The sequence below is a fragment of the Pyrus communis genome, chromosome 14 (assembly GCF_963583255.1).
Source record: "Pyrus communis chromosome 14, drPyrComm1.1, whole genome shotgun sequence".
NCBI lineage: Eukaryota > Viridiplantae > Streptophyta > Magnoliopsida > Rosales > Rosaceae > Pyrus > Pyrus communis.
The window spans coordinates 21,057,016-21,121,475 of record NC_084816.1 but is presented as its reverse complement, the minus strand read 5'-3'; the positions used below and the strand labels follow the sequence as shown (position 1 = coordinate 21,121,475).

Below are 64,460 nucleotides of genomic sequence, written 5' to 3'. Positions count from 1 at the left end.
TTGTATGCACAAAAACTACAGACTAATCTTTGCGTTTCTAACAGAAAACACGGAAGACTTGATCCCGTGCTATCAAGCAATCTAAATATTGCAATCTCCACTCATAAGTATCTTCAGACTTGATCCCCGGCCACAGGAAATTAACAAGGTTCACAATTTTAATAGCCGAAACTAACCATGGTGATATTAAAACAAAAAAAAATCGCGTTTTCTGAGTTCTCACCTTGGATGATGATTTGAACACATGCACTTTGAAATCATTGACATCTCCAGCCTCCAATGTATCTTCAGAACAACAGCAACAACAAGTTCATCAACAATCAAAGCACCAATTATGTTTACAGATCATCATGATCACATTAATTACAAATGGCAAAACCCCAAAACAAAAAATTAATACACAAAACAGAAGTTTGCACGTGATTTCTTGTCAGAAGAAGAGCTGTGGCTTGCCATGGATTAGCAGAAGCAGAAATAATTAACAGAGTTAATTACAATTAAGCAATAGAGTGAAGAAGAAGGGTGATGGTGGATTAGGGGATATGGACATGTTTTTATATTGCCATTAATCAACAATTAAAGTTAATTTAGAATGGAGGGAAGGGAATCCATTTTTGTTTCAACCCTTTGCAAGTTTGGAGTTTGTCTTGCAGTGTTGTGGATTGGATCATATAGTGTCAGGTTGCTACTGACTTATGTTCTTTGTGTTGTAGCTTCATTGGTGGACAGATTCTGTATCCAGGTACCCGTGTGATGGTTACAGCAAATTAAGTACTACTAATTAGAAAATAATATTCTAGTTAAATGAGATTAAGACTCAAGAATTTTTCATTGATGTTAAAATTTAATAACCCGAGTTTCAAATGATAATTAGTTTTAATTAATAAGAGACCGCTCTTAGCAGGGTCTCATTCTACTATAGCAAAAGCAAGACGATAGGACCGAGAAATATACACAAAAGGAAACGAAGGAGGAAATAATGAAACCCGACTTTATATGTAGCAAAATGGAAACCTACCAAGAAGTTGCTTCTTAATTACTTTACATATATTTTTCACTGAATTAAGTGTAAGATCTCATATCGAAAACATGATAACATAAAATAGATATGTAATGAGTAAGTACACTACTAACAAAAGCAATATGTTTTATTAAAAAAACCTCACACCTTACTATTCTATATGATATCCGACAATGCAATCATCATCTATACTAGACACCTTCACTGACTTGTTTATCATACTAAACTACAATTTCTATTTATAGAGAGCAAAAACATAAGAAACTCTAACTCAGACAGACTAGGTTCAAATCCCAAACTAACAAGTAAAGCTAAATAATTAAATAAACATAGAATATTAATATTTTCCAACAAAAAACAATAATGATAAGCCACGTAACCTTTTTTTTTTTCTTTTTACCACCAAGCCACATAAGTTAAACGATATTTTTTTTGTAAGCTTGTTTGAAAAGGGTGTTGAGAAGCAAACAAGTTTCTTGGCAATAAGTGGCTTACTAAGGTGCATTGTCTATTAAAATGTACTCTCCTGCGCTTGCTTTAATTGCATAGCAAAATGTGAGAAACATGATAAGTTTGAAGGAAATCTCAAAGCATTCACCACTCAAATCCTAATTAGCCAAAATATGAGAAATAAGACGAGTCTAAACGCCATTTGCAGTTCAAAAGATGAATTTAATTTTACCGTTAATCAAATAGCTACATGATTGTCACTAAAATGGGTAAATGACTTCTAATTCGATTGATTTTTCCTAGGAATGATCCTTGTAAGATGACCTCAAAATTAATCGACAATATTGCAGAATGTGAAGAAAGGAAAATGTTTGTGTGGATATTTAATGTTGGGCTTAGTGCGGTTAAAAGCCTAAGAACGCGAAAAGTAGAATAAGAATTGGGCTTTGGATAGTTGGCAGCCCAAGAAGAATTGAAAATCATTTTTTTTTCCCAAGAAATAGGCAACAAGCCTATGTGAAGTGACAAGTGACAGAGGGCAACTCACCCCCAGCAAAAAATACTTTTCCATAGCATGTATAGGTAAATAACAAAAGTAGATGGTGACTCACCATACTTTGGAACCCATCACCGAAAAGGAAGGCTTGGACAATCGGGCTAGAAAGTTTATAAAATAGTAAGAGATGTAAACAAAAGGCTTTCTCAACCAATCAATCAAAAGACATTCAACTCTGCACTCCAATAGCAAGAAATCAGAAAGTTTTAGTTTGTTCAAGCTTTACCCTTTCTAGTTGCAAGTCCACCATAGAAAGCTATCTTTTATCAAGTTTTAGAGCTCTGCTACCTTTCTTTGTGTTGTAGTATTGAAACTCTTTAGGTAAACCTGGTTTATGTTCCATTTTCAAAGGCTTCAACCCCTGTAAAACAAAAAGAGAAGTGGCTGCAAGAAGACGAACCTTGCCTGACAAGGTTGTAATCTTATCTGAGTCTCTTTTGTTTGTACTTACATAAAAAAGATCTGTTATTTATGCATCTTTCATTGGATCCTATATCATTTTCAACTACCTTCATTCAAAGTATCATCTATGATTAATCCAAGAACAATTTGTTTTTTGGTGGGTATTTAATGTTGGGCTTAATGTGATTGATGGCCCAAGAATGCGAAGAAAATTGAAGGAGAATTGGGCTTGGACAGTTGGCAGCCCAGGAAGAATTGAAAATCATTTTTTTTATTCCAAGAAATAGGCAACAAGCCTATGTGAAGTGACAAGTGACAGAGGGCAACTCACCCCCAACAAAAAGTATTTTCCGTGGCATGTATAGGTAAATAACAAAAGTAGATGGTGACTCACCATACTTTAGAAGCCATCACCGAAAGGGAAGGCTTGGATAATCGGGCTAGAAAGTCTATAAAAGTAGTAATGGATGCAAACAAAAGGCTCTCTCAACCAATCAATCAAAAGATATTCAATTTTGTACTCCAACAGCAAGAAACCAGAAAGTTTTAGTTTGTTCAAGCTTTACCCTTTCTAGTTGCAGGTCCACCATAGAAAGCTATCTTTTGTCAAGTTTTAGAAGCTCTGATACCTTTCTCTGTGTTGTAGTATCGAATCTCTTTAGGTAAACCCGGTTTATGTTCCACTTTCAAAGACCTCAACCCCTGTAAAACACAAAGAGAAGTGGCTGCAAGAAGACAAACCTTGCTTGACAAGGTTGTAATCTTGTCCGAGTCTCTTTTATTTATACTTACATAAAATAGATCTGTTGTTTATGCATCTTTCAGTGGATCCTATATCATTTTCAACTACCTTCATTCAAAGTATCATCTATGATTAATCTTACTAAACTGATTAATCTTACTTCTTTATTGTTAGTCTAAAACTGTAACTAATGAAATAACTTGAAGGGTCTTGGACTCCCCTTAATTGCACATATGATATTATGAGTAAAGTCCTTGTTTACAAGGCAAGAAAAAGAACTTTATACAAACTTAACCCATTTGTGAACAATCCAATCGAATTAAGAAGTTGAAGTAACTTGTGGTGCAAATAATCAATCCATTTAATAACTAAAAAGAACAATCTGTTATACAAAGATAACAGTGGCACGCTCAGGTCCATATTAGTTTGATTGTGAGCCTCAAGGTCTAACAAAGGCCCCACAAATGTACCATTCAAACTAATAACAAACTCATATTGCAGTATACCAAGTAGCAAACCTTGCTCGACAGGCAAGACCCAGAAGAGTTGTGCGAGGGACAGATCTAACCCGAACAGGAAGGTACCTTTGCTTCTTTATTTGTTTCAATCTCTTGAGAACTTATTGGCATGGTGTTTAAGGGTGTAGCATCCAAGACACGTACGATGCATTATTAGTAATTCATTACAAATTGACAGTGGCATACAAGAAGTAAAAACATCACAAATGGCATCAGCATTTCTTGTTGATGGCATTTGTGTCATATAGCGATAATTTTCTGGCATGCCTTTGACAGAAAGACTTTGTCCTCCTCAAAGGTTCTTCAACGGAAGATGGATCAGCAGCAAATGTAATGCGTATCCAGTTGTTCAGACCTACTGCTATTCCTACAATACACACATATAATCTCCGTTTGTTAGTCAACGAGATGCTTGTAAACAAGAAAAATGTCATGGAAACTATGTTTCCGAATGTTCATTAATTTATTACCTGGAAGAAAGATCACGCTTTCCTCTTTCGCAAGCTTGAAACAAAACTCGATATTATCAGTAATATCTTCCAGTAGTGAAAGGTCTAGTTTCACCTGCATTACACGGAAAATTAATAAGCAAAGATGTAATAGAATGTTGAATTTATAGTATATGAACAATTGTGTTTCCGTTAATTTCTCACCATTACGGCCATGGATCCTTCTGGTTTGCTTGGACAGCTAAGACAAGGGATCTCATTTATCCTATCCCAGCAAATGTCTGAGGACTGGTTCAGGAAATAGAGAGTTTTCTTGAAGAAGGTCTCTTCGGTTTCTTCAAGGATGCGAGGAACTGCTGCCTAATGCCTATAACGTATCAGATGTCATTTTGAAACAGAGCCGAAAATTAAGTTAATACTCAGATAAGAGTTTAAGCATGCAAATAATATGTTGTGTTTTTCTCGTTTTGACTAGAATTCCTGAGGAATTGTGAGTAAATGTTGAACTTAAACAGCTTTTAGAAGTTGTCTTTTGTTATAGCAATCTGGAAAGAGCTTTTAGAAATAGTAGTTCCAGAAACCGCACAGTGGCATGACCTTCAAATTAAATTAGTCTACTAAGCAAGAAAACTAATTGCTGTGTTTGAGCAATTCGAAACAAGCATATGAGGCACATACCTGAATGAAAGTTGCAGGCCCTCCCAAAATGTCTAAATATTTCTTAAAGCGCTCAATAACCTGAACAGAATAGTATATGTCAAAACTAGAAGTGGATGATGTAATTATAAAAATCATGACGATTTTCGGTCAGTAGAACAAAGTTATATCCGTGAGATGTGAATATCTGTAACAGGTATAAGTGGAACTTGACAACATCAAAACCGCTAAACCGATGGATCTGCAAAGCAATTGAATCCACAAGAGACTGGGGCCACATGGAAAATCAATTAGACTTTTACGATAACATTTAGTGCTATAAACTGGTTTAGGAAATCCTGAGATACTACTCTTGAAGTGCACTAAAATAGCAGAGAGAGGGGCTATGTATATTCAATAGATAATGCACGATGATTGTTTGGAATTAATGGTACGTATATCAATTTATATAGAGTTCATAATTCAGAGAGAGAGAGAGAGAGAGAGAGAGAGAGAGAACCTTGGGTGTTCCAAACATGCCACATGGATCAGTCGTCACAAACCAACCAAGTCGCCATCCAGGAACTATCCATCTCTTTGACAGGGACCCAAGAGTAAGAACCGGAACAGTTGATCCAAAAACACCCATTGGCACAAATGGTTTATCCCCAAAGGCGAGATGCCCATAAACTTCATCAGCAATTACAGGAATTCGAAGCTTTTTGGCAGTTTCTGCGATCTAAGTTTGATACGAAAACAATAGGTTACAACGATAACCAGTGTCAATAACCTAAACTGGTCTCTCACGGTACAATCTTTTGTTCATATGCGATACCATTGATGACTAACCTTCTCCAGATGTTGGTAACTGTACACATTCCCACAAGGATTCCCAGGGTTTATAATTACCATTGCAACCGTGTTGTGATCTGCAAGAGCTTCAACAGCATCAAGGTCAACCTCCCAGGCATTCTCTTGCAGGAGATCAAAATGTCTAACTTCAAGATGTCTAAAAGCAGAACAAAGTTCATAGATAGGGAAGCAAGGCTTTGGAAGCAAGATATTGGCACCAGGGCGAGAAAGCATAGCCAACGCAACATCAATAGCTTGCGTGCAACCAGACGTGACGAAAACATCATCAGATGTTAACTTGTATGGAAGGTCACGGGACAGATATTCAGAAATTGCTCTGCCACGAAGGGAAATTATAGCAGATTTAGTAATATACACTATGGATAAGCATCATCAACATGATTATATTTAAGTACCCCTCAGGACATATACTCTGACGTTTCCTTGCTGTACAAGCCAGCAGTCTATTATCCAACACATGCATCAAATGTGCTGTCACCATTTAAAATGCCGCTTTATTACAACAGGAAGATAGGAGCTTGGATTCGTTTTAACCAAATAAGAGGATGTCTAGATAAAGGCTTTCATCAGCAATACTAAATTCATGCCTGGAAGAAAATGTTTATGAAATTTTATCACAACAGGAAGATAGGAGCTTGGATTTTTGACAGTAAAGTAAACAAAATTTTGAATTGTTTTCAGCAGTAATTATGAAATAAGAAGATTTTGCCATTTACTTTTATAGCTCCATAAAGCAGTTCCTCACCTCATAAGGCACATGTATTGCTCCTACTTGATTTGTACCACACCGGCGGTAATGAAAACCCTCCGGAACCCTCCACAATCCAATCAAGTAATTCGGGTTTGTTTGGTGTTCAATTTCAAAATAATTTTTAGTTTACGAAAATGATGAATGTAATTTAAATTACTTAGTACTCATTAGTTGCAAAACAAAAGATTGTATCCAAGAAAGATACCAAACAGGCTTGAACAAAATATTAACTAACATAGTCTTTTCCGTTACTTTGTTTTTGTTTTTGAACTTTTCTACTTTCTTGGTTTTTCATCCTTTTTACTTTGGACTAATTTCTAATTTTATGTCAACTTCACAAATTTTAAATTGCTAAAAGCCCGATTACTCGGAGACGCTAAAAAGGGTGAAACAGAATCATTCATGAATATTCAAATTGATGAAGTATATTGAAGTTAAAAAAAAAAAAAAAAAACTGTTTAAAAATCCCCGCCTAGGCGACTAGCCACTGCCCCAATTAGTTTCCAGGCGTTTGAAAATTAAGAAAGTGCGCCCAGACCCGCTTAGGTGTTCGCCAAAACCCGTCTAAGTAGCAATTCTCACTTAGATTAAAAATCGATAACTTTCATTTTACATTTTTTTTTCTTCAATAAAATGTAAGAGACTTGTTGAATGCTTGATGAACACTCTTTATACATTTATTTCCCATGTTTTCAATATGTTCTAATACTTTATAATCTAGATGCTATTTTATTTTGCAATTTATATATACAATTATGTGTTTTTAAATATAAATCGACACTTATTTATACAATATATAATAAATTTACTTAAATCCGCCTAATCTACCTAGACCCCCGCTTAGCCGCCTAGGCGTTAGGTCCCAGTCTGCTGCCGGATTAGCGCCTCGCGTCTTTTAGAAACTTGAAAAAAAAATCAAAAGAACTACAAAGGTACTTCAACTAAAACATTAAAAATGCAAATTGAAACCAAACTCCATATAGTCCAAGCACCCACTTAAACAACAAGATAAGAACCCAAAAACCAAATTTGGCAACACTTAGAATCCAGGACAAGAATTCGATAATAACAAGAAAGAACAAGACAAGTACTGATGACCAATGTTCTAAAAAAGGGCCTAGGCGCTGCCTAGGCGTTGGGTGGTGTGACCCAAAGCTTTTTTTTGCAAATCGGTTCAAAAAATCTGCTGGGCTCTAGGCTTCACCTAAGTTGGCTAGGCGGGTTTTTTTTTTTTTTTTTTTTTTTTTTTTTTGAAATAAAAAAAAATCCTATCTACTTTACTATATTTCCTTATTTTCGTCCTATTTTGCATTTTATGTGGTTTTAAATTGTGAACTTATTATACTTGTGTCATCCTACAATACTCTTCACTATGGTTCTATGGTATATATGCTTAATGTGTTTTTAAATTTTGAACTTGTTGGATACTGTTTTTACATTTTATTCATGGATTTTATACAAGTATAATTTTTTGTAAGTGTCAATATGCACTTATTTACAAGAAATTTACCTAAATCCGCCTAGGCGAGCCCACCGCCCAACTAGTGCCTATCGTTTTTTTAAACTGATGACAACTAAAACCTCAAAAAGAAAAAAAAAAAAAAAATCCTAGAAATTGAAAAACCAAAATTAATAATTTACCTTCTGGTTTGAGGAAGACCAACAGTGGGAGCATAGCCATTGAACTTGTCGGATTGGAGGGCATCGACGGCTTCCTGCGATACATGTGTCGTGTGGAAGCAAGAGAAGGCAGTCGGGTCGCCCATGCCCAAAGAAATCAGCCGTCTGCCGTCGTTTTCATCGACATTCTGCAGTAGCAAGCTGAGGATGCCTTTAATGGTGATTGTCGTAGAATTAGTGTCCAATACTGGTGCAGCTTGGTGGTTCGAGGTGTCGTTTTCCATGGCGGATTTGATGGGTTTTTTTTTTTTTTTTTTTTTTTTTTTTTTGGGGGGGGGGGCGGGGAGTTTTCAGTTTGGCACTACTACAGAAGATGCTATCACTGGCGGTGTAAAAACCGATAAGAAACCCTAATTACTGTTAGATTTTTACCAAAAATCCGACATAAAATCATGCGATGTCACATAGGGAAACCGACGCCATTGCTAGCATCACGAAAAGGGTATTGACGTCGGTTAGTCCCCTTAATCCGTCACCAAGAAGCAAAGTAATATAAAATAAAATAAAAATAATAGCATCGCTTAAAAGCGCCATTAAATTCTGACATGATGGCAGTTCTAACTAGGGATGACAACGGTTCGGTTTGGGGACGGAAATGTTATATCCATCCTCATAACCATGAAAATTAACCATATCCATAACTGCAAATTAACCATCGGGGATTATCCATAACCATATCCACCGGGCAACGGATTTTCAATCGGTTATTGGTTATATCCATCTTCGTCAAAAAACAAAAAAAAAATTATATTCATTCAATTGACACATGATAAATTTGAGTAGATACTAATTCCATCATTAAATAGCAACATCCAATTACAAAAAATATAACAATATATTTGAAGTTGTTTATGATAACATGCACCAATTTCTTGACAGTGAGACTGTTAAAGAGAGATGAATTTGATAAACCTATAATATTTGATAATTGATATATAAAATGATTCAATGAATTAATTTGTTGAGTATAACAATAAGAGTATTGAATTGATGAGGTTGTTGGTATGCCCCATGCATGATGTTTGGTGCATAATAAAGATAATATAGACTTTGATGCATGCATAATGAATTAATATAGAGAGGGTTCGGTAAATTGAATAAAATTATATTATATATTAAATATATATATATATATGTATATATATAATATTCGGATCGGATTCAGGGATGGATATGGATTAGGGACCCCTATAACCATATCCAAAACCATAACCAAATAAAGTTCACGGTTTTTCCCCATATCCATACCATACCCGAATTTTCATATCCAAATCCAATCCATTCGGACGGTTATCCACGGTTATCGGGTTTAACGGTTAGAACTGCCATCCATAGTTCTAACTGACATTAACTAGCAACTAAACTATTAAAATAAAAACCTATTGTCGGCCCTAACTGATGCCACAAGCCAATAATAAATAAATAAATAACAGTTTGTCTCGGTTCCTCTGTCGACTCTCAGTTCCTCCGTCGACCTAGCTAGTACTGTTCCTGGCCACTACTCAGTTCCTCCTCCTCCATTTCGTGCTGCCCGCCGATCAAGAGGGATCATAGACAACATCAGTTCCTCTTCCTCTATAGCTACTTATGCAACCACGTCTCTAAAGATGCTGCCTTCCGCAAGAATGTCCTATCAAGAGGGATCATAGACAACATTAAGTTAAAGCAGCTTGGGCTTTCGTACTTAACAAGATAAAATGGGGAGAGTTCTCAAAGTGTGACAAAAATCATGCTAGCTCTGGCTCCATTACAAGATTTATGGTTGGAGGTACGTTTCTCAACTCACCAGGTCTTATAATCTTGTACTTTATACCAAACTTCCTGATATAATTCTTTGCCTGAAGCTTTGCTATTAAGGTGAGCCCAAAAATATTGAGGAAAGCTGGGTTGAGAATATGCCCTATTGCCGCTCCATTGACCAATTTTGGGAGAGATGAAGGGAGAAGGAGAAGGGGAGAAGAACTAAAGCATCACTGTGAAGGGATGGTCACCTCCATTGTAGTGAGGCCGAGGAGGAGAGCGCATGGAGGTTGTGTTGGGGTTGATTTGTTGGGTTGCTGATGCTATTGCAGGAGGACAGTGGGAGGTTTTTGAGTGGGCATCATGAGGGGAAGAAATTTGTGTTGATGGTGAGGTGAGGAGTAATGGATGGAGAGAGGCGATGAGTGGAGAGAAGACAGAAAAATGAGAGAAAAGTTTGTGAGAGAGGTATAAAGTAATAGGAAATGAAGGATTTCACTTAAATTTTGAGAATTGCGGGAGTACAGTGAAATTTCACAGAACCTGTACTCACATCCCCACACGTGAGTGATTCACAATATATATATATATATATATATATATATCACACATTCATAAAAATTATGAAATATTGTAACCACAATGCAAATCATAATTTCCACTAACAGAATTCCATAATCACCATGGAAATTGCATCACAATCACTATACAAATCATAGATGTATCTCACACACACCCACACGCGCGTGCGCGCGTGCACACACACACACACACACATATATATATATCACATGAATGTCACTTATTCACAGAAATTATGAAATTATGCAACCACAATGCATATCATAATTCACGTAAATGCATCATGATGCATCACACTAATGAAATGTTGCAATACCACTGCAATCATATTCCACATCATCAAAACACGAGAATATATACATTCACTCTCCTGACAGTACGAGATTCATAATACATGCATATTTCTCATTAATGCCATATTAATCATAGAAATTATGAAATAATGCAATATCATTGCAAATCATAATTCACATATATAAAACTGCATAACGTTCCATATTGTAGAGCATGATCATTTGCTATGATACCAAATTGTCACATCCCGGCCGGACCCCCACCACATCCCAGGCTCGACTCCACCGTAGCACGATATTGTCCTCTTTGGGCCTCGACCATGCCCTCACAGTTTTGTTTCTGGGAACTTACAAGAGAACTTCCCAGTGGGTCACCCATCCTGGGATTGCTCTCGCGCGAACTCGCTTAAATTTGGAGTTCCGATGAACTCCGAAGCCATTGAGCTCCCAAAAGGCCTCGTGCTAAAGGAGGTGGGCATGTACATATAAGGCATAGATGATCCACTCCCCTGGGCGATGTGGGATCTAACAATCCACCCCTCTTAGGGGCCCGATGTCATCGTCGGCACACTTTCGGCTAGGGATTGGCTCTGATACCACTATATAACGACTCGAAATTTCTAATTCGGAAGCCATACACACAGGTAGGCCACAATAAAGTAATGGTTAATTATAATTCTAACTAACCATACTAAAAATAATAATCATTTTGTTTAATTTATGGCTGCATCTAATATTTTTGTTAGACTGCCTACGTACCCTAAACGAAGGGATTAAGCCATTCGTATTTAACCTTACGCTTCTAGAACAACATACTAAAATTTCATTTCGATCCAATGGTCGGATCTCTGCCAATCACAATATTCAAGTGGCGGTCGACGCTTTGATTTACTAACTTGCATATCCAATTCGGTAAGATCGGTATGTCGGATTCCTGATCCGTAAGTTCTTAAGGTCCTCAAATATTATGTACTATAATGTCTCAAAGTTTAGTGACGATCCAACGGTTGAATGATCGACAATGACCAAAAATCGTACGGTGATACAATTATCCGAAAAAATTTGAATATTCGAATCATCGTAACAAATTTCAACGAACGGAATTTGGATATGGGCTCAGGACATCAAGGATGTCTTGCTGTCCAAAATCCATGAAAACAGATTCTCCCCCACGCGCTGCCGCACGTGGTGATTTCCCGCGACTGGAAACCCATTTTTCGTCTAACTCCAAATTCTAAAAAAATTTACAGGAAGATAGAGCTCAAAAAGAGGAACAAGTTTTATACCTGCCACGAAATCCGAAAGTGGACGGAAGAAGGTCAATTCCACTGATAAAGCCGATGGTTGCCTAAAGCTTCCCGATGTCGATTCGTCGCCCATGGTGCCCCAACGGGATCAAATCTGGTCGGGATTTACTCCTGGGATGATGGGCTACAAAACCCAAGTGGTGGCATTGGCCATCGCTTTGCTGATTCACCGGAAAAATGAAAAGGGTGGCCGGAGCACCATTGGTTTTCATCGGTTTTTATGACCTCACACCGCCACATATGGTGGTTAATCAAGATGGTTCTTGGTTGGATTTTGTAGAGGAGAGTAAGAGCTTCAAGATGGTGATGGTGGCGTCGAAAAACTCCACTGGAGTTGGCCGGAATCGGTGTAAAAAAAATGGGATGTCGCGAGGGTTAACTGGGTCACAAACTGGGTTGGAGTTTCTGGGCTTTTTTGGGTCAGTTTCCTCCCCTGGAAACTTCCTAATTTTCTGACCAAATTTAGAGACTTACTACTAATAGTAAGTCCATGTGTCTAAAATTCTCACCACTTCTGAGGCTCGTAACTTCTACGTTCTGACTCAAAATTAAGATCCATTTGAACCTACGCGCTAGTAAGGTCGTCCTCTATTCAAATATTTTAAAAATTATGATAAAATATATGAGGATAAAATACGTCCTCGTATAATTACGCTAACCAAATAGGGCATTTTCATCTTTCCCCACTTAATGAAAAATTATACGACATAATTAATTCTTAATCTTGAAATGGGATTTCACATTTTTCCCCATTCGAATTTTATAACCAAAAATCAATCTATTTTTTTTTCCTCCACATAAACAATAAAATGAATATCCACATCATTTTTAAAATATTAAGGGTGTTACAGGTGCAGTGTACGACTACATTGATTTTCACAGAGGGCGAGAAATTTTGAGATGGGGAAGAGTGAATGATGAGAGAAAGAGTGATGAGAGGGAGGGAGAGCTAAAAGGGAAGATATGAGAGCTGATGGAGGATAGCTCAAGAGAGGGTTCGAGAGTGTCCGAGAGATTGGGGGAGGGGAGGACACGAGGAAGAAGGGGAAGTGGGGTGTGGGCCCCACTGGCCACAAAAATTATAAAATAATAAAATATCGAACCCTAATATCTAGAATAGTGAAGTTACTAAAATACCCTTATGCTTTGTAGTTCCATAAAACCCTCATCGTAGCTCCAAATTTGATTATGCTTGCACCCACGTATTCGTAACGATGAGTAATATAAGGATACGCCAAGTAAACAGATCTTACGTGACACGACAAGGTGGTCAATAAAAGTCAAAGTTTTTACCTCGAAAGGTATTTTTGGTAAATTCACTCTTTAGAATTATAAAAACTGTAATATTTGGGGACGGGTCGTTTCAGAAAAAGCTATCCCTTTAGATTTCGCCTAGTGTTGGCTACTAACTCAATTCCGTGAAACAGCTCTTGTGTGTTTCGTTCATAGTAGTCTGTTCAACTATGCTTCCTATATACTTAGCTTTGGGCATCTCCCCGATTTCCCTCGTTGCGTTCTTATTCATTCCTGTGATTTGGTGCCTACCACAATCTGGATGCGTTAAGGTGAGTATATATGGTTCTTACGCAAATGGTCGTACTGGTTTTGCTGGGAATTTTCGTAATTTGGATGGACATGTACTTGGTTCTTTCTTCTCAAATACAAAGTTTGTTAGTTCAGTGGTTGCAAAAGTATTAGCTTTCATTGAGGTGGTTCATGTTGCTTGGATTCGAGATTAGAAGCATATTTGGATTGAAACTGATTCCACCTTGGTTGATTAGAACAATTGTTTATGGCTCCTTCGCCAAATGAGTTTTTTTTGTACATACATTTATCGGGAGGGTAACAAGTTGATGATGCCCGAGCTTTTTTTGGTGCGGTTAGTAGTGCTTATTATTGGTGGTCCATTGTTCCAGATTTTGCAGTTGCTGCCCATGCTCATGACACTGAGTTTTGTCCTGCTTTTCATTTTCGTTGATGTTTCCTTGTTTTTCTTTTAGCGGGTTTTGGCTCCGTCCCCCTACTTGTATTCTTTTGTTTTCAGTTTCTTTATTTAATAAATTAGGAGATAGGGGACCGTGGGTTGGGGGGGGGGGTTCGTTCTATCAGGGATTGACCATTACTAATTACTCTAAGTGGAAAAGAAGTAGCCTACTTGTAATTGATGGCTAATCCTAGGGTCTTGGTTATTTCTTCCCACATTGTGTGTGTTTAGAGAGTAAAGTTTTTATTTTTGTAGTCTGACGACCAAGCCTTATGCGTAGCTTGACTCGCCTAATCCATTATCATCCTTAAAAAAACAAAAAGAAAAACTAAATGTCTACTCATACTTAAAAAAAATATACAATTGTATTGAGATACATAAATGTAAAATAGAATTCTATATAGATTGTATTAGAATATATTGAAAACATGGTGAGCATGCATATAATGAGTGTTCATCCAAGCATTCAACAAGTTGCTTACAATTTATTAAAAAATAAAATGCAAAATAAAAGTTACCTATTTTTTGTCTAAGTAAGAGTTGCGACCTAAGCGGGTCTAGATGGTCTAGGCGGGGCACCTAGGTAGGGTCTAAGCCCTTCCTTAAGTTGCAAACACTTAGAGATTTATCGGAGTTTTGGCCAACTGCTTAGCACCTAAGCAGGGTCTAGTCGGCGCTAGACGAGGATTTTTAGAATAATGGGATACATTTTTATGATATCAAAAGCAAAATAATTTATAAGAAGCTAGTCCGCTCAATTTCTTCATACTTTCCATATGTAGTTTGTATAGATGCCTCTAACATCATTCATCTATCGGTCTATCCAAACATATTCTCTTGGTCATCAGGTTGAAGTGAAGTCCATCATGTTTTTCATTTGTGGATAAGATCCAACTTTATAGTTGACGATGAGCTTGGAGACATTCGTCATTGAATAATGTATTGTAATTAAGTTCTGCAGACTGATGATGATGGAAAATTTGCTGTAAGGTGTTGGTACATCCGCGCGCATGCATGCATGGTTTTCTTCTTTAGTTCGTGACTTTGTTTATAAGTTTAACAAGAAGAAAAGCCCATTACATTGATATTTCCTTCTCAGAAAATCGTTGTTACTTTCCTTTTGCGTTGAAAACAAAACAAGACAAATAATTTGTCGCATCATAAATTCTGCCAGCGAAACATCATCCTTCTATTAAACTAAAATAAGGATAAATTGGATTAATGGTTCCCGTGGTGAGAGGGTAATCGGAAGATAGCTCCCATAGTGAAAAAATTCGGATTTAAACCCTCGTGATGAACTCCGTTAGGATTTAAACCCAAAATTAACGTTTATGTAAACTCTCCGTTAACCCAAAATTAACAATCCCACCCTTCCCCCAAAGATTTCATTGAATTTTAAAACCACGAAGTCTGCTGCGTTCAATCTCAATTTGTCCTGCATTTTTCTCCCTGCGTCGTATTTGAATAGCTGCAACCTTAATCTTTTGATCAGAAAAGCAAAAGAAGAAAAATTGTGTGAGCGTTGAGATAGAGAGTGCAATCAAAGCAGCAACATTCTTACCTTCAAATAAATGGCACCAAAAAAATCCAAATCCATCTCCCATCCAAAAGAGAAACCCATTTTCATGTTTCTTCAATCTCCATAGACACATCCAACAGAAGAAACCCATTTCCCTATAAATGAATACCACTACGTATTTTGGATTTTCATCGCCAATTTTCTCCTCCTATTGTTTATAATTGTAATATTCATTTTAGTTTTGTTTTTTGCGAGCAGAAAATCACAATCCTTCTGTAATCTAACAACTGAAGGATCTTCTTTGAAATCATTTTTTCTCAAATGGGCATATTTAGGGAATTCATTGATTAATGGACAACAGATCTTTGAATAGAATCGAAGCATGGGTCAACGAATTTATAGCCTTCGATGAATGAGTTTTTTTTCTCTTTTGGTTATAAAGGCTGAATGGGTTAACAGACAGATGAGGAAGATGTTAATTTTGGGCTTAAATCCTAACAGAATTTACACGAGAGTTTAAATCTAAATTTTTTCACCACAAGTGTTATCTTCCGATCATCTGCTTGGTCCTTCTCTTTCTACAATAATATTCTAATACTCTCTCTCTCTCTCTCTCTCTCTCTCTCTCTCTCTCTCTCTCTCTCTCTCTCTCTCTCTCTCTCTCTATATATATATATATATATATATATATATACCAAACATTATTGTAAGAACTTTGGGATCTTGACCACTACCCAGTCACCAAAGTTTCACCTCCTTCTTCTTCTCTTAACAGGATCATGTATCTTCTTTCTGTTAATCCCTTGTGCAACTCCGTTAACTTTCAGTTTCCCTAGCTTCCAGCAAAGTGATATCAACAAAGTGATATCAACACTAGACTAATCACCGAAGGAGATGCTGTCATCTACGACCAGTCCATCCGCCGCACAGAATACCAACAAGATGACAACATTCGTGGGAGCTTCGGTCGAGCCACCTACCACCAGCCCTTCCTCCTTCGGGAATCCACCACTGGAAAACTCGCTGATTTCACAACACATTTCAGATTCGTCATTGATTCCCAAGACAAAATCCCCTATGCGGACGGCCTCACGTTCTTCCTAGCCCCAAACGGGTCCATATTCAACCGCACACTAGTAATGGGCGGCAGTCTTGACCTCCCCGTGGAGAACCTGCCGGGATACATGCCAAGGAGTTCGCAGTACCCATTTGTCGCATTGGAGTTAATTTGATATCTTCACAAACAAGGAGGAAAGTATCGATGATACCGAATGGGAACATGTGGGTATAAACATTATCTCGCTCAAGTCCAATAAAACCACGCCTTGGAACGGTGGCATTTTGGATGGACAACAAAATAGTGCTAAAATTAGTTACAATTCTACCTCAAAAAGTCTTCGCGTTACCTTCACTAGTTTGGTAAATGGCAGTCAAGTATTGATTTCTCTTTATCACTAAGTCAGTCTGACTCAGTACTTGCCCGATTTGGTCATTGCCGGATTCTCCGCCTCCACGGCAACCTCAGGTGTTGCTTTTACTTTGCATAAGATCGTCTCATGGGATTTTACCTCCACTTATCTAGATGATTATGAAACTAAGACAAACCCAACTTCTAATTATAATTTACTACTGTTCGTTGCACTGGGGTGCTGGCGGGGGTTTTGTGTTGGTTGGTGCGGTTGGTTTTGTTTGGTTCATCTTGTGGAAGAGCCGGAAACGAGGAGAAAATATTGATGAAAGTCCTATGGCAAACATGGACTTGATTGACAATGATTTCGGAAAGCAAATTGGCCCGAGGAAGTTTTCCTATAACAAGTTGGCTCGTGCGACGAGTAACTTTGTGGAGAGAGAAGAGCTTGGAGAGGGAGGATTTGGTGGGGTTTATAAAGGCTTCATAAAAGACTTGAACTCATATGTGGCGGTTAAGAGGATATCGAAAGGGTCCAGACAAGGGCTGAAGGAATACGCATCAGAACTGTCATAAGTCAACTTAGGCATCGAAACCTAGTGCAACTCATTGGTTGGTGCCACCAAAAAGGAGAACTCGTACTTATTTACGAGTTCATGCCAAGCGGCAGTTTAGATTTCCATCTTTTCAGGGCTAAAAGCTTGTTGGTTTGGGAGGTAAGATACAAAATTGTGCAAGGCTAGCTTAGCGTCTGGTTTGTTCTATCTACACCAAGGATGGGAACAATGTGTGCTTCATAGGGATATCAAATCCAGCAACGTTACGTTGGATACTAATTTAACAGCGAAACTTGGAGACTTTGGAGTTGTTGCTTTGGAGATAGCTTGCGGGAGACAACCCATCGATTTCTCTAAGTTTGGAAGTATTGAAACCAGTAAGGTGGACTGGGTGTGGGAGCTTTATGGAGAAAGGAAAGTCCTTGAAGCGGCTGATTGATCCGAAACTATGCCGAGATTTTGATGCGAAGCAAATGGAGTGCTTGATGATTGTTGGGTTGTGGTGTGCTTACCCAAATTACAATATGAGGCCATCGATACAGCAAGCGATTCAAGTGCTAAACTTTGAAGTTCCATTGCCGGTTCTCCCACCAATTATGCCAATGCCAATGGACCATATTTTGCGCCTTAGTTGATTGTTTCTCAATGTTGTCCTGTGATAATACTGCAGGTTTTGTTTATCTATTTTGCTCCTTAATTTAATGTGTCTAAATATTGCAAATATTAAAGTTCTGGACCTTATTTGTAAGAAAGCGTGAATGGTGCTTCATATTCGCTTCAAAACTGGCGTTATAATTTGTCTAAATTATGTAATCTCAAGACTGCAATTCATTGTATAATTACTACCACATGCCAAAGCCAAAACTACAATGCTAATTGGTGTTCCGTCTAAAAATTCAGATTATATCAGGGGTTATATTTTATCGAGGTTGGTCTCTGAAATTGAACATTTCAATCAAAATGGTCCTTAAAATAGAAATCGGTCAATTTGCACGCTATGTCAAAATTCTTTTGCATTTACAAAAAAAAGTTAATAGTTATGTATAAGGAAGAGAGGAGGGGGGGAGGGGGGTTGATGATTTCTGTGAAAAATGTTCATATTTCTTTTTGCCGACGGGTGAACTGGTTGGCCCTGTTAAGTTAAACATTTCTTTTCGAGTTTTGAGTATTTTTCACTTGTCAACTTAACAGGTAGTGTTTATGTAAGATCCCACATCGCCCAGGGGTGAGGATCATGTAAGTCTTATATGTATATTCACATCTCTACCTAGCACGAGATCTTTTGGGAGCTCACTGGCTTCGGGTTCCGTGGGAATTATGAAGTTAAGTGAGTTCGCGCGAGAGCAATCCCGTGATGAGTGACCCACTGAGAAGTTCTCGTGCGAGTTCCCAAAAATAAAACTGTGAGAGCATGGTTAGGGCCCAAATCGGACAATATAGTGCTAAGGTAGTTCTCGTGTGAGTTCCCAAAAATAAAACTGTGAGAGCATGGTTAGGGCTCAAATCGGACAATATAGTGCTAAGGTGGAGCCGAGCTCGGGATGTGGTGGGGACCCGGATCGGGATGTGACAGTTTAGGTGGTCCGTTAGAAACTGGTTTTTATTTAACATCACTTGAACCCAAAAAAGCCAACCCGTTCCCAATTTTAGTGGTTAGTCATAAAATACTTGCAATTCCAAGTTGGTTTGGTTGGAAGAGTAATGTCCTTAAAAACCAACCCGTTACCAAGTTTAGTGTTTTTCTTTTAAGAATAAATATATTTTCTGGACAGTCCCGTTCTCCTGGACCCTATGGCCTATCCTTCACGTATGTGCATTCTTTGAATTCACAATACTAAGTGTGATAAGTGGTAATGCGTGGGCTTGGAGTTGTAATGTACCATATTCAAGTATTTGTGCTTAGAATAGTGGCAGTGTTCTTCTTGGTGCTGTGTTATACTAATCCGGGAAAGTGTTTCGCACTCAATGCAGTGATGCACTGAGGACATATGTGGACCGATTTTACGAACAAAGTAAAGTGTTATGCAACATCATACAGTCACACGTCCGCGGTCCTTCCCTCCTGTCCTTAATTTACTCCTCCATTTCTGTTTTTAACTTTCCATCACAACTTGCACTCTCCCTTCTCCTTGCTGCTATCTCTATTACATGGTTGTTGGGTTCTCCGCTCCAACGGGACTCTGTTGCTCTGTTTAAGACCTTCTCGTGGAATTTTACTTCGACCATATTAGTTGATCCCTACGAGATCGACGTTTCAACGGACAACACAACATCAATGGTTCTAGTTCCACTGCTAAGCCTAATTACTAGTACTTCTACGCCAAAGTCAGGAAATGATCAAAGGATAGACTAGTAATTGGCTTGAGGATTGGTGGATGTGCTGTCTTGCTTGCTGGGTTGGGTTTGGTTTGGTTAGTCTTCTGGAAAAAAAAGGGAAATTAACAACTGGAAGTGATGAAGATCCTACGATTCTTGACTTTATTGATGATGAAATCGAAACGGGCACTGACCTGAGGAAGTTTTCATATGGCGAATTGGCTCGACCAACGAGTAATTTTTCTGGAGAAAACTTAATATAAGTCCAATTTTTTTAGCCAATAGTAGGAATAGTTCAATTTATTAAAATAAGTCCAATTCCTTAAATTTAATTATTTTATTATCAATAATTATCTATTCAATGATAAGATTTATTATAAAAATCAAATTTCTTCCTAATTATCTCTTTGATTATTTCTTTTTTTCTAATTTTTAATTTCTTGTTCTTCCTCCTGCTTTAAATTAGGGGTGGGTTCGGTTCCATTCGGTTCGGTTTTTTGCGAAAATCGGAAACCGAACCGAAATTACTGTTCGGTTCGGTTTTCTATCGGTTTGTGTTCGGTTCGGTTTGTATTCGGTTCGGTTTCGGCCCGATTCGGTTTTTTTTTTTTTTTTTTTTTTTTTGCTTTTTGCTTTTTCTTTTTGCCTTTTTCCCCAAGTAGCTTAAAAAAAGTATATGAAAACAACTTGCATCCATTTTGTAATAAGTCCTATTTCAACATAATCGTCAAGACTCAAAATAATCATTCCAAATTTCTAATATAATCATAGTCTCAACTCAAAGACAATGAAAATAAACATTCAATTCAAAGTTTAATTATAATCAAGTGTTCCAAAGTCCAAAGTTAAATAAACATCAAAGTTTAAATCTTCCAAAAGTCCAAACTTAAAATAAACATCAAAGTTCAAGTATTCCACATCTAAAAGACTAAAATAAACATTCCAAATTTCAATATCTTGAGGACATGAATCAATATCTTTTTATAGCACTTGAGGACATGAATCAATATCTTTTTATAGCACTTATGATTAAAGTCTACCTGACAAACTAGTCATCCAATAACTGCAGAGTTAGCAGAAATATGATTGAACTGTACAGGAATATACATGGTTGAACTTACTCAAGTTTTGGAAATGTTTTCACACAGAGCATCTCTGAGATATCCCACAGGCTCACCAAGGAATTAGCACTCCCAACAGCAAAATATCTGTCAAGGTACAAAGAGCATTAGAAAGAGTACAAGGCAAGCAGGTCTTCCTGTGACAGCGTCACGAGAATATTTTGGAAAAAAAAAATTAAATATAACTAAATAAATTGAGCATATAACCCTTTTTTATAGTGATTGGATCGAAGATGGTGGAGTTCAATAGGCAGCACCAACTAATATAGCAAGTTAATAGCCCAGATGACATCAAAAAGCGTTTTTCTCTCTTAAATAATTTAAAAGATAATACATCTTTGTAGCAAACCTTCCAAGTGGGTCAATGGCAATGCAATAACACCCAGCTGTATGAGCCATGAGAGTGTCGACTGGTTTAAGAGATGGGTATGCTAGTACTTCAACCGTACCTGAGTAAAAGAATATATAATAAAATATCCATTCCAGGTTCCAACATATAGAAAGAAAAGAGATTACTTAAAGACAATTTTTCTCACCATTTCCAGTCGTCAAGAAGAAAATTTCACTACTTGTGCTCCAAGCAATTTCATTAACCTGGAAACTTAGAAGACTGTCCAATAAGTATTTGAGGTGTAGAGACAGATGCTATAAACAGGATTAGGGGGTATCCCTTGTACTAGGATGAAGCAATAGGCGGAATGATCACATAAATGGTATACAGATAAGTTACACATGTTTTCACAACTATGAATCAATCATACTACTTAGTGGCTCTACTGGCAAAAAATCATTGAAAACATAATCATGTGGATACAGAATAGTAAAGTCAAATTTTTTGAAAAAATTAAAAAGCACCAATGTTCAATGAAAAAGAAAGAATTTGGGTTGACAATTTCTGAATTTCATAAATTTAACGACTTCAACACCACCATGAAAATAGAGGAGATATGATTAACATCAAATGTGTGGAGAAATCGATCTTGTGATTTGTGTTCTACAACCATAAGCTCTTAACGTCAGTGTCTAACGTTACATATGAAGATCATACAGAAATTGAATGACTTCTCAAGATTAAGCACCATTAAGCATCACAGTTTTTTTTTTAAAAGCCTCATGCTGATGAGACGATATAGCTAAGCATCATACACGAAATGTGAAATAGAAGGGGGAACGGGTAAAAGTATCCCTTTTGATAATTACCTCATAATTGAACTTTCGCTTGTGAATTGGCTTAAACTTCCGAACATCCAAAATTGTTAGTTCATCATCCTACATTTGAACAACGGGCAAGAATACAGCTTAAGAACGGCAATAAATAGCTATTAGCTATTGATACCCACCACTCAGAATTCCATAGAATGAAGTTACTTAACCAGAAACTGCACAAAACCCGGGGAACGAGGTTTGGAACAACTCAACTTACCCTATTACCAACGGCGATGTGCGTCCCATCAGGTTTATAGGTGATGTTAATGTTCTCCCCACTAAGTTCTGCTAGCTATGCACATTTTCCACCTGAAGCACCCACATAGAGATAACATCAAATTCCCATCTTTGTACCTAAAAAACGAAAAAATAAAAACTTGAAAGAGCAATGACTCACTCCGAGCATCCCAAAGACGAACCGTGTGAGAGACAGAGACAACTTGAGAGTGAGAAAGGTCCGCCGGTCGTGAATTCGATGTCGCCTGGGATTCAAGACTGAGAGAGACAGAGAGTTTGAGAGATACAGAGAGTGATTGAAGTTGAAGTCTTGAAGACCGAGAGAGAGAGAGGAGGCTAACCTTTTGCTGTCGACTGTCGAGACTTGAAAACGGCAAGAAAAATCTGACGGCGAGATGAGAGAGAGTGACTGACGACGAGGGCGAGGTGTGAGAGGTTGAGAGTGAAAAGGGTCGCGCCGTCGCGAGTCGCCTGAGAGATTGAGAGAGACAGAGCGAGAGAGAGATGAGGCTCAGGGCCTCAGGCTGCGCGAGACTGCGATAGGGTTACTACTGGGTTTAGGCCCCTAGGCCTAGGGTTCATGAAAGAACTCTGAAGAAGAAGAACTGAAGGCAGGGAAGGGAAGTAGGGAACGAGAGAGAAGAGGCTTAAGGGTTAGGGTTACAACAACTTACACCGGCGGCTTTAGTTACAGGGTTGTTATTTGTTAAGGCTTAAGGGTTTTGTTAAAAAGATTAAAAAATTAAAAATAACCTCACAAATCCTGAAGGCATGAGGGTTCGAACCCATGCCTCCAGCTTGTAAAGTTTCATTGAAACCAACTTGGCAACAAGTTCTGTTTTGTTATGATTGTATGACTAAACTATTTATAAATATTGAAAAGAATTATATATATATCAGTTCGGTTCGGTTCGGTTTGCGAGCCTAAAAAACCGAAACCGAACTGGTCAGATTTGGTTCGGTTCGGTTTGACAATTTCGGTTCGGTTTTTTTGCGGTTCGGTTTTTTTCGGCCTCGGTCCGGTTCGGTTGTCGGTTTTTTCGGTTTTCGGTTTTTTGAACCCACCCCTACTTTAAACCCCATTTATAGATTTTATTTTTAATTTTTATAATCAACCTATATCACAGGTTAATTATTTTTATGTATCTATATGACATATTCTTTTTTATAATCAACGTGTCACAAATTCATGTGTCTTGCTTGTAGGTATATTATGTTTTTTCCTATCCTTTAGCTAGGTTTCATATCTCGCTTACAGGTATAATATATATTCATATATTGTTACTTGAGTTAAGGTACAATGTTTTGTAGATAATTTATGTTAGTATATTAGTTTTTTTTTTTTTTTTGTAAGATATTAATTAGATTTTTTGGAGTTGAAAAATGCATAATATTAGAAGATTTTAATTGATTTTTAATATTTTTAAAAAATATAAAATGAGTATAAAAGAAATAAAAACATGTAATTAGATAATTGGGACTCACTCCTAAAAACCATCTATGTTTTTGGACCTAGATCTAAAAGCCCCATTTTTCTGAGGAAAAGAAGCTTGGAGAGGAAGGTTTTGGCGGGGTTTACACAGGATCTATACCAGACTTTGGAGTCATATGTATGTTGTTGTAAGAGGATATTGATGTGATTTTTACTATACAAAAGTATGGATAAATATACTTAAAAATACTTACAAGATAATCGTATTATAAACAGCTTAACTAAGATGTTCACCACAGGGATTACTAAAATAATTTATGTAAAATCAAATGTTAATTATTTACTTAAAACAAAGTTTTAAAAAATATTGATTTTGTGACTAAAAATATTTAAAAATGAATTTAAAATAAAAACAATTAAATAAATCAACTAGAAAACAATTTAAAGAAAATCAATTTAAAGAGATAGAGTTTCATAGTCACTTTAACAATCTTATGTAATTCTCTCAATCACTTATGAATTAACTATGCATATTTCGAATGTTAGGTTTTTCTAATATATGTCCTACTTGGAACCTTTAACATTGAACGTATATCTAATATGCAACTCATCTAGACGTGGTGTTCATCCTGAGTGAATTTACAATTATTAACCACAAGAAGCCATTGCCAATTTCAAGAAACAATCCGAACAAAATTACATCAAAATACTTTTCTAAATATTATAATAGTCGTGATAGTTTCAACACAATGATTAATAATTCAAAACATACCTACATAATATCATAAGTAGATTAAAAAAAAAAAAAAAAAACTACATTTACTAAGCCTTGTGGCTTCAGCCTAACAAAAAGCAATTAATTACAAATAATTATAAAATAAAAATATTATTAAAAACATGAGTGGAAAACACTTTAAAGTAAAACTTGCGCGGTACCTCCCCAACCGGATAACCACAGAGAAATGAGAGGGAGTGATAGACACCCTAACAAACAGTGGACGGCCCAGATCGTTTTTAAACAATCCAATGGTGGGAATTGATTCTGACTATAATTAAAATATTGTTGTAAATTGGGGCCCACATGCCTTTGTCTCCCCTGCTGGGCCATCATCCATGTGTTCCACCGAATTCCTCAATTCCTCTCTTCAGTTTCTTCTCTATGTACATGTATACCCGTACCGAATGGTTTGGGATAGAGTTGGCATTACATTCCAAAATTTTCAAAAACGTCAGTTTAGAACATTTTTAATTTGAGATCGAAATTTTTTTTATTTATTTCAAAATTTTAGAGAATTTTTTCCAATCCTAAAAGGAGTTGTGTGAATTTCGTATAACAAAAATAGATAGCTCCATATCAGACTTTATTTTTATTTATGTTACAAACAGAACAAAAATTGCCAACCCTCCCTTTTTTAATACAACTTGTTTGTAATCATGGTACGTCTTCAGAGGCTCATTAGTGTTTTTTTCACGGCAGAAGTTTTCTCAAGTCTTTGAACAGTTGTCCATATTGACTCTGAGTCAACGAACTTTTGTCAAGTCTTCCTCCAAAATTATTGGTTGCCCAATAATTCCACGGCCACTGTATCTATTTCAGATGACAAACATTTGTCCAAGCTTATTACAAATCCTGAGTCTCCATCTCTCTCCCAAAATGCTTACCACCATGATCAGTGCATCAACACTCCGATCGCAAAAGCTTCACTTCCTACTTGTTTTCTTCTTTCTCTTAACCCCTTCTGTAACTCCATTAAACTTCAGCTTCCCCAGCTTCAGTAGCGATGACTCCGCTAAAATATCTACAGAGGGCGATGCTCATTGGCTACGCCCCTCCCTCCGCCTCACACGAGACGCCTCAGACGTGGCAAAGAACGACAGCGTGGGGAGAGCCACCTACCGCCAATCGTTCCTCCTTCAGGAAAAGGCAACCGGCAAACTCGCCGATTTCACCACCAGTTTCGACTTCGCCATTAACTCCATGAACGAACCCGTCGCCGGTGACGGTCTCGCCTTCTTCATAGCTCCATATGGTTCCGTCCTCAACTCCACACTAGGCAATGGTGGCAGTCTCGGCCTGCCTTTCAACTCCACACCTTCAGATGACTTCGTCCTGAGGAATCAGTACCCTTTTGTGGCTGTGGAGTTTGACATATTCTACTATAATGAGCTGACAACCATCGACGACCCCAAGTACGAACACGTGGGGATTGATGTCAACTCTCTCAACTCTTCCAGATTGGAGCGTTGGGATGGAGGTATTGCGGAAGGAATTCCAAATAGGGCTACCATTACTTATAATTCCTCCTCGAAAAATCTTAGTGTTGCCTTCACTACTTTCGTAACGAGTGATCACAATGTTCCCCGCCAAAAGATGAGATATTTTTATTACATTGTTGATCTGAAGCATTACTTGCCCGATCGGGTCGTTGTTGGGTTTTCCGCTTCAACCGGTGAATGTTTTGCCATACATAAGATCATCTCGTGGAATTTCACTTCCACTTCACTTGATGATCACCACGAGGCCAATACTGCATCACCACCGCTGCCGGTTGCAGTTCCTGTATCAAGCCCCATGGCTAGTCCTACCTATCCTCCCAAGACAGTAAATAAGCCTATTGGACTAGAAATTGGGTTGGGAATTGGAGGATGTGCTGTCGTCGTTACTGGGTTGGGTTTGGTTTGGTTCTTTTTGTGGAAGAGGAGGGAAACAGGAGAAAGTAGTGATGAAGATACCATGGTTCATGAATTGGTTGACGAAGAATTTGAAAAAGGGGCTTGTCCCAGGAAGTTTTCATATAGGGAATTGGCTCGGGCGACGAATAATTTTGGGCAGGAAGAAAAGCTTGGAGAGGGAGGATTTGGTGGGGTTTATAAAGGCATAATACCAGACTTGAAGTCACCTGTTGCTGTTAAGAGGATATCGAAGGGTTCTAAACAAGGACCGAAGGAGTATGCCTCGGAAGTGAAGACAATTAGTCGACTTAGGCATCGCAATCTTGTTCAACTGATTGGATGGTGCCACGAAAAAAAATTTCTACTTGTGTACGAGTTCATGCCCAAAGGCAGCTTAGACTCTCATTTGTTCAAAGAACAAAGCTTGTTAACTTGGGAGGCAAGATACAAAATTGCTCAAGGCTTGGCCTCTGGGTTGTTGTACCTACACCAAGAATGGGAGCAATGTGTGCTGCATAGGGATATCAAGTCCAGCAATGTTATGTTGGATGCGAATTTCAACGCAAAACTTGGGGATTTTGGGTTAGCAAGGCTTGTGGACCACGGACAAGAGCCACAAACGACAGCATTGGCTGGAACCATGGGTTACATGGCTCCCGAATATGTTATCACGGGAAAGGCTAGCAAGGAATCTGATGTCTACAGCTTTGGAATTGTTGCTTTGGAGATTTGTTGCGGAAGAAAACCTATCGACCCAAAGTTCGGAAGTAGTAAAGTCAATATGGTAGAGTGGGTTTGGGAGCTTTATGGAGAAGAGAAAGTAATTGAAGCAGCTGACCCGAAATTGTGTGGAGATTTTGATGAGAAACAAATGGAGTGCCTGATGATTGTTGGCTTGTGGTGTGCTCATCCGGACAACAATATGAGGCCTTCAATACAACAAGCCATTCAAGTGCTCAACTTTGAGGTTCCATTGCCGAATCTCCCATCAAATATGCCGGTGGCCACGTACTTTGCTCCTTCGAGATCGCTCTCAAAGTTGTCTGGTGGTGCTTCTAGTTCTCAAGGAGGGCAAACTGAATGTTCAGGCTATGCCTACAACATCAATTCCGCGGAGTTCACAGGATCTTCTTCTGCAACAAATTCTCATCCATCAGTCTCACTTGGGTAAGATATAACTCTAATTTACTGACTGATAACCTGGATTCTAGTTTTTTTCTTTTGGGGAAATTTTGTAATTTCACTTTTGTCTTGTTTTTGAAATTGTCAAATGATGCGTAAACAGATTGAATATAATCTAATGTATTATGCGGTAATTGTCTTATTTGATTTTCTTTGATCAGGTCTAAATGTGATAATTCGATGAGAAATTACGATTGACATGTTCGGATGGATGGCAAAGATGAAGATGGCGCCCTTCCCCTTCTCTGTGTTTGAGCATTTAAAACTAAACTGTTTATAGTTTGGATTTAATTCTGTTTCAACTGAAAGACTTTGTATTCATATATTGTGATTGTATTTGGGTTTAGGGCTAGTTTGATATTGTTGTCATTTAAAAAAAAAAAGACAAAAAACAAAAAAAATATTGCTTTTGTTATGTTGTGAGAATAAACAGTTGTAAAATAAAGTTGTTAAGTGTTTAGTAAACATTTTTTTTGTAAAAGTGCTTTTAATAAAAAAAAAACTAAGTGTTTGATAAATTTTTATATTAATTGCTTTGAATATGTTAAATGATTAAAAATATATAATATTTAATGTGATATAATAATTATCAATGACAATAATATAGGAGCAAATATTGTAATTTTGTAAAATATATGGGGGTATACTTACCATTTGAAAAGTTCATCAAATGAGCATTAATTACTATGCTTTGTTTAAAAAATCTGTTTTTTTAGAAGTATAGTAAATTCTCTGGCTGCTTTTCTATACTTTTATACTTTCATTAACAGCAATTTTTTTTTAAAAAGCACTCTTTTTTTTTTTTTTTTTTAACCAAACACATTTAATGTTCTAGATTTTTAATAAGCTGCCTTTTTTTTAAAGTACCACAATCCCAAACCAAACCTTAGCCTACAATGGGCCAGAAATAATGTAGTTCAAATTCTCTTTTGGCGAAAATCGAATCTAAGACCTTTCACTTTTCTATGAAGATGAATATTATTAGACTGTAGTATTAAGTAGCTAGTTAATCCTGTTAGATCTCATTTAATAAAGTAGAAATGAAGTGCCATTTAACAAGGTTGGCCCTGAGGGTAGTTAAAGTACGCGCCAACTAGGACCCCACTTTGGAGGGGTCCCCAATTTATACATATATATTTTACAATTTAAATTAAAAAAAAAATCATAGGCAATTGAAAAAGAATTGGTTGAAAAATTAGATTATGTAAACTCAATTATTACATTTGCGTGTAATGCAAGACGTGTAATTTTTTAATAATGTTTGTATATCTTTCTTCTTTTAATATTAATTTTTAATGATATTTGATGTAGAAATAAACCTTTTTCATGTATTTAGCAAATTTTCTATACATGTCGATGTACAAAAAATCAGAGATAAGAGGACTCCACAACCTTACTTCGAAGGCCCGCTTAGAGCCCCCAAATTCCCAAGATCGGCCCGCCACTAGATATGTCATTAGCATTTTTCTCCCATTCTGGTGTCATTAGATATAAGTGTGATGCATGCAACACCTCTAAACTCCTTATATCTATACTAAACCGCGAAGTAGTTATAAGATTGTACACGGACTAGGAAATGAAGTAAGATGTAGAAAGACTATCTTCTTCCTCAATTAATTTAACACCAATTTTCTGTAACTGCAGTTTCAACATTCAAGCATGCGTTGAACACGTCATGTACTTCATGAGATCATTACATTCTTCATCTCTTGTAACATGTGTAGTATGTAATGTTGCTTTAGCTTATGGAAAAGCTAATCAAGGCCCGAAATAGCCACAGAAAAAACATCTACCCTTCACTGTACAAGAGATAGAAACAAGAATTCTATCTTCGAAAAAGTAAAAGCAAAAAGTAAAAATGGAAGGATTAAGATTTTCTTCTTTTCTCTTTTCATATCTTTTTATCCTCGTCTTTCACATTTTTTTTTTTTGTCTTTCTTTTACTATAAAAAATTAATATAAGATGTTAACATAGCTTAACCGTGATTGTTCAAATAGAATAAGAATGAAGGGAAGGAAAAAAAAAAAAAAAAAAGAAGAAAATCCTACGCCAAAATTGAAAGGTTATCAAACCCCCAATACTTTTCTAGTCATCCACCTAAATATTAATCACAACTTCCTCTCTCCTTCCTAGCTACCACAGTAAAAAATGTTGAAGCTACTTGTCTCAAACAGCTTGCCTTTAAGAAAAAATGGTTATTCCCTTCCAATTCTGTGAATCCAAATTTTTGCTGAATCTTTTTTGTGAAGATTTCAAGAATTTGTAAATTATATTCGTTCATTGTACATCGTGTAATTAAAAATTATTTTAAATATTTTTACTTAAAATTAAATATAAATAGTATATAATAAAAATTTTCCGCAATCATCTTTGCCACTCTTGCCTTGTCTATTTATGGTGACAAGACAGCTCTCTTCCCCAAAATATGGCTGTCACCACCAATAACTCCTCCAGCACTAGCTTACACTCTGAAGTCTTTTACTAATTAATTCCCCGCAGCTAAAGTAGTTAAGATGATCTGTAGCAGAGGGACCTTCAGACAAGGATCCCACCCTGAATTTTTCTTTGCAACCCTCCCTCGTTTGTGTATTATATTTATGGCGTGTTTACTAATCCGTAATTAAATTGAGGGGAATTGAAGTGAAGAGAAATTGAATTAGGGTGGAATCAAAATCAGATTCCTGTTGAAATTGTTTACTAAAATTGTATGGAATCATAGTGTAAATGATGCATATTTTATATTATTGTTTACCAATTCACATGAATCGGAATCAAAAGCAGCTTGGTTACTAAACTACCCTTGTACAAAACAGATAGAAATTTTATTTGACTAATTAATAATACAATTCTTTTGTATATAAAAAACTAATACAGTTATTTATCCTAAAAAAACCTTTAATTAACATATAAGAAGCCTTTAATAATACAATTATTTTGTATATATGACACTAATACAATTATTTATCCTAAAAAAATCTTTATTTACCATATAAAAATCCCCCACCGTATGCCAATTCTATGAACGCCTTCAATTAAAAACAACCAAATTAACGTAGCCCTTCTCCTCATCTCCTTGCCTTCTATAAATCCCATCTCCTTCCTTTCTGATTCTTCCTCTTCTCTTATGATTATTCTTTCCTCTTCTTCTGATTCTTCTTCTTCCAAATAACTAATTAATTTCAAATATTTATTTATTTATTTATTATATTGGTCCTCTGTCTCTATTTCTCTCTTATGTCTACTTCACTGAGTTTTGATTTGAATGGGTTCTGTGCTACTGGAGACAAGGGAAGGAGATTAAGGGGGTGTTGTGCCACTGGAGATAAGGGAAGGAGATAAGGAAGGCGCTGGATGCTGTGCAACCAGAGACGAGGGAAGGAGATAAGGAAGGCGCTGGGTGCTGTGCTACCGGAGACAAGGGAAGGAGATAAGGGGTCTTGTGCTACCAGAGGAAAGGGAAGGAGATAAGGGTATATTGGGTAGAAAAACATGATTCCGGGTTGAGACTTTCTTCCGGAATCCAAATACCACCTATTGGTTGGTAATCCAATTCCATGCAAATCAGGGATCTGATTCCCTATTTTTAGTGGGTCCCACGTACAATTTCATTCCCCTAGTGTTAGTAAACACATGAATCACTTGGAATGAATGCAATTCCCATTCCCCTCACGTAAACACGCCCTTATTTCATTTAGAATCAGACTCACTCCAACCCTGTTCTAAAACCTAAAATTCCCTTATCTCCCCCCCCCCCCCAAAACACAACCCAATCCATGGCCTAAAACTAAACTAAAATCGAAAGCTCATCATGGGGCCAAATACTGGCCCAAGTTTAGGCCACAAATTGGAGTGGACCTCCCCCCCCCCCCAAAACACAACCCAATCCATGGCCTAAAACTAAACTAAAATCTAAAGCTCATCATGGAGCCAAATACTGGCCTAAGTTTAGGCCACAAATTGGAGTGGACCTCACAAGGTCAGACTGAAATCGGGGATGTGAAGCCCACACCCCAAACCCCAGTCGCCCAAGCATTGCACGCGCCAGGCATCCCTGTCAGCCAAGCCCACCCACGTCGGGTTGTCCCCCCGAGTGTCAGCCATTTATGTAGCCCAATGGCTACTTTTTTCGATCCAACGATTGGATTTAAATGGCCGTTGGTTAATCCAACGGTCCAGGTTCAAATTATTTTTTTTAGTTTTATATTTATATATTTATTGAATCCAATGGCATAGATCGAATATAATAAAATGTAACGGTAAAAAAAAAAACAAAAAATCTAACGGTTAAAATTATTTAACTCAAAATTCACCCCAAAACTCTATAAATACCTATGTATTTGTTCAAACATCCACACGAAACTCACTTTTCTCCAACAATTCTTCCAATTTTTCTTTCTACCATATTTCCAAATTTTTCAAGATGGCAAAAGAGCATGTTAGAGGTCATAATTGGAAACAAAAACACTTTGAAAGTAGAAAGATTGAGGATTTTTAGGAAACAAAAACAGTTTGAAAGTTGAAAGATTAGCCTAATTTCATTCTTTAATAATCCGGGGCTAAAATTTTAGGTCAGAAGGATTGGAGCAGAAAAGCTGTTTCTGGGCTGAAACTTATTGTTTACGGGTTAAATATTATTAGATTTTAGGCCAAGGTTCGAGATGGTCTAATTGGTCAATAGTACAACAAGCCAAACCTTTTATTTCCTATTTCAAATTTCAACTTCCAAGTCTTATTACAGCTCACCATTATAACTCGAGCACTTTATTATGTATATCTGTTGACCCTAAAAATTACAAAGCCTACGTGGCGCGCAGGCCGAGTAATTAATAAGCTAACTACGTCATTCGGTTGAATTCGGAGCGTGCCAACTCGTCGGCCGAGCTCGGCCGAGGAGTAAAATTTGTTGATGTTGCATTGAGCGCGTTGCTGACTTCTTTATCTTGCGACTAGGGCCGAGGAAGGAACAAATCTCGGCCTTTGGATTCTCGAGCCTGAAGACAAGGCTACTAGTTATGTGAAGTTCATTAATCGTCGGCGTCGGATTCGGTCACAGTGATTATATTCGTAAAAGTATAAGCACATCGAATCGACACCAGACTGTACGGACACAAGTATTCAAAGGTGATGTATGTCTTGATGGTGAATGTGGTTCGGCCGTCAGAATGCCGAACTCTGAAACTCACTTGTGAGTATCCAATTATAAAATCACTCGGCGTCCAGTACGCCGAATGTCGTAACTCGTAACACCTTACTTCGCCAATAAGGCTAATAAGATGACCTTTGCCAATAAGGATTCGAAAACCCTTCTCGATTGAGACTTGGATAGGTAACCAGTCGGTCTCGACACAGTGCTGTTTTTCCAAACTGAAGGTGCTCCTCGGTAGGCTGATTCTATGACAACAATGTTGTTTATCCAAACTGAAGGTGTTCGTCGGTTGCCTCCACAGTGCTGTTTATCCAAACTTAAGATGTGTCGGCGGGAAAAAGAAAATAAAAAGTCTCAAGATGTTTGAGAGGTTTTGCGCAAGGCAGTTGTGTGTTGAATTGAAGGTCCTTTAAATGATGCACTCTACTCTCTATTTATAGCAACAAATCCTCATCGAGATCAAGTTGAAACTACATTCAAATTAGGACTTCTTGTTATGATCCAACTTTATCTCGACCAATCCTACTTTTATTAGGACTTTGAACCCACCCCCCTTTCAGGCCGTATTCATTTCCGGCCGAGAATCCAAATTGCATTAAGACTCGGCCATCTTCATTAAATGGCCTAGGGCTACCAGGCAGCCCATAATATATTTGGAAAGCCTTGGGCCCAAACAATATCCATTTTCTATCAAGATGTGTTAAGGGCTATGCTTATTCAACGGTCTAGATTACTCGGGCCGATAGTGTAAAATCGGGTCCAAACATTGCCCCCCAGTTTCCTTGAGCTTCGGCTCGTAAGCCGAATGGTTAAGGAAATTAGACAGTTGAAGAACCTCTCATATCGTTGAAAATGAAGTCATCGGTTAAGCAGATCACTCTCCCCACATGGTGTATCCATTTCATAGCCTCGGTTGTTGGCCAAGCTCGGCCTGGCCGAATGGAAGTCTTAATGGCAGAATGACCTGGCCGAATGGAAAAACTAAACTCCTATTATTTAGCGTTCCCTTCTATAAAATAATCTCCATGAGTCAAGCATGACTTTCGAGAAAGCCTTCAGTGCACCTGAGGCCAGAGAGGAAGCACAAGACCAACTAGAAATGATGTTGTTGGTCATGCATATCCCCCATCAAAGTTGACCTCTTTCTCATTAAAAACTGAACTCCCATGGCTGAGCGAATGGAAGGAAGACATGATTCTGAAGATGCGAAAATCAGCCGAGCCATGTGGCCGAGGACCACTGAAAAACGATCGCCGAATAAAAATGTATTCAGCACTAAAATTCCATTCCTTCAGGCCAGCACACCATCTTGTTGCCCCCCTTATTTTCTCAAGTATCGACTGAAAAACCGAATGGTTAAGAAAATATATATATATATTTTAGCAAATGAAAATAAAAGTGGCCGAACAATAAAGTGGAAGAGGCCAACAATGTTTTATTCCAAGCCGAGATCTTTTTACATCAAAATTCTCAAATTGATTTCGCTCTAAGCCGAATAAAGGATTTTCTCCAAATATTTGTAACTTGGCGAAATTTTTTTCATTTTCGGCCGCCGAATGTGTTGAACAATTATTATGCCCCCCATGCATAATTTCGGCTTTTAATTCAAACAACTTGGCCAAATGGCTCATGTCAATTGGCGTGGTTTGTTCAACTGAAACCATGAATTGGTCTTGTTCGTCATTGGAACACTTTTCTGACAAATTAATTCAACAATAAGATTTGTAAAATCTATCTTATTCTCTATATATTTTTATTGTTTATCCTCTATCTTACCTCTTTTTTAAGTGTTAGTGTTTAGAATTTTTTATTGATTTGGCACTATTAAATTTAATAGTATAGATGACAAGGTTATCATGTAACACGTAATATTGTGTATGTTTGGAAGTACTTTTAAAATGACTGAAAGCACTTTTGGTTAAAGCATTTAAAAAGTTTGGAAGAATCACCAATTATGTACTTCTTGTAAGAAGCACTTCAAGTTCTTTTTGGGATTCACTTGCATTTTAACTAAGGATTGGTTATATAAACACTTTGTCATTTTCAAAACACTTTCAAACACACAATTGACAATGAATATGTTATTATGATGTTTTTTTAGGAGTTTTGTAATGTGTTATTAGCCTTTTTTTTTTTTTTAAATTTTTTTTTTAATATATTTGTGAAAGACATCTTCTATGTCATATCCTAATCTGCATGGTAAGATATTGTCTGCTTTGGGCCATGCCCTCACAGATTTGTTCTTGGGCTTCCACCCAAAACGCGTCTCACTATAGGGAGGTGGGCATGTACATATAAGACACATCACCTCCTTTCTCCCGGGCAATGTGGGATCTTACAATCCACCCCCTTAGGGGCCCGACGTCCTCGTCGGCACACTTCCGGGTGGGGAGTGGTTCTGACACCAAATTGTCACGTCCCAGTCCGCATAGTAAGATATTGTCCGCTTTGGATCATGCCCTCATAGATTTGTTCTTTGGCTTCCACCCAAAACGCATCTCACTATAGGGAGGTGGGCGGCACATGGCCGCTCGAGCCGCCACCTTGGGGCGGCGCGTGGCCTTACCCGCAGTCCATTTGTATGTTATTCGATGTCCTAAACCCGTTTATGATATCTGTTTCCTGAAATTCAATCATTTTAGTATAGTTTCATTAATTGTACTCTTTATGTGCTTAGGTGCAATTACTAGTGGTGATTCCGTTATTCCTACTTCATATGGCTCTACTACGACTAAGTATCTGTGAGTAGATCCCCTTCTAAAATGCATGTTTTATTAGTAGAAATGCATACATAAAAACCATGATTTTCTGAATACGTTTTGTGAATGTTTTATGAGGAATTGATTATCATGCTATACTGAGCTTATTTTGGAATACCATATTTTCTATCGAACCCATGTTCTTGTGGGGTATCTGATGGATAACGATATACTACTTAGAACATGTCTTCACACACTTCTTTATAGTATGGATGATGGATGACTTTATATTATGAAGATGATTTTGAGATATATGTACCTATGTTTGGAAAGATTATGTTCAATGTTTTTGTGGGTATCTAGTGGTCACTATTCCCCCAGGGGTGAGGATCTGGTGCTGGCATATGGGCCGGGAGAAATAATCCCTGGCCTCGAGTCGAGGGACATGGAGCTTGGAAAAGGGCCTGGAGAAATAATCTTTGGCTTCGGGTTGAGAGACATGGTGCTGGCAAGGGGTCGAGAGATATTATATTATTGATACCATCATTTAGCACACTATATACGAGATATGCTTTATGAGATGTTTTATGGCATGCTAGGGTTTTCGGAAAACCTACCACTTATTATGCTATTAGTTTTCATAAAGTTTTGGGGGTTAGTATGTTGATAACTGTTTATATATATATATATATATATCAACTTGGTAAACCTACCACTTATTATGCTATTAGTTTTCATAAAGCTTTGGGGGTTAGTATGTTGATAACTGTTTATATATATATATATAGATCAACTTGGTCCACTCATGTTTGTTTTGCGCCCCCTCAGGACCTAGGTACAAGGAATATGACGTGAGCTACGAGGCATTCCCCTACCGTTGACATCGATCTATCTTTTCAGCTCTGACTTCATTGTAATTCCACCTTCCGCTTATATTCTAATTAGAATATGCTCTGAACATGCCATGCATCATCTTTATGAATTCATTGTCGGCTGTTAAATATTATTTTGTTATATTAGTATTCGTATCAAATTTATATGCATTTTGTCACATGTTCTCAGTATTTGCATTCATAAATGGCTTGCGTCTCCTTCAGGTGTCGGCTAGCACGTGACTATCCTGATATCCCACAGACATCAGGATCGGGGCGTGTCATCCTCATAAGAAATTTTGGCTCCGCCATTGATGATAATCAATGGTTCATGAATTTAGGGGTAACGAATTTGAAAAGGGGGTTGCCCTAGGTTTCTGTATAGTGATTTCGCTTGTGCCACGAGTAATTTTTTCGAGGAAAGGAAGCTTGGAAAGGGAGGGTTTGGTGGGGTTTATCAACGGGTTTATACCAGATTTGGAGTCATATTTAGTTGTCAAGAAGATATCGAGCGAGTCTTTTTTTGAAAGGGTAATATTTTATAACCAGGGGCAGAAAGCCAAAACATACAATAGTCCAAGGGCAAGCTCAAAGTGATGGTCTCTGGAAAACCTTAAATCACTTGACAAAAATTCGAGTGAAGGAAAAGAGACCGAGCAAGCCAACAAAGACTACATCAAAATATTTAAGTAGTTACAGACTCCGAAATTAAAATATCAGCAATCCACAGTGGGCCTACATCATTCCAAAAAACCAAGTCTTGTTCATGAAGGCCATGTCGCGCAATCTAATGTGCAACTCCATTCGCATGTCTGGAGATGGCTCGAGGGATCAGACACTGGTCTTAAGATAGTTGTCAAGAAACATCCACAAAGTATCCTTCAGGCACCAAGCATGGTTCATCCTGAGTAACAAGTTTGATAGTGATTGTGAATCCGATTCAACAATAAGGGGAAACCACCCTGCATCAATGGCAAGATCTAGCCCGGTTTTTAATGTGAACAATTCCATAGCCAAAACCGACACGAAACTGGGACTAGGCATAGAGTATTTATACATCGGAAGTAAAGATCATTAGTCGACTTAGGCATCGCAACCTTTCAACTGATTGGTTGGTACCACGAAAGAAAATCCTTGCTTGTCTATGAGCTCATGCCTAATGGGAGCTTAGATTCTCATTTCTATACAAAATTGCTCAAGGTTTAGCATCCGGGCTGTTCTATCTGAAAGAACTTAAACTAGGGTTTTAAACATTGATTGCATAAGCTCAACTCAGTTAAATGACGAGTGAGGCATGTGGAATTATCAGAGAGATGTGCCATAAGCCCACTTCCAACAACCCCCATATTATCCTCAACTTGGTAATTACCACCTGCCCAATCCGTCAGATAAAGATAGAGTCTAAAAGGATATAGGATTGTTTTGTTTCTCTATCTGAGGAAGAGTTCTTAAGTCATCCAAGGTGTGGTTTTGGCTTGGTGAGCGGGAAGCGTGGAATTCAAATTGCTCATGTGTGGATCGCTGACTTGGAGAACTATTTGGCTTGGATTGCTGAGTTGGATGACATGTAGGATCATTATGTTTATCACTATCTACACGAAGAATGGGAGCAACGTGTGCTGCATAGAGATATCAACAATCACAAATGACGATTTTGGCTAGAACCATGGGCTACATGGCTCCAGATTATCTCGTCACGGGAAAGGCTAGCAAGGAATCAGATGTATGTAGCTTCGGAGTTGTTGCTTTGTAGATTTCTTGTGAGAGAAAACCCATCGATCCAAAGTTCGGTATTAGTAAGGTGAATATGGTGGAGTGGGTTTGAGAGCTTTATGTAGAAGACAAAGTCATTGAAGCAGCTGGCCAAAAACTGTGTGGAGATTTTGATGAGAAACAAACGGAGTGCCTGATGATTGTTTGTTTAAGGTGTGCTCATCCAGATTACAATATGAGGCCTTCAATGCAACAAGCAATTCTAGTGCTGAACTTTGATGTTCCATTGCCGAATCTCCCACCAAAGATGCCGGTGGCCACCTATTTCGCTCCTCCGAGATCGCTCTCAAACTTGTCTTGTGATACTTCTGGTTCTGAAGGAGGTCAAACTTGAAGACGTCACCTTGCTCTTTCCCTGTTCTTCACCAATTAGTACCGAGTTTTCGCTTAAAGATTTTCTGTTCATATTTATGATGTATTTGTGAATAGTTTAAATTTGAAGTTCAATTGATTTTTCTTGTATGTTTTCCTTTAAGAATAAATTTGTATATGTTACATATGTTTTGAAGAGTCCCATTCTCATGGACCCTATGGTCTATGATTATTGCGGTCACTTAATTACTATTCAATCTTAATCCAACGGTAGAGGAAAAAGTTCAACAATAAATGAACATTTATTCTTCTCCACTGTTAGATTAAGTTCAAACAATAAGGGACCATACTTTTCCTTGATCATAGGGTCAGAAGAACAGGAGTGATTTTTTTTTTTTTAACAGACGATATTATCTACAATAAGGATAGGGGAATGAGCTTAGTCTCACAATTGGCTAACAATATTATGGTTCAAACTCGCCTTTGGCGAAAATTGAACCTAAAACCTCTCAGTTACAAATGAAGAAGAACACTACTAGATTATAGTACTAAGTGGCAACGGGAGTGATTTTTTGGATAGTGCAAAATTGATTCAATCAGCCGGTTTCCCTCTTTCGGCACGTACAAAAACATCTGTCGTGTTCTTCATGAATCATGATTCTATCTCTATCCCTCACATATGAGCATTCTTTAAATTCCCTATACTAAATGTGATAAGTGGTAATGTGTGTGCTTAGAGTTGTAATGCACCATATTCAAGTGTTTGTGCTGAGAATAGTGGTAGCATTCTTCTTGGTATGGAGTTGTACTAATCCGCAGATCCAATCTAAAAGAGCAATTTATATTTTTTTTTTAACAAACAATATTATCTACGTTAAGGGAAAATAACAATTTATAGAATTGATTGATGTGAAATTGTGTTCGCACTCACTGCAGTGATGCACTAAAGAAAAATCACACATACGTGGACCGATTTTATGAAGAAAGAAAAGTATCATGCAACATCACACGGTGACAGGTCCATGGTCCTTCCCTCTTTTCCTTAATCTACTCCTCCATTCCAGTTTTTAACTTTCCATTACAACTTGATCTCTCCTTCTCCTTGCTGCTATCTCTATTACATGGTTGGGTTCTCCGCTTCAACAGGGAACTCTGTTGCTCTGTTTAAGACCTCATGGAATTTTAATTGCACTTCATTAGTTGATCCCCATGAGATCGACATTTCAACGGACAACAAAACGTCAGTGGTTCTAGTTCCACTGCCAAGTCTAATTGCTAGCACTTGTAAGCCTAAGTCAGGAAATGATCAAGGGATAGACTAGTAATTGGATTGAGGATTGGTCGATGTGCTGTATTGCTTGGTGGGTTGGCTTGGGTTTGGTTCGTCTTGTGGAAAAAGAGGGAAACAACTGGAAGTGATGAGGATCCTATGATTCATGAGTTTATTGATGATGAATTCAAAAAGGGGGACTGGCCTGAGGAGGTTTTCATATTGCGAATTGGGCTCCACCAGAGTAATTTTTTCGAGGAAAAGACGCTTGGAGAGGGAGGGTTTGGCGGGGTTAACAAAGGATTTATACCAGAATTGGAGCCATATATATATATACACGTTGTTGTAAGAGGATATCAAGGGGTTCCGCGCAAGGACGAAGGATTATGCATGAGAAGCAAAAATTATCAGTCAACTTTGGCTTTGGAATCTTGTGCAACTGATTCGTTGGTGCCACGAAAGAAATTCGTACTTCTTATGATTTCTTGTTCCAATGGCAGCTTAGATTCTCATCTGTGGAAGGAACAGAGCTTGTTAACTTGGGGAGCAAGAAAGAAAATTGCTCAAGGCTTGGCCTTCATCATATGCAACTAGCAATTCAACTCTAGGTTCCATTGCCGAATCTCCCATCAAATTATATGCCGGTGTTGACGTGCCTACAGACGAGGAGGAATGGGAGTTTGAATTGACAATAGTGATGATATTTATTCTAATTTAGACAATGATTAATGAAAAATTGTGATGTAAATGTAATGATATGTATTGAATGATATTTATTTTGTATACAAACAAAAGTTTCATTTAAAATTTGTAACAAAATTAATTTTAAAAAATTATTTAATTATTTAAACCAAAAAGTAAATTAAATTTACAGATTTGTACGACGATGTTTTATAAATCTTTGTCGGGCAAATATTTTAAAATCCGAGCCACCTACCACCAGCCCTTCCTCCTTCGGGAATCCACCACTGGAAAACTAGCTGATTTCACCACACATTTCAGATTCGTCATTGATTCCCAAAACAAAACCCCCTATGCAGACGGCCTCATGTTCTTCCTAGCGCCAAACGGGTCCATATTCAACCGCACGCTAGTAATGGGCGGCAGTCTGGCCTCCCCGTGAAGAACCTGCCGGGAGACATGCCAAGGAGTTCACGGTACCCATTTGGCGCAGTGGAGTTTGATATCTACACAGACAAGGACGAAAGCATGGATGATCCTGAAGGGGATCATGTGGGTATAGACATTAACTCGCTCAAGTCCCAAAAAATATTCAAACCTTGGAACGGTGGAATTTTGGAAGGAAAAAAAAAATAGTGCTGAAATTATGGTTACAATTCTACCTCAAAAAGTCTTAGCGTTACCTTCACTAGTTTGGTAAATGGCAGTCAAGTATTGATTTCTATTTATCACAAAGTCAATCTGACTCAGTACTTGCCCGATCTGGTCATTGCCGGATTCTCGCCTCCATGGCAACCTCAGGTGCTGCTTTTGCTTTGCATAAGATCTTCTCATGGGATTTTAACTCCACTTATCTACATGATTATGAAACTAATACAAACGCAACTTCTAATAGTATACTAATGTTCGTTGCACTGGGTGCTGGTGGGGGTTTTGTGTTGGTTGGTGCGTTTGGTTTTGTTTGGTTCATCTTGAGGAAGAGGTGGAAAAGAGGAGAAAACATTGATGAACGTACTATGGCAAACATGGACTCGATTGACAATGATTTCGAAAAGCAAACTGGCCCGAGGAAGTTTTCCTATAACAAGTTGGCTCGTGCGACAAGTAACTTTGCGGAGAGAGAAAAGCTTGGAGAGGGAGGATTTGGTGGGGTTTATAAAGGCTTCATAAAAGACTTGAAGTCATATGTGCGCCTAAGAGGATATCTAAGCGGTCTAGACAAGGGCTGAAGGAGTACGCATCAGAAGTAACCGTCATAAGTCGATTTAAGCATCGGAACCTAGTGCAACTCATTGGTTGGTGCCACGAAAAAAAGAGAGCTTCTACTTGTTTACGAGTTCATGCCAAACGGCAGTTTAGATTTCCATCTTTTCAGGGCTAAAGCCTTGTTGGTTTGGGAGGTAAGATACAAAATTGTGCAAGGTTTAGCGTGTGGTTTGTTCTATCTACACCAAGGATGGGAACAATGTGTGCTTAATAGGGATATCAAATCCAGCAATGTTATGTTGGATGTTAATTTCACAGCGAAACTTGGAGACTTTGGATTAACTCGACTTGTGGACCACGGAAAGCAATCGAAAACAACTACTCTAGCAGGAACTAGGGCTACGTGGCTCCGGAATATGTATCCACAGGCAAGGCTAGCAAGGAATTTGATGCTTATAGCTTTGGAGTTGTTGCTTTGGAGGTGGCTTGCGGGAGACAACCCATCGATTTCTCTAAGTTTGAAAGTATTGAAACCAGTATGGTGGAGTGGGTGTGGGAGCTTTATGGAGAAGGGAAAGTCCTTGAAGCAGCTGATCCGAAACTATGCGGAGATTTTGATGCGAAGCAAATGGAGTGCTTGATGATTGTTGGGTTGTGGTGTGCTCACCCAAATTACAATATGAGACCATCGATACAGCAAGCGATTCAAGTGCTTAACTTTGAAGTTCCATTGCCCATTCTCCCATCAATAATGCCCATGCCAATGGCACCATATTTTGCACCTTAGTTGAATGTCTCTCATGTTGTCCCGTGATAGTACTCCTGGTTTGGTTTATCTATTTTGCTCCTCAATTTAATATGTCTCAATATTGCAAAAATTCGAGCTCTGGGCCTTAATTGTGAAAAGCCATAGAATGGTGGTTCATATTAGCTTCAAAACTGGCGTTGTAATTTGTGTAAACTATGTAATCTCATGATTGCAATTCATTGTATATTTACTACCACATGCCAAAGCCAAAACTACAATGGTATTTGGCTTTCCGTCTAAATATTCAGATTATATGAGGGTTATATTTTGTCAAGTTTGGTCCCTCAAGTTGGACCTTTCAATAAAAAAGATCTATGAAATAGAAAATCTGTCCATTTGGTCTCTAAAATGAGTCTCGCAAATCAATTTAGTTCTTCTGTTAACTTGTCATCAATTTGATTCTTCTGTTAACCTATCATCAATTTGGTTCATGAGGTTTCCCGTTCAATATTCTTGAGAAAATGGCAAAAATGATAATTTTACAAAGGGAAGTGTTATTGACATTCCAAAAATCTCATTATACATTCCTTATAAGTGTATTTTTCTTTCCTAATATAGAAAGTTTGGAGTACAGAATGAGATTTTTGAAGTGCTAATAATAATTCCCCTTACAAATTTCAATGATTAAAATCAAATAATGATGACATATTAATCAAATATTGACAACACTACTGAAGTACTGATTAAATATAAATAATATATTGACAAAATCTGGAAAAATGATCATTTAGCAATTAGGAAATGTAGTTTCATGTTTTCAAGGTAACGGGCTGAAATAAAAAACTCAAGAAAATCAAAAGCCCCTTTTTAAGAAGTTTCCAAGATGTAGTTTTATCATTTCAGGGTAACGGGCTGAACGCGTTGAAACTTGCAAGCCAACTTCGCACGACATGACATAGTTGATGACCCCAACTGCTGGTTTCGGAACACTTTCACTCACTACGTACAGTCGGTCAACCAGGTCTTCAAGTCCTTTCCCATGAAACTTCTCTATATATTTCCAACTGGAAATTTCAATCTGCAATCATCTGCTTCTCTATTTTAGACGACAGTTTCTCCAGCCCGCTTACTTGTCTCGTGGTGAATCGGTGACAAGAGAGCATCTCTCGTCTCATCAGCGCCAGTGTTTTTCTTTCCCACCAAAACAAAAAATGGTTGCCCATGATTTGGCTATCATCGCACTCCTCTCACACCGAAGCTTGATCATCACTTCCTTGTTATTCTCCTCCTGCTGTTAATCCCTTGTGCAGCTCCCTTATCTTTCGAATTTCCCACTTTCCGACAAAGTGATCACACCAACAGTACGGAAGAGTTGAAAAAATTAGTTACCGAGGGAGATGCTGTTATCGGCAACCAATCCATTTGCCTCACTGAAGGCAGCCTGGGTGGGGAAACAAATAAAGCTAATGGAAGTGTTGGCCGTGCTACCTACAGCGAATCCTTCCTGCTCCGGGACAATAATACAGGAAAACTTGCTGATTTCAACACAAGTTTCACGTTCATGATTGATACGAAAAACAGTGCCACCCCCTCCTATGTCGAGGGGCTGGCCTTCTTCTTAGCGCCAAATGGATCCTTACTCAACCGAGCACTTGGAGTAGGTAGCAGTATGGGCCTCCCTGTCAACAGCTCCGTGGAAAATGTTACTGAGCCAAGAAATGAGTACCCGTTTGTGGCAGTGGAGTTTGATATCCACAGGCCAACTGTGGAGGATCCAGATGGCGGTCGTGTGGGGATTGACATCAACTCTGTCAAGTCCAATATTACCAGGCCTTGGAATAGTGGAATTCTGGAAGGAAAACTTAGTCGTGCTTGGATTCGTTATAATTCAAACTCGAAAAACCTTAGTGTTTCCTTCACCAATCATGCCAATGATACCCACGAGCAAGTAGTTGATTCTCTCAGTTACATGGTTGATCTGAATAAATGCTTGCCGGATTGGGTCATCGTTGGCTTTTCTGCTTCAACAGGTGCTTCTTCTGCTCTGCACATCACCATGTGGAATTTCACTTCTACTCTGGTTGATGATGAATCTCTAACTCTTTCGGGGGAACAAAAAAAGCAAGAGTCTCCAGTTCCAACGCCAGGCCATAGTTCTAAAGCCAAGTCAAGAAAACGCAAGAAATCTCTGGCGGTGATTATCGGTAGTACTACTGGTAGTGGTGGATTCATCTTGATCTGTGTCGTGGGTTTGGGTGTGTTCAACTCGTGCAAGAAAAGGATAGTCAGAGAAAGGACTGATACAAACCTTATGAGTCTTTATGACTTGGTTGACCAGTTACAGAAGGTGATTGGCGGCCCCAGGCAGATTTCGTACAGCGAATTGGCTTCTGCGACAGGACATTTTAGTGAGAGAGAAAAGCTTGGAGAGGGAAACTTTGGGGTGGTTTACAAGGGCTACCTAAAAGACTTGGACTCCTACGCTGCTGTTAAGAAGATATCATTAGGACCTGAAATGGGGATCAAGGAAGTTGTATCAGAAGTGAGGATCATCAGTCAACTTAGGCATCGGAATCTGATGCAACTCATCGGTTGGTGCCACGAAAAAAGACAACTCCTACTGGCTTTCGAGTTCATGCCCAACGGTAGGTTAGATGCTCATTTGTTTGAAGAAGAAAGCTCGTTAGTTTGGGAGGTACGATACAAAATTGCTCAAGGCTTAGCCGCCGGGTTGCTCTATCTACAACAAGAATTGGAACATTTTGTGCTGCATAGGGATGTCAAATCCAGGAACGTTATGTTGGATTCAAATTTCAACCCTAAACTAGGGGGGTTTGGGTTAGCAAAGCTTCTGGACCACGAAGAAGGAATAGACACTTTTATTGCCGGAACCTATGGCTACATGGCTCCTGAATTCATTGTAGACGGTAAATATTCCAAGAAAACAGATGTGTACAGCTTCGGAGTTGTTGCTTTGGAAATAGCCTGCGGGAGAAAACCCATTGATCGCCGGGCAGAAAGGAGTAAAATCGATATGGTGGAATGGGTTTGGGAGCTTTATGAAGAAGGGAAAGTCACAGAAGCAGCTGACCCAAAATTGTGTAGGAATTTTGATGAGAAGCAGATGGAGTGCTTGATGATTGTCGGATTGTGGTGTGCTCATCCGTGTGACAGTTCAAGACCTTCAATTCAAGAAGCAATTCGGGCGCTTAACTTCGAACTTCCATTGCCAATTCTCCCATCAAACAAGCCAATTTTTCCATCATCTCCTTCAATGTCAACTCCTCCTTCAATGTCACTCTCGAGGTTGACTAGCACTAATGCTTCTGAATCTCACCTGTACACAATCTTTCTCGCAGTCTGCTTTGTATTGAGGCTGCGCACGGCCATGATGAATAGAAAAATGAGAGGAGATGAAGCGAGAGAGAACGGAGGATGGATTAGGGAGCCGGGCTTCTGATTTTTCATCTTTCCGATGTTCCACCACCATCGAATGATAAGCTCGGCTATCTTTTTTCTATCGTTTCAATTGCTACGCTAGGAATTCTCCGATTATATATGAGTGTAAGTTACTAGTGAAAATTTGATTTGATCAAACAAGTTTTAGCTTGGGGCTCCCTAGAGTACTAATCCCATGATCATTTGGTAAGCAAATTTACAAGTACTGTGTTTTCAGACAACTGCATTTATAGACAACAACAGCATCAAGTAGCAGTGTAGCTTTCTAACATGCACCGGTGTTTGAACGGCTTGATTGAGACCGTCAAAATCTAGACACGCAAATTCAGCCGTCCAATGTACCCATATACCGGTACATTGTAGAATTTTCGAGCAGTTATTTTACAAAAACACACAAGAATAATCCACACAAACTTGCACAATATCTTTTGCAGATAACAATACAGAAGAACCGAAATCCGAAATCCGAAAACCAAAAACCTGCACTCAGGATTCAAGAGGACTAATCTGATGAGCGAGTTCTCCTCTTTGTTTCTTGCGCAAGACGAACACATTGGCCTCTTCGTACGCATAATTCGGGTGCAAATCCTCATGAGGAACTTTCTCGATCGAAAAAACTCTCTCACACATTTCCCAGAACAGTTGGTGTGCTTCCGGGGACCTCACTTGGTACCCAAGCAAAACAACCCCGTCGTCCTTAACAAGCGCCTCCATGGTGGACACGAGCGGGCCCACAGTCTCCTCGATGTAGACAACGTCGGTCGCCACCACGACGTCGTACGGCGGACTCAGGGACTTGGCCTGATCGGCCGCCTTGTTCCAGTGCACGATGGCGTGCTTGATCGTTTTCCCCAGGACCGGCTTGTTGCGCTTGAGGTTGTGCTTCAGTGCGGGCATGACCGCGGGAATATCTGTGAGGACGAGGTCGGTCAGGCCGAGGAGGTACAGGCCCATGCCGGCAGCCCCGCATCCGGCGCCGAGCTCGACGGCGCGCTTGCCGTGGAAGTCGAGGAGGGCGGAGTAGGGGTTGTTGGGGTTGGGTGGGGCCCAGCGCTCGGCGAACTTGACGAGGACTAAGGAGCAGGGCCAGACGGAGGTGCCGACGTGGAAGGAGCCGTTGTCTTGTTGGAGGGAAAGGAGGGCGTCGCGCACCGGCAGCTCTATCACTGGTGAGTCGGTGAACTTCATGCCTCTATTTTTTTCTCTTTTTTTTTTACTCCCTACTCCCTCCTAAACCGAGGCTTTTTCTTTGTTTTGTGCTTTTGTTTGTTGCCTTTTGTATTTTTACAGAGGATAGGATATTTGGATTTGAACACAGGATCTCGAATGTAAAGTAAAATTTCTCATAAATAAAGCAACAAACCACTTACCACAAAATAAATTTTTTTTGATTATTTATTAGAAAATCTTATTTGAACTCATATAAAGAGGTTATATGAGCAAAAAAAATTTCGAGTCAAATAAAATTTTCCTTGTATATTATAAATTGTGGACAACTTTGCACTTATAAACATCGAACGGGTTACTATCATATCAATATTTAACATGTTTAATAATTGTGCCATGTTTAGGTTTGGAAAAATCGTCCAACTAATAATTGTGTTGTACTTAAGTTAGCCCTAATCATGCTCATGTGGACACTTACTCAACATGCATACACGAATTGCCACCGCTAGATCCTCCACATATAAATGTGAGGTCTAACACACTATCAAGATCGATCTTGATAGTGCGTTAAGTAATTTAAAATGAAAGAAAAACAAGGTTTGTTAGATAAAATTGAAATGAAAAGGTGAATAATCAATTGGCTAAACAATTACTGATTAAAACCTTTTTAACATGGATAATTCTTGAAAGAGAACTTCAAAATTAAAATGAGAACGGAACGTTTTCGATCATCAAATTACGCACTTTTCAGTAAGGACATTCTTACCATAGAAACATTTCTAAATGGGGTATTATCATATTTGATTAAATTACACCAATTCACTTACCAAAGTGATGGAACTTAAAAGAAGTTATTGAACAAGATATACAATGTCCTACAAAGAACTAATCCTGTAAGTGTTGGCTGAACACTTAGTATGACCTTCAGAGCCAGCACTACTATCACTAGGTACAACATTGAGAATAATACTGGAGAAGGTAAAATATATGGCCACCGGCATCTCTGATGGGAGAATGGGCAACGGAACTTCGAAGTTAAGCACTTGAATCGCTTGTTGTATTGAAGGTCTAAAATTATAATCAGCATGCGCACACCATAACCCAACAATCATCAGGCACTCTATTTGTTTCTCATCGAAATCTCCACACAATTTCGGGTCAGCTGCTTTCCCTTCTCTAAAAAGGTCCCAATTACCCACTCAACCATTTCGATTATGCTACTTTCTTTCTAAACTTGGATCAATGGGTTTTCTCCCGAGAACTATTTCCCAAGCAACAACTTCGAACATGTAGACGTCTGATTGCCTGCTAGCCTTTTCTGTCATAACATACTCCACAGCCATGTAGCCCCCTGGTTCCAGCCACAATTGTTGTTTGTGGCTTTTCTTCGTGATCCACAAGTCAAGCTAATCCAAGACCCCCAAGTTTCGCATAACATTGCTAGATTTGATATCCCTGTACATGTAGGACACATTTATCCCACACTTGATGTAAATAGCTCAACCCGCAGGCCAAGCCTTTGAGCAATTTAGTATCTTGCCTCCCAGCTGGTTAACAACTTTCAGCTTTGGATAGATGAGAATCTTAGATGCCGTTGGGCATGAACTCGTAAACAAGTAGGAGCTCTCTATTTTGGTGGCACCAACCAATGAGCTGCACTAGATTTTGGTGCCTTTTGACGTCTGATGATCCTTACTTCTTGTGTATACGCCTTTAGACCTTGTTTAGATCCCTCTGATGCCCTTTTAACAGCGACACGTGACTCCATGTCTTCTATAAATCCTCGATAAACCCCACCAAATCCTCCCTCACCAAGCCTTTCCACCTCATCAAATTAAGTTACTTGTCGCGCAAGCCAACTCTTTGTAAGAAAACTTCCTAGGGCCAGTCCTTTTCTCTAATTCCTTGTCAACCAAGTTATGAATTATAGGATGTTCATCACTACGTTCTCCCGTTGCCCTTTTCTTCCATAAGATGAACCAAACGAAAACTATCCTTGAAGCCAATATAATACAGTACACACCTCAACCGCTAGTCCTATACTGTCATTTGCTGATTGGGGATCAGAACTGGGGTGTGATGTGTCAAGTAGTGAAGAATTAAAACTCCACGAGTTGATCTTGTGTAGAACAAACTGATCAGCATAGATCAGCGGCAGCAGAAACCCAATAATCACCTAATCTGGAAGGTATTGATCCAGTTCAACTATCTCATGTAGATAATTCATTAATTACTTGGATACCGTCGACATAACTAGTGAAGCACGCTAAGATTTATTTAATGAAAAACGTGAAATGTGTCGGGAAATCAACAAGAGTTTTCCTGTTGCACTTCCGCAGAGAAGGAAGGGTTCTCTGCGAATTGTTCGTGGTATGTGGCACAACCGACCAACCGTCGGTATAAGCATCTCGCTCAAGAGATATAATTATGTTGACGCCAATAGGAAAGTTGGAGAAATTATAGGTTAACAGACGGGCAGAATGCGTTAACGCAAAGATGACAAGGAGGAATGGAAGCTACACATCACCCTCCCCCTCTCTTCGCCTTCGGCTTTATGTCATCCCTAATCCTCTTTCCTTCCAATGCCTTCCACCTCGTCTCCACTCGCCCCCTCTTCATCACCGAAGTTGACGTCGTTTTGCTCGGCCTCTTCTACTCCCGCCACGATCGTGTACTGTCTGGTGGCTTTCAATTGGCAAATGTGATTCGGAAAACATATTTTCTAAAGCTGATATCAAAAACGATTTACTAAAACCTTCACAGCTTTGCCCCAAAGATGGTTGAGAGGAGTTTCTTTTTTTTTTTTTTTTTTTTTTTTTACAATGAAAACCAAAGATCTTTCATTAAGAAACGAAAAATAAATATCATTGGTAGCTTCTCTTTAGTATATATTGAAGAAGCAAGCAGCCACGTTTCTATTCATAGGAAGAGTGGGTTACCTTAGCTACTTAGCTTGAGTGTGGGATGTATTATTTTGGTTGGTGTGTGGCGTTTGATTAGGTTTATCTGGTGGAAGCTGAAGAAAAGAGGATGTGATGAAGATCAATCTTATAGTTAATAACGACTTCCTAACAAGTTTACACAATAAGAACCCGCTAATAACGGCTATTTAACTAGTTTACACGAGGGTGACACACGAGTAACCCGTTTCAACACATTAAGAAAAAAAGTTATTTTGATGATTTTAATTTTTTAAACTACTAAAAACTTACTATAACGTAACAACCCGTCCCGGAATTTACAGAACGAAAGGGCATTTTTGTAATTTCACTAAGTTTGGGGATATTTTTCTTTTAAAATTGTTTTTGGATCTTAATGGGTGTGCCAAGGGGCCCACCCTTAATTTTTGTCTCCTGGGCCCAACGCCTCTATCTCCCTTACCTCCCCTAAGTTCTTTCTCTCACAGTTCACTCCCTTTCTCTTTCGTACCAACTTCCCTCAGATCTCCCCCACCTCCCTCATTCCTCTTCTCATTTTGCAACTGGGACTGTAACACCATGAAAGCCGGTGCAAAATCAAGGGGAACTCCAACTAATCTCCACCATTTTCGAGTAGGTAAGCCTCGAAGCCCCTTTCTCTTTGTCTCAAATGGATGTTGCTACGCTTTCTAAGATTATATACTCGTTTTTAGTGAAGGTTTGACTTGAATCACTTCGGGGAGACCTCCCTAACTTTCCGACGAGATTGTCGTGAATTCCAGGCCACTACCCGGCCGTTTCCTAGCCATGAAATAGGTACAACACCCTTCCTCTCCTCCGTAGCTTCATTTTGGCCTCCAGCTTAATGTGTAATTGTGGAGTTTTGGGTTGACCGGAGATTGGAAGCTCCGGTGTTCTTCTTTGTTGAAAATGGCCAACCTGACCTAAAATTGATCGACCCGACCCGATAGCTTCACCCATTTGAGTAACCGGCCCAATTTGTTGGGCCATGGAACCTAGCCTATTTGGGCAGCCCAACCCCATAACCATTTAACCCAAAAACCTAGATGAAAACACGAGCCCTCGGCCCACTGAACAAAACCCAAGGTATGACCCAGATCCAAAACACGGGCCCAAGCCCGGTTTACCCAACCCGACCTAGAAACCTTTTAAACCTAAACCCAAGCTTTGGCCCAAACCCATATTTGAACCCAAGCCCAAATGCTAACCCTAACCCAAGTCCAAAACCCTAAACCCTAAATGGATCCAACCCGTTTGACCGACCGGTTGACCATTGACTTCCAGTCAACGTTCACCGTTAACTTTGACAATTGATCGTTGACCCGTCAAAGTTAATTTTTGTTGACTTTTTTCGGGTTTCGGTCGGGACCCCTCCTAGGCTAATTTCGACGTCCTAGATCCGTTTCCGACGTCCATTTTCCCATATTCAATCATTATGATAGTGTTTTATTAATTGGTACCTTTATATGCTTAGGTGCAATTGTGCATGGCATTTCCGTCCTCTCTTGTTTGCACGACTCTTCGCCAACGGTGTAAGGTGAGTGGACCCCTTCCAAAATGCATATTTTTACTATTAGAAATGCATACATGAAAAGCATGATTTAATGGTAACGTGTAACATCCCACATCAACTAACGGAGAGAGGGTGATGTGCCTTATATGTACATGCCTACCTCCATATAGCACGAGGCCTTTTGGGAACTTACTGGCTTCAGATTCCATCGAAACTCCGAAGTTAAGCGAGTTCGGGCGAAAGCAATCCCAGGATGGGTGACCCACTGGGAAGTTGCTCGTGAGTTCCCAGAAACAAAACCGTGAGGGCGTGGCGATGGAATCCGAAGCCGGTGAGTTCCCAAAAGGTCTCGTGCTATATAGAGGCGAGCATGTACATATAAGGCACATCACCCTTTCTCTGTTGATCAATGTGGGATGTTACAATCCACCCCCTTTAAGGGCCCCACGTCCTCATCGACACACACGTACCAAACAGCGGAGTGGCTCTAATACCATTCTATCACATCTCAATTTCGGCTCCGTCGTAGCACGATATTGTCCGCTTTGGGCCCCGGCCATGCCCTCACAGTTTTGTTTCTGGGAACTCACGAGCAACTTCTCAATGGGTCACCCATCCTGGGATTGATCTCGCCCAAACTCGCTTAACTTTGGAGTTCCGATGGAATCCGAAGCCGATGAGTTCCCAAAAGACCTCGTGCTATATGGAGGTGGGCATGTACATATAAAGCACATTGTGACATCCCACATTGCCCAGGAGAGTGATCCTTATATGTATATTCTCATCCCTACCTAGCACGAGGTCTTTTGGGAGCTCAATGGCTTCGGGTTTCGTTGGAACTCCAAAGTTAAGCGAGTAGTGCGCGAGAGCATTCCCAGGATGGGTGACCCATCGGGAAGTTCTCGTGTGAGTTCCTAGAAACAAAATCGTGGGGGTGTGGTTGGGGCCCAAAGCGGACAATATCGTGCTACGGTGGTGGAACGGGCCCGGGAAGTGATCCGCCCCGGGGCGAGATGTGACAATTTGGTATCAAAGCCTAACCCTGGCTGTGGTGTGCCGCCGAAGACGTCGAACCCCTAAGGGGGGTGGATTGTGACATCCCACATCGCCCATGGGAGTGATCCTTATATGTATATTCTCATCCCTACCTAGCACGAGGCCTTTTGGGAGCTCAATGGCTTCGGGTTCCATTGGAACTCCGAAGTTAAGCGAGTAGCGCGCGAGAGCATTCCCAGGATGGGTGACCTATCGGGAAGTTCTCGTGTGAGTTCCCAGAAACAAAACCGTGGGGGCGTGGTCGGGGCCCAAAGCGGACAATATCGTGCTACGGTGGTGGAGCGGGCCCGGGAAGTGATCCGCCCCAGGGCGGGATGTGACACACATCACCCCCTCTCTGTTGGTCGATGTGGGATGTTACATAACGTTTTATGAGTAAATTGGATTTACGCTTATGATATTCATGCTTTATCGATTTTACGTTCTTCGTAGTATATATGATTGAAGACTATATACTATGAATAGGTTTTACAATATGATGTTTTAGCTATTGAACTCCGATTAAGATATATATATATATATATATATATATATATATATATATATATTAGAAACATTAAGTAAATGTCTTTGTGTTCTTCCTTAATGGTTATACGTATGTTCTGCTTACGGGCATATGATACTTATGTGCTTACGGGTGGGAGATATTTATATTGGTTACGGCCAGGTGTGTGGTTAGTGCCTACAGGAAATAGATATTTATATTGGCTACAACCGGGCGTGTGGTTGGTGCCTACAGGTGGGAGATATTTATATTGGCTTCGGCCGGGCGTAGGTTGGTCGATCGGAAGATACTTATATTGGCTTCGGTAAGGAGATGTAGTGCCTACAGGCGAATGATACTGCCTACAGGCAAATGATCTACGACGCATGATGTAGAACCTTCAGATGAATGAAGAAGTGTTATTTATGCCTTTGGGCGAATGAAATATTATATATAAGTATATGCCTTATATATATATATATACATACCACTACTAAACACACTATATATAATATATGTTTTACGAAGATTTTATGGCATGCTAGGGTTTTCAGAAAACCTATTACATGTTATACTATTAAGCTTTCATAAAACTTTAGGGGTTAATACGTTAAAGATTAACTGTTTTTCGTATTACTTATATATCAACTTGGTATGCTCATGTTTTGTTTTGCGCCGTCTTAGGACTTAGAATCGAGGTGTACAATCCCGGCATCAAGGCACTTCCGCATCGGCAATCTTCGAGTCCTCTTGCTATAAGACCCATCCTTTTGTTCATTCAATTTTATATTGTTTCTTTTTAGTGTCTCGGATTAGTTGTATGCTCTGAACACGTTCCATAAATGCATATTCATCATAATTAAATTTACAAGTTTTATTTATGTCAGTTAATTGTTCTTAGTTCTCATGCATCCTAATATGGCTTCGTCACCTTCAGGTGTCGACCAACACGTACTTATCTTGGTGTTTGGTGAATATCATGGTCGGCGTGTCAATAAAGTACAAGAGTCATAGTGTATATGTATATATTGTATATTAAATATGTATTATTGTATTATTGTTCTATATAAATTTAAAAAATTCAAGTTTTATTTATTTATATATTTTTAAAGTATACTAAAGGCAAAGAGTGTGATTAAAAAAAATTATAAAACACATTAAAAATAAAATTATCAAGTAATTTAAAAATACCAAACACATTAAAAAATTATAATAATTAATTTACTAGTGCGAAAAATGTGAAGAAATATGCAAACGCTCGTGATCACATCCTTTGCACTTTGAAGATGAGTACATCGTCATTTGAATTTTTAAAACCATTCAAACCATCATAAAACGCAACTCCCTTCATTTTGCATATCTTTGAACATTTGGTATTTTGTAATAATGTACTAATGCTTTTTCTCTAACAAGTGCGATATGCATATACTAATTTAGTATTATGTTTTCCATCTTTTTGGATGAAATTATGTTTTTCATTTTCATTATTTATTAGTTTAAAATATATTTCTTTAATGGGTAACGGGTTGGATCATATTACCTGATAATATTAACGGGTTGATTTCGGGTTGGGTCATATTACACGTTTACTTTAATAGGTGTTACACGACATGACCCGTTAAGATATTGGGTATGTCATGAAAATGACACAAACATGAAAAACATGATACGAATGACAGGTCTAACGACGACGGTGCCATACGATTATTGAAATCTACTCTTTTATTTAATTATTAAGTCGTTCAAATTTACTTCATAAAAAATAGGGTGATTTAGATTTTGGCCCTTACAATTCATGATTCATAGATAATAACTCATTTACATATAAACATCCAATAAAAGCCCAAATTTAAAATATGTAGCCACATCGGAATACTATTGACCTACTAATACAATTTATTTACACGCATGCCACTTTCCCAAATCCCTAACTTTATTCCAAATTAAAAGTTGTAGAAAAATTGAAATAAAATATATCAACTGTTGTATTGCATTAATTGTATCCATATCATACCAAAAATTTACCTTTTTTGTGATATATATTTTGCATTAATTGGGTAGTAAATTAATTTGTTCCAATTATTATAAAAAAATTATAATAGATCCATATTATATATTTTGAATCAAATAACACTTCTCTAACTTGTAGGTAAATTATTTTTCATGTATTGTTACATATATTAGGCACATTTTATTGTTGTATAAATGTAGGTATGACATAATATTTTTCAATATAATACATCAAATTATATTTCTTCTTGTAATGGGTAAATTATTCTCCATGTATTAGTGAAAAAAAGAAATTATATTACACAAGGGAGAAAAACTTGTGTGGGGCTTTTCTTGCCACTGGATTTACTTGTGTGGGGCTTTACTTGCCACTGGATTTTGTTGAGTGGCACTACAATCCAATCAAAACTCGCAACGTGGCAAGTCTTAAATATTATCTTTAATCATTCTTTTATATTTAAAATTCTCATAATTATTTTTCCTACTAATTAATATACATCATGAGATTAATTTGATGTATATTTTTCTTCTCCCCTCCCTCTTTTTCTTCCCAAATTTTCCCTTTTGGTACTTTTATGTTTTGCCGTAGAAGTCTTCAGTTTCTTCTCTCTCTCCCACTTCTACCATCATGTTAAAGATGGATAATCAACCAAAATAGTTGTACTTCAACCAAAATAAAGTGAAGGATAACCAATAAATTGTGAAAAGATCAACTCGATTGTATGGAGTGAGTCTGCAAGATTGTATTTAGAGTTTGCTACAAAATATTCTAATCCTTTATAGGAAAAACATAAACACGCAAATTACAACTCAAAGATATATAAAACAGGATGAGCTGTTGGGCAATGAAATTGTGCTTATAATTGAAAAAAAATAATAATAAATAGCTTTTGTAAATAAAAAGAAAAGAAAAGAAAAAAAACGAAAAAAAGAAGTATAGGTTTGGAGAAGATGACTTTGTTTTTGCCCCATATTCTTATGAAGAAAGGAAATAAAGAGGGGGAAGAAGACTGCACACGGTAGAGAAAACTGGGGAAGAAAAATAAGCGAGAATGAGAAGAGGAAAAAAAAAAATGAAAAAAAAGGAACAAACAAATTTTGTTAAACATCAAGCCTGTGTTAGAATATATATATCACAATTTTATTTCATTATAGATCGAGAAGATGGTTTAATTTTTTTTCCCATTATTCTTATGAAGGAAGGAAATGCACAGAGTGGGGAAGAAGCCGGCACTGGCAGAGAGAAAATTTGAGAAGAAAAAGGGAAGACAGAGGAGATCAGAGGAAAATTGAAATCTTAAATTAATCTTATATCAATTAATAGGAAATATAATTATGAAAGTTTTAAATATTAAAGAAAAATAATAAAAGATAATATTTAAGACTTGCCACGTTGCGAGTTTTGATTGGATTGTAGTGCCACTCAACAAAATCCAGTGGCAAGTAAAGCCCCACACAAGTTTTTCTCTACACAAGGGGTATAATTTTTTGTAGGTAAATTATTGGAAATAATTTGTAGATAGGTAAATTAATTTGTTCCAATTATATATAAAATATATATATATACACCTAGATTATATATATATATATATATATATATATATATATATATATATATATATATATATATTTTTTTTTTTTTTTTTTTTTTTTTTGAGAAAACCTAGATTATATATTTTGAATCAAATAACATTTTTGTATACATGGTAGGTAAATTATTTTTCACGTATTATTACATATATTAGCCTATTAGGGACGTTTTTTTGGTAAAAATATATAAAGTAATATGTATATGATTGTTTGTAGGTAAAAGATAAAATCAAAAGCATGATCCAATTCCTAAGTTTATGCAAGATTTTGTCTCTCACACACACACACACACATATATACACATTTTGAATCAAATAACATTTTTGTACATGGTAGGTAAATTACTTTTTTTTTTTTTTTTTATATATTATTACATATATTAGGTTTTTTTTTTAAAATAAATAAATAAATATATATATATATATATATATATATATATATATATATATGAACTCATAAAGTCAGATACATAGAATTAAGCCAACAATTCCTGTGACATCCCACATCCCCCAGGGGGTGATCCTTAAATGTATATTCTCATCCCTACCTAGCATGAGGCATTTTGGGAGCTCACTGGCTTCGGGTTCCGTCGGAACTCCAAAGTTAAGCGAGAAGGGGCTAGAGCAATCCCATGATGGGTGACCCACTGGGAAGTTGCTCGTGAGTTCCCAAAAACAAAACCGTGAGGGAATGGTAAGCCCAAAGCGGACAATATCGTGCTACGGTGGTGGAGCGGGCCCGGGAAGTGATTCGCCCCGGGCCGGGATGTGACAAATATCCCTGGCCGGAAATGTGCCGACGAGGACGTCGGGCCCCTAAGGGGGGTGGATTGTAACATCCCACATCGCCCAGGGGAGTGATCCTTAAATGTATATTCTTATCCCTACCTAGCATGAGGCCTTTTGGGAGCTCACTGGCTTCGGGTTCCGTCGGAACTCCGAAGTTAAGCGAGAAGGGGCTAGAGCAATCCCATGATGGGTGACCCACTGAGAAGTTGCTCGTGAGTTCCCAAAAACAAAACCGTGAGGGAATGGTAAGCCCAAAGCGGACAATATCGTGCTACGGTGGTGGAGCGGGCCCGGGAAATGATTCGCCCCGGGCCGGGATGTGACAAATTGGTATCAGAGCCTAACCCTGGTCGCGTGTGTGCCGACGAGGACGTCGGGCCCCTAAGGGAGGTGGATTGTGACATCCCACATCGCCCAGGGGGTGATCCTTAAATGTATATTCCCATCCCTACCTAGCATGAGGCCTTTTGGGATCTCACTGGCTTCGGGTTCCGTAGGAACTCCGAAGTTAAGCGAGAAGGGGGCTAGAGCAATCCCATGATGGGTGACCCACTGGGAAGTTGCTCGTGAGTTCCCAAAAACAAAACCGTGAGGGAATGGTAAGCCCAAAGCGGACAATATCGTGCTACGGTAGTGGAGTCGGGCCCGAGAAGTGGTCCCACCCGGGCCGGGATGTGACAATTGGTATCAGAGCCTAACCCTAGTCGCGTGTGTGCCGACGAGGACGTCGGGCCCCTAAGGGGGGTGGATTGTGACATCCCACATCGCCCAGGGGGTGATCCTTAAATGTATATTCTCATCCCTACCTAGCATGAGGCCTTTTGGGAGCTCACTGGCTTCAGGTTCCGTCGGAACTCCGAAGTTAAGCGAGAAGGGGCTAGAGCAATCCCATGATGGGTGACCCACTGGGAAGTTGCTCGTGAGTTCCCAAAAACAAAACCGTGAGGGAATGGTAAGCCCAAAGCGGACAATATCGTGCTACGGTGGTGGAGCGGGCCAGGGAAGTGATCCGCCCCGGGCCGGGATGTGACAATTTGGTATCAGAGCCAATCCCTGGCCGGAAATGTGCATTGTGACATCCCACATCGCCCAGGGGGTGATCCTTAAATGTATATTCCCATCCCTACCTAGCATGAGGCCTTTTGGGAGCTCACTGGCTTCGGGTTCCGTCGGAACTCCGAAGTTAAGCGAGAAGGGGCTAGAGCAATCCCATGATGGGTGACCCACTGGGAAGTTGCTCGTGAGTTCCCAAAAACAAAACCGTAAGGGAATGGTAAGTCCAAAGCGGACAATATCGTGCTACGGTGGTGGAGCGGGCTCGGGAAGTGATTCGCCCCGGGCCGGGATGTGACAAATTGGTATCAGAGCCTAACCCTGGTCGCGTGTGTGCCGACGAGGACGTCGGGCCCCTAAGGGGGGTGGATTGTGACATCCCACATCGCCCAGGGGGTGATCCTTAAATGTATATTCCCATCCCTACCTAGCACGAGGCATTTTGGGAGCTCACTGGCTTCGGGTTCCGTAGGAACTCCGAAGTTAAGCGAGAAGGGGGCTAGAGCAATCTCATGATGGGTGACCCACTGGGAAGTTGCTCGTGAGTTCCCAAAAACAAAACCGTGAGGGAATGGTAAGCCCAAAGCGGACAATATCGTGCTACGGTAGTGGAGTCGGGCCCGAGAAGTGGTCCCACCCGGGCCGGGATGTGACAATTCTCATATTTGATATTAATATGCAATGAATTTTTTAACATTAATGTCATATTTTTCTTTTTTGCAAAATCATTAATTATCTCCTTACAATCTGCATAAAATTAATTGTGGACATCAAATATGCAATAGGGGTATTTTAGGCATCTAAAAATGTAAAATATGTAAAGTAATATGTAATTAAAGAATTCACTTAGGTGGATCCTAGTCATTGGGTTCTTTTTGAGTAAACAAATTATTTCGGGTTTTATATGGAAAAAAACTTGAATTTGAAGGGTTAAAGTCATATTTTCAGTAAAAATAAAAAATAAAACATAAGTTGTTCAAATTTAACGCTTATTAGAAACTTCTGAATCTAAACGTAAAGTGTGGCTTTATTTCTACGCATCATTCAGTCATACGGGTGTTTTAGATGTCAAATTTGATCCCCACTGTGACTCGCCCGCTTATTCTTTATAGCAGTTGTACACCACACAAAAGAAAAACCGCAATAAATTTACATGAAAATCAAGACCATGTCAACAAGCTCTCTCTTGAATCTGTACGCATTGTTATAATTAATTTGAAGATGACAACAATTAATTGAGAGAAAACAAGGTGAAAATGAATTTGTAGGGACAGTACGTTGAATATTCAGACACGGTCTGACGGATCCTACTAATTAACATTGATGTTGTTTTCAACTTAATCAAATGTGTGATAATAAAAATTTTAACTTCATGAGGTTTTCGAAAGAACAATGATTGGCTGCTCCTCCTCAATTTACTTAGTGGTTTAATCTCATAACTTTATGTTTATGTTCAGAATTGTTCATATAATAAATGATTTTGTAAAGCTCATCTCTACAAAAAAAAAAAAAAAAAAAATTAATTAAAACTAAGATTGTTTAGTCAATCAATTGTAGCAAATAGATAAATAGTTCGTAATTATTTTACCTAATCCGTCCATCTGTTTTTAAACAGTTCAATAATAAACAATCTCATATATAATTAATTTTTTTTATAGAAATGATCTGTAACGGTTCCAAAGTAATTGCTTCAACACAGTAAATGTACCAAGAAAACAAGTCTAACCAAAACGTCAATTCCTCATTTCCAATAGGCTCTGATCAAGTCCTCCTCCAAACAGAATTATCTTCATTTGAATCGGTAAAATAAGGACTGCTGATTAAAGCACTTTAAAAAATTGAACTGATCTTCACTCAAGAGACATAGTTCCGATTAAAGCACTTTCAGAATTATCTTAGATGTTCACAATTTGATCCGCAAAGCTCACCCAAAAACAAAATTTGTTAGAAATGGTTGTCTCACCAAAGCAGCTCCAATTCCTTCTTCTTCTGTCGTTTCAATTATTTTCTTGTGTATTTCCATTATCTTTCAACTTCTCCACCTTTCCAAATGGCATCAAAAACTTATCTCTCGAGGGAGATGCTTACATCGACGGCAAATATCTTCGACTTACCAAAAGCGCTGTTGACGACGTAAAGGACCAAAGTGTTGGTCGAGCCACCTACAGCCAACCCTTCCTCCTCCGAGACAAGGTCACGGGAAAGCTTGCCGATTTCACAACAAACTTCACATTTGTCATCGATTCCAGAGGCAAGACACCCTATGAGGACGGACTCGCCTTCTTTTTGGCGCCAAATGGATCCTTACTCAACAAGACAATAGGCAGAGGCGGCAGTCTAGGACTCCCCGTGGACACTTCTCCCCAAGTGTCAAAAATTCAGTACCCTTTTTGGGCGGTGGAGCTTGATATCTACCGGAATGATGTGACATCTGTGGAAGATCCTGCCGGAGATCATGTCGGAGTAGACATCAACTCTGTGAAGTCTAAGATGACCGAATCATGGAATGGTAGTATTACAAACGGACGAGTCAATAGTGTTGGGATTAGTTATGATTCTGCATCAAAGCATGTTGGTATTGTTTTCACAAGTTATGTGAAAGATGTTCAAGTGATGAAGTATATGGATTGCAGGGTTGATTTGAATGAAATCATCCAGGGTTGGGTCGTTGTTGGGTTCTCCGCCACAACAGGTTCTCTGACTGCTGTGAACAAGATCCAATCATGGAGTTTTAATTCGTTTCAACTGCGTGAAGAGAATGAAACGAAGAACATGCCAGTGGTTCCTGAGCCGAGCCCCATCGTTGATCCCAAGTCAGGAAATGGGGTCAACGTAGGACTAATTGTTGGTTTGGGTGCTGGTGGGATTGCTTTCTTGGTTGGTGGGTTGGGTTTGGTTTGGTTTTTGATTTGGAAGAAGAGGGGAGGTAGTTCAAAAGATGGAATGTTTAATGACTGGATCGATGAGGAGTTCCAAAAGGGAACAGGCCCCAAGAAGTTTTCGTACGGAACATTGGCTAGATCAACAAGTAATTTTGATGAAAGAGAGAAGCTTGGAGAGGGAGGGTTTGGTGGAGTTTATCGAGGCTTCATAAAAGACTTGAACGCGTACGTTGCTGTTAAGAGGATATCAAGCAGGTCTAGACAGGGGATGAAGGAGTATGCAGCAGAAGTAAGGATCATCAGCCGACTAAGGCATCGGAATCTGGTGCAACTCATTGGTTGGTGCCATGAAAAAGGAGAACTCTTACTTGTGTATGAGTTCATGTCCAACGGCAGCTTGGATTCCCATTTGTTCAAAGGGAAATCCTTGTTAGCTTGGGAGGCAAGAAACAAAATTGTTCAAGGCTTGGCATCCGGGTTGTTGTATCTGCACGAAGAATGGGAACAATGTGTGCTGCACAGGGATATCAAATCCAGCAATATCATGTTGGACTCAAATTTAAACGCAAAACTTGGGGATTTCGGGTTAGCTCGGCTTGTTGACCATGGAAAACAATCACAAACAACAGTTCTGGCCGGAACTATGGGCTACATGGCTCCTGAATGTCTTACCACAGGAAAGGCTAGCAAGGAAACAGATGTCTACAGCTTTGGAGTTGTTGCTTTGGAGATAGCTTGTGGGCGAAAACCCATTGATCCCAATTCGGAAAGTAGAAAAACGAATATGGCGGAGTGGGTTTGGGAGCTTTATGGACAAGGGAAAGTCATTGAAGCAGCTGACCCTAAATTGTGTGGAGAGTTTGATGAGAAACAAATGGAGTGTTTGTTGGTTGTTGGGTTGTGGTGTGTTCATCCGGATTACACGATCAGGCCTTCGATACAACAAACGATTCAAGTGCTTAATTTTGAAGTTCCATTACCTATTCTCCCGTCGAAGATGCCGGTGGCTAGCTACTCTTCACCTCCGGTAACATTGTCAATTTTGTCTGCTGATACTACAGATTTGGAAAGGGGTGAAACTGATTCTTCAGGCTATCGTTACAACACCAAATCCTCACAGTTCACCCAATCTTCTGCATCAAATTCTTCTTTATCAGCACAGTTTAGTACACAAAATAAATTTTAATTAATAATCCTGTTCTACGTATATACAAATATTTTTTAGTTTTTTGTATTTGATTATATTGTATATGCACTGGAACTAGATAAACTAGAAGAAGTAGAGAGCGGACTAGCTCGAGTCTATTGTCCAAGCTGACTATTTTTGAAATAAATAAAAAAATAGAACAATAAGATTAGCAGAAAATCCAACTTTCAATTCTGAATTCTGAATGCTAATTGCTAACCAGTTCCATGTTTCAAGCACTTCAATGAGTTTATTCATCTTCCATATTGTACAAATTTTCTATCCAAAATGCATTTGCCCGGACTTTTCGTTAACTTTGGCCCCATCAACAGTGGCGTAGTTAGGATTTTCAAATAATAGAGTCATAATATCAACCAAAAAGCTTCATTGGGTCATTTCGTCGAGCACCTAGTAGGCACTTGCGAATTCCTGCCAACATATGCTAAAATTTTATTTCAACATATGTCAACGACTACTATTACTTGTACAGGCTTGTCGATGGTGAATATAGGATACTGTGGAGTAATGTTGAAGACTTTCAAGGCTTTTCAACTAAAACATTTCATACAAGAAGAGAGAAAAGGAAGACAAATATGATAGAAGAAAATAGAAGTAGGATGAGGACGTCGTAATTTAGTTTGCCTTAGTTGTTTGTTGCGGTCAAATACAATATACAAGCAAATATACATAGAGTTTTTAAAGTTATTGGGGTCAAGGACAACCAATGATCCCATGCTGACTCTGCCACCCGTCAACTAGTGGCAGATCCAGAAATATTCTTCATAGGATATGATGTAGAAGCTCTCAAATATATTTTTTTGTACAAACAATACTGGAGGGGGTAGGTTCAAACATTGAAACTCGCGTGCAAAGTTGAATCCAATTAAACCCTAAACTTCTTGTAACTAAAAGAAGTTTTGGAGTATTAGTTAGTATTAGTTAAGTAAACTTAATTAAAGGGAACAACTGTAGTCTTTTTCATTAGCATCATTATTTTTGTTTAAGATGAAAGAAGCTCTCAAATAAGGATTAAGCTTTCAAATTAATGTTTGAGTTGCTAATTAAAAGCGGCAATGTTGATGCCTTCAAACTAATGGTTGTCCTTGCATCAACCTCCTCTTTGGTGCGTTGAATCGAACCAATTGCAGACTTTCTCCAAGTTGAAAGAAAAGATCAATTCAACTGAGCAATTAAATGGGAGAAGAAGAGGGTGATGGAGTAGGCGCGACAGCCTGCTCTGGCCCATGTATGCGTCCGGCACTGCCGTCAACCACACAAACAAAACAAAGCAATAAATATCAGAACTTGTCATCTTCAAGATATTGTGGTAGGGATGATAATTTTAATTGTTAAACTCAATAACTGTTTGAATGGAACAGATTTGGATATGAAAACTTGGGTATATTTTCAATATGGAGAAAAACCGTAAATATTATTTAGTTATGGTTTTGGATATGGTTATAATGATCCCTGATTCGTATCCGACTTGAATAATATATAATATAATAGTATTATATAATATATATATATGTATGTTTGTGTATATACGTGTGTGTGTGTATCCATTATTCATATGTGTGTACATTCATTATTTATCGAATTCATTACCTTGAGAATACAAAAGTTGCATTTTATGGGAAAATTCAAAAGTTTTGAATTAAAATCAATGAAAATTCAATGGTGCTGAAGATATTATAGATCAGCCAACATCATCAATGTTTTAAATTCAATACTTTAATTTTTATACTCTACAAAATCAGTTCATTGAATCATTTTACACATCAAATGTGTAACGACGAAATTAACATATCCTAACTTATAATGCGTCAACTGAACGAATATATTTTTGTTTGACAAAGATGGATATAACCGTTAGCCGAAAAGGAATCTGTTACCCGGTAGGTATGGTTATAGATAATCTCTGATGGTTAATTTGTGGTTATGGATATGATTGATTTTCATGGTTATGGAGATGGATATAACATTTTCG

General features: G+C 38.6%; 5 protein-coding genes, 1 long non-coding RNA gene and 3 pseudogenes across 6 annotated transcripts in view; 5 read left to right on the top strand and 4 right to left on the bottom strand.

Moving 5' to 3' along the window:
• LOC137714562 (D-amino-acid transaminase, chloroplastic-like) overlaps positions 1 to 456 on the bottom strand; it is a 2,316-nt gene extending 1,860 nt beyond the window's left edge. The window contains exons 1-2 of the mRNA XM_068453751.1: positions 408 to 456; positions 224 to 285 (exon numbers count right to left, since the gene is read on the bottom strand). Coding sequence (XP_068309852.1) covers positions 224 to 285; positions 408 to 456 — 111 coding nt within the window. The remainder of the gene's footprint in view (positions 1 to 223; positions 286 to 407) is intronic.
• Positions 457 to 3,901: 3,445 nt separating this feature from the next.
• Positions 3,902 to 8,314, bottom strand: LOC137714126 (probable aminotransferase TAT2). The gene is made up of 7 exons (XM_068453411.1): positions 8,040 to 8,314; positions 5,624 to 5,963; positions 5,295 to 5,513; positions 4,817 to 4,876; positions 4,343 to 4,498; positions 4,160 to 4,253; positions 3,902 to 4,056 (listed from the first exon to the last, which is right to left on the bottom strand). The coding sequence occupies exons 1-7, from the start codon at positions 8,300 to 8,302 to the stop codon at positions 3,902 to 3,904; spliced, it is 1,287 nt and encodes a 428-aa protein (XP_068309512.1). The 5' UTR covers positions 8,303 to 8,314.
• A 1,493-nt stretch (positions 8,315 to 9,807) lies between these two features.
• LOC137714561 (L-type lectin-domain containing receptor kinase IX.1-like) lies at positions 9,808 to 18,103 on the top strand (annotated as a pseudogene).
• Positions 18,104 to 20,425: 2,322 nt separating this feature from the next.
• On the bottom strand, positions 20,426 to 23,027 carry LOC137716469 (uncharacterized). Its single transcript, XR_011065678.1, has 7 exons — positions 22,690 to 23,027; positions 22,509 to 22,606; positions 22,329 to 22,420; positions 22,106 to 22,174; positions 21,442 to 21,499; positions 21,255 to 21,354; positions 20,426 to 20,992 (listed from the first exon to the last, which is right to left on the bottom strand). It is a non-coding gene; the product is annotated as an uncharacterized lncRNA (long non-coding RNA).
• Positions 23,028 to 25,377: 2,350 nt separating this feature from the next.
• Positions 25,378 to 28,055, top strand: LOC137716134 (L-type lectin-domain containing receptor kinase IX.1-like). Its single transcript, XM_068455535.1, has 2 exons — positions 25,378 to 27,620; positions 27,797 to 28,055. Exons 1-2 carry the CDS (start codon positions 25,378 to 25,380, stop codon positions 27,831 to 27,833), a joined length of 2,280 nt encoding a protein of 759 aa, XP_068311636.1. The 3' UTR covers positions 27,834 to 28,055.
• Positions 28,056 to 40,594: 12,539 nt separating this feature from the next.
• On the top strand, positions 40,595 to 42,382 carry LOC137714559 (L-type lectin-domain containing receptor kinase IX.1-like; annotated as a pseudogene).
• Positions 42,383 to 43,420: 1,038 nt separating this feature from the next.
• Positions 43,421 to 46,056, top strand: LOC137715791 (L-type lectin-domain containing receptor kinase IX.1-like; annotated as a pseudogene).
• Positions 46,057 to 46,134: 78 nt separating this feature from the next.
• Positions 46,135 to 47,037, bottom strand: LOC137715792 (uncharacterized). Its single transcript, XM_068455139.1, has one exon. It carries the CDS (start codon positions 46,988 to 46,990, stop codon positions 46,289 to 46,291), a length of 702 nt encoding a protein of 233 aa, XP_068311240.1. The 5' UTR covers positions 46,991 to 47,037; the 3' UTR covers positions 46,135 to 46,288.
• Positions 47,038 to 60,285: 13,248 nt separating this feature from the next.
• LOC137716547 (L-type lectin-domain containing receptor kinase IX.1-like) lies at positions 60,286 to 62,798 on the top strand. Its single transcript, XM_068456002.1, has one exon. It carries the CDS (start codon positions 60,353 to 60,355, stop codon positions 62,468 to 62,470), a length of 2,118 nt encoding a protein of 705 aa, XP_068312103.1. The 5' UTR covers positions 60,286 to 60,352; the 3' UTR covers positions 62,471 to 62,798.
• Positions 62,799 to 64,460: the final 1,662 nt, after the last annotated feature.

Excerpts from the sequence above, each read along its gene's own strand:
- LOC137714126 (XM_068453411.1), bottom strand. The coding sequence starts at position 8,302 with ATGGAAAACGACACCTCGAACCACCAAGCTGCACCAGTATTGGACACT. Across the intron at positions 4,877-5,294 it reads GCATGTTTGGAACACCCAAG|GTTATTGAGCGCTTTAAGAA; the intron begins GTTCTCTCTCTC and ends TATTCTGTTCAG. Across the intron at positions 4,057-4,159 it reads AAGCGTGATCTTTCTTCCAG|GAATAGCAGTAGGTCTGAAC; the intron begins GTAATAAATTAA and ends TGTGTATTGTAG.
- LOC137716134 (XM_068455535.1), top strand. The coding sequence starts at position 25,378 with ATGACAAACATTTGTCCAAGCTTATTACAAATCCTGAGTCTCCATCTC. Across the intron at positions 27,621-27,796 it reads CATCCATCAGTCTCACTTGG|GTCTAAATGTGATAATTCGA; the intron begins GTAAGATATAAC and ends TTCTTTGATCAG.
- LOC137715792 (XM_068455139.1), bottom strand. The coding sequence starts at position 46,990 with ATGAAGTTCACCGACTCACCAGTGATAGAGCTGCCGGTGCGCGACGCC.
- LOC137716547 (XM_068456002.1), top strand. The coding sequence starts at position 60,353 with ATGGTTGTCTCACCAAAGCAGCTCCAATTCCTTCTTCTTCTGTCGTTT.